Below are 72,089 nucleotides of genomic sequence, written 5' to 3'. Positions count from 1 at the left end.
AACCACGTATGGTGACATTAATGTTGATTTGAATTTTTTGGGGAATAAATGTAGTCTACAATTATAGAGTAGAACCTTTCTCCTTTCCCTAAATTCTTTTGTTTTAATAATATGATCATGTCATAGCTTTTATTTCTCTTTAAAGTTCCTTGAATTCTCATATGCATGTAATCTAATATCCTTCAACTCATCTATCTGCACAAGTTTGATCTCACCTGTATTACTAAGATAAAATTAAGCAATTTAATAGTTCAGTAAGACTTTTGCTCTATTTCTTTAGGCAAATAACATCCCTTTCAAAAAATTGATATGTATGGGGAGGTTCTATTGATGTTTTGAATGCTGTCTTGCACAACCATAAGGCTTTATCCAACTACAATGACCAATCTTTGAGTGGTGTACTAATTATTTTTTTAATGATTATTTTTAGCTCATGCTTATCCATGTCAGCTAGCCCACTTATTTGGGCATGGTATATGGTTCTATTTTATGAGTTTGCTAATACTTCCCCAATAATGATGGTAATTGTTTGGTTATAAAATGGGATCCATTATCACCATTGATGACTTGTGGTATGCAAAATCTAGTAAAAATATTCTTTATAAAAATAGTGCACTCCACACGAGCGTCATTCTTCTTAGTTAGAATTACTTCGACTCATTAGATACGTAGTCAACTACTACTAGGGTCTATACAAAAGAGTGGAAGAAAGGGAATGAGCCCATGCAATTTATTCCCCATATATCAAAGATATCAACTCTAGAATTGAATTCTGGTGTATCTCAATGATAATGCTCAACATATACGTCAATTTAAGTTCAAGGCGGTTGTCATAACTATATTTAACCAGCTTTGGAGTCATGGTCAAATCAACAAGAAACAATGTGAGTGAAAATCAAGTTAATTGGAAATAATGGATACTTGTTTAATTCAAACCGATATTACAAAAAGATAAAAATGGGGGGTGAGAACGGTACTAACACTAAATTTCTTTTTGGGACTTTCAAGTATTAATTTGGAGTTATGAATAATTAGAGTATAATAAATTAGTCATGGGTCTTAGGGTTATGCCTTACTAAGGGAAGATAACATGTGGATGCTAATAGTCAACTTCATTTAAGTAGATCAAGTATGGGTAGGTTCGGTTATATATTTTGATGCTAGCCTTTCTACTAAACACAAAACTATCACCCATTGATTCTTTCTAATACAAAGAAAAAGTAGTGTTCAACAGTTGTAACCAAAACTCAATTTAGGCATCCCTACCTATGGTATAGTCAACTTCACAAACACTCTTATGGCTAAGATACTGAAAATTTAGCAAACTATACAAGTAATTATCTACCATTGTTGTAGCTTCCATATCCCACTTTCATGGATGATGTAGATTCCTAAAATTCACCCAAACCCTTCTTTCTAAGATGGTTTGAGCTTTAAGGAGTTTGGGATTTTCATCTACAAACCATTATGGGTATTTACTGCTTTAACCCCACATCCCAATCAATTTGGTCAAGCAATGTTAAAACCCATTAACATGAACTACTAAAAAAATCTAACTATAACAACCCACACACACTTTAACTACCATTCATACATAACCCCAAGAGGGAGATCTAGATAAACATAAGATAAATAAGCAAAGATATACCCATAATCTCCTTTGAAATGATTTATTGAAGACTTAGTAAATGTTACTTCAAACATAGGACTAAAACAAATCTTCAATAGGAGTGATATAATCCTCCACTTGGAAGCTATTCCAACATATTCTTCACATAAAATTTTTATGATATTCTCTTGTCCAAGAATGGAGGCTATGAACTAGAGAAAAACCTAAAAACAATTAGAAAGGTGTAATATGATGGATAATAGGGTTTAAGTCTTCTTTTTATACCCCTGGGCTATAATTTTTCTGTAGGCCACGATCGGACAGGCTCTACCATGACCACACTATTGCAATCATGATCACTGCTTGTTGACCTACTTGATTGACCATAATCATGATACTCCAACTGCAACTATAGTAGCTGAGGCTATTTCTGTTCTAAGTCTAACTTGCACTTTTTTCTTCATTTTGATCATTTATAGCCCAATCCACATCTTTCTATCTCATCAACTTGGTGCCTATAAAAAAGTATATTAGTGCATTTAATCACAATTATGTCTCATTTATTCATTCAAGAAAAAGGTAATGTGCATTAATATTGATTGTAAATGAGTGGTAAGATCATCACTCATCAACACCATGAACTTAAAGTTTTTGCTTGTTATCAAGCAACACTATCTCCTACCATGAGACAACAATTATCTATGCGCAAACTTTATGCTTTAAATCTCACCATTTCTTCAGCTTAGTCACTATCGCAAGTGGCTCGTTGCATATGGGCTAAACATTTTTCATTCGACCCCTCAACATGAAATGCAATATCTAAGGATTCACAAGACTTCTAAGAGTTACCAAGAAACAACAATCAATACTATAGAAGTGACTCATTTTTGACCAAAACTAAGTTATACTCCATTTGCCTCATGGCTTGGAAGGTAAAAAAATCACCCACCTCAACTCATTCACATGTCTCCTCACAAGAAGCACATTCCACAAACCAAGCTACCAAATAGGCAACAAGGATTTTAAGTCCAAAAACTCTCTCCCTCATAAAATAATTATCTATGTTAACAAGTGTAATATCATACGCTTTCCCCTATTTTCAATCTTCACTACAAAGAAAGTAAATAGTTCAAGATCTCAAAGGACTTTTTTAGCTTCTAATGCAGGTTTGGTTTAGGATAGGATATCATCTGGGAAGAATATGACTACACATTCCCTTGAACATCTACATCACACTTTTTTGTCTGCCTTTTTACTATGGGCCACTGCTCTTTGTTTTCTCTCTTTTCGCATGTCTACTTTTTGCTTCCTTATTCACCAATTCTCTCATATTTCTTTTTTTTTGCAATTTTAATGCAATATTTTCCTTTTTTGGACCCTTTCTTTTTCTATTCACCTGTTTACAATGCTTAGGCACTTTAGCCATTTCACTAATAAATTCATGGCCCCAAAGTTACTTCCATTAATATTCACCACCCCCAACTTTGATTTTTACCTCACATTACACTTTTAAGTTCAAGGAGGTTATGGTGAAAAATAGGGAATGAAAGAATGGTTAACGGCTTGTAGTACATTTGCCAAAGAAAGGTCCAAAGGCTCAAACTGGGTAACTAGGGATTACATTTATGAATGGGTAAGATTTTTAGGATAAATTGGTTTCCAAAATAACAAGGATGACCTAAAATCATTTCTCCAACCAAATACAATAAAAATTAGCTTTGAAAGACAAATGGGTTAAGTTCTAGATAACACAAGTACACAAGAGATAAAGACAATTTACTTACCACACATGGCATGCAAAATTCTCCAAGGAGGCTCAATTTCCCCTCATTAGAGACAAAATTGGAGTATCTATCACTATTCATAAGTCAAAAATTTGTAGTGCCACAAAAAAGAGAAAACTTATTTTTACAAAGTTTCAACGTCCATTCCCCTTCAGTTTTTGAAAAATTTTATATGGAGGGGGTTGTTTGTTTTGCAGTAGCACCACGCTTAATTTTCCAACTTATGGCTACAACCAAAGCTTAGCCTCACATTTTGGCTTAATATGGGCAAACCAATCATATCGCTCCTCAGACTTCTCTAAATGTGTATAATATGATCACGAATTTACATTTTACAATGCCACAACTACTCAAACTTCCCTTGCATTTATGACCTTTAATGCCACAGATACTCAGCATTCCCTTACATCTATGGTTCCATACCTAAACAGGACGCTTTTCCCTTAAGAATGTCGTCATTCAATCTATTATAGGGCAAAGTTTACCATGCTGGAGGTGAGAGAGCTTTTATCTCATCATTGTGATGACTTTAACCTTTTACCAAATTTCACATCGAATTTTTGATTTGGCTCTTTGGGAAAATGTGAGGACATCAATAGGCGACTATATGTACATCAAAATTTAAATTCCATGTCCTTTGATGGAGGGGTTTCTATGAGCTCTTTTGGAAGGTCAAATCCCAAAATATGGGAATCATACTCCTTCTACCCACAATTCAACATTCTTCTTGGTGGATGGATTATCATCACATCCTCTAGGAACATTCTTGAAAATGGTTTGACTGCGGTCTATCACCAAAATTTGGAATCATTTTATCATTAGAACTTTCACCCCGAAATGGTCTAGATTCATCATAAGAGATTTGTTTGGCTTCTTCTATAGATTCTAGCATCATTTCCTTTATTTGGACATCTCCACATATTTTGATTTTGTTGATTAGGAAATCACCGAGGATTCTTTACTACCAAGCTTATCATTATATCCTATTTTCTCTTCTTGATTAAGCTCCTCTTTGAAAATCGGCAAGGTAGTGGTCTTTGCAAGTTTTGATTCCTCACCTATTTTCTCTATCTTGACAATTTCCTATTTGAATGCCTCATTAGATTGATATATGTCATGCACATTCTCTCTCCATGTAGTTACCCGATCTAAAATAGTTTGAAGCATTGCATAAAAAATATAGGATCCAGTTTGTTACTCTTCCTTCGTCTCATCATAAGACCCATCAAACTCATAATAAGAATTTGCAACTCAGTTAGCATAATAAAAGGATGGTCATTTGGGAATCACTCCAATGTTCATCTGAACCACCACACAAAGAAGAATCATACTCCCAATAGGATTAAGATTGTGTTTCCATCTCTGTCAGGGGAGCATATATGCAATCTCATCCAAAGTGGGGTCCGTCATAATATGGACATGGATTGTCAAGATAGGACTTTCAACTATCAAAATCATATTTGTCGGAAGATGGCACATAGAAAAGTAACCAAAAACAAAAATCTACATAACACAAGAAACAAAAGAAAATCATAAACACATATTTACAGGCTTGGATTCAAGCAAGTAAGCTAGAATTTCAAACTTATGTAATACTCCAAATTGTTCCCTGGCAACAGCACCATTTTTGATAATGCTCAACTTGCATGTCACTTTAAGTGCAAGGTGGTCTTTGTTAATATATTTACCCAACTTTGAAGTCCGGATAAAATCCAGGAGAAATAATATGAGTGACAATCAAGTTAATTCAAAATAATGGATACTTGTTGAATTCAAACTGCTATTACAAATATATAAAAATTAGGGGTAAGAATGACATTAACACTAATATTTGTTTTTGGGTTTTTCTAGTATTAATTTGGGGTTACGAATAATTAAAGTATAATCAATTAGGCACGGGTCTTAGGGTTATTCCTTACTAACAAAAGATAACACGTGGATGCTAACAGTTAACATCATTTTTGGTAGATCAAGTATGGGCAGGTTCAGTTATAGATTTTGATGCTAGCATTTCCACAAAAAAACAAACTATCACCTATTGATTCTTTTAAATACCAAATAGGTGTATTCAATAATTGGTAACCTAACCTCAATTTAGGCATCCCAATTTCTAGGATAAAGCTTATGGTATAGTCAACTTCACAATCACTCTTATGTCTAAGATAGTTAGAATTTTGAAAACTATATTAAAAATTGTCTACCATTGCTTTGGTCTCTATAGTACTCTTTCAAGGATGATGTAGATTCCTAAAATTCACCCAACCCTTCTTTCAAAGATTGTTGCTTTCAAGAGTGTGGGATTGTCACCCATAAACCCATATGGGTATTTGGAGCTTTAACCCAAAAATCCCAACCAATTTGGTCAATCAATGTAAAAACCCATTAACATGAATTACTAATAAAATATAACAAAAATAACCAACAACAAATTTGACCCCTATTAAAACATAACCCCAAGATGGATATCTAGCTACACATAAGATAAATAAGCAAAGATATACCCATTCGACATTGAAATAATTTATTTAAGACTTAGTGTCTGCTACTTCCCACTTAGGTATCAAATAAATTATCAATGGGAGTAAGCTAATCCTCCATATGGAAGCTATTCCAATGTATTTTTCACCCAAAATTTATACAATATTCTCTTCTCAAAAAATAGAGGCTATGAACTATAGCAAAACCTAAAAAAATTAGGAAAGGTTGAATATGATGGATAATAGGGTTTGAGTCCTCTTTTTGTCCAATTCGGGATTAGCAGCGTGCATTTTCATTTCTATCCCTAGGCTGAAATTTTTCTCTAGCCCGCGAGGAATAGTCTCTGTCGCGACCGCTTTACTGATACCACAATCGGCTCCCGCGATCGGTGCTTATTGAACTGATTGACTCACCACTTTTGTGGTCCTCATACTGCGTCCGTGATAGTTGATGTTATTTCTGCTCTAGGTGTTCATCTGCACTTTTTTATTTTCTTTTGATCATTTTCATCCCCAATCTACATCTTTCCATCTCATCTACTCTATTCCTAGAAAATGTGTATATTAGTGCATTTAATCACAATTATGTCTCATTTATTCATTCAAACAAAGTAATGTTCACAAATATTAAGTGAAAATGAGTGGTAAAATAAATGACTCATCACTCATCTCATTTACTAATAGTACCTAGGCTTTGACAATTGTCGCACTTGGTCACATATTCTCGAGTATGTTTGAATAGTGATGGCCAATAGTATCTTACTTCCATTAATTTTTATTTTGTTCTATTTCCTCTATAAAATTCTCCAACTTCTCCATTATTAAAATGAGATAAGATATATGTGATCTCTATTTTAGGAACGCGTATTTGAATTGTACCATTGCACAAATTTTAAACAACAAAAGCTCATTCGAAAAATAATGTTTTACCTCTGGATTAGGTTTTGAGGCATTCATTCGATAAAAAAAAGTTATCTATATCAGCTAACAACAGTGGTCATTCCATCTTCGATGCCATTGAGAGTAGTTGTTCATTTCAAAAATCTTTTTTAGTTTTGACCTTCTCCAATGGAGAGTTTTCAAGTCTAGAAAGATGATACACAACATGGTTTTCAATTCCCCTTTCTATCAGTAATTTGGAGATCAAATTCTTAAAGTAAAAGAATTTGTCTCAAAATTATAATCTTGGCATCCTTTTTACACAACAAATATGTGGGAGTAGAGTTATCACTGTGAACAATTACATCATTCCCAGCCAAGTAAGATATAAATTTCTCAAAAGCAAGGACCACATCAAAAAAAATTCTTTTCAATGGTTCCAAAATTCATCTAAGCACTATTTGAAGTATGACTAGCATAAAAAATAGGACTAAAAAGATTGTCACCCTTTTTCCCCAACAATCCTCCCACCTATTAATCCCTAGCATAACACGTGAGTTCAAATGCCAAATTCCAATTAGGAGATAACAATATTGGTGAACTAGTTATCTTTTCTTTCACTGGGTTGAAATCTTACAAACAATCAATAGTGAACAAGAATATGGTTTATTTTTGGAGCAAGATTTCACGGGATTTGAAATGATGCATAAATTTTTGAAACTTGGTGTCCCAACACTATTTCATATCTTATTATAAAATTATATTTTCTAAGTTTAGGACTACGTGGGTTTCCATACATCTCTTAAAAACTATTTTTATATTTAATAGACATCTACAAAAAAATTTATACAAAGAGTGAAATCATTTATGAAAACCTCAAAGCACTTTCCATTAAACATAATGATTATCTGTATCATGCACCTCTAAAATATTTTTGGTGTATTGCAAAGAGCGAAAGATATTCTTCTATTAACTAATATTTCTAAAGGGCATATAAATGTGGTCTTTTTCATGTCTTCAGGTTTATTTGTTATTTGGTTATACCCTGAATACCTATTAAGAAAGTAATAGAATCATTTCCAAGCCACCTTCTCAAGCATTTGATCAATGAATGGAACAACAAAATGATCCTTCCAAGTTGTATCATTCAACTTCCTTTAATTTATACACCTCCTACCCCCTATAACTATTCACATAGGGATTAATTCATTGTTATCATTCTTTACCATAATCATCTCTCATTTTGTTGGTACCACATGGATTGGTCTAATCCAAGTACATGAAGGAATTGGGAATATGATTTTTGCCTAAAAAAGCTTTAGTACATCCATTTGTACAACCTCTTCTAACTTTTGATTCATCTTGCATTGTCATTATACTAAAGGTTTGCTATTTTACTTTAATATGATTTTTTGCATGCATAAAGCGAGACCTATTCCCGAGAGTCCTTTATCGACTATCCAATTAACCTCTTATACTTTTTCAAAATAGATATTATTTTTTCCCATATTGCACCATTGTGCTTCGGGTCCAAAATGAAACCACCAACCACCAAGTTGGTTCCATAAATGGAAAACGACTTTTCAAAACCAACCCATTGTAAAAATTCCAATAGGGAGTTATATCTCTCTATAAATTGGTGCCAATCAATCATATTTGGGCTAAAATCAAGCCTTAAGACATTTGGGATTTTGAGTCAAATAAAAAAGAATTCAACGCTAATAATGAAGGATTCATATTCAAATAAAAAAGAATTCGACGCTAATAATGAAGGATTCATACCTTATATTCGATATTATTCATGAATGCTCAAGTTATTAAAGCTCCCAATCAACACTGAAGACTCAATTTTCAGACTACAACCCTTTTATGGTTTATGGAACACAAATCAAGAGAGAAAATGACCAATTATCGACTAAAAGTGCATTTAAATACCCATTCCTAGGACCCTATTTCACACAATAGCGAACATGTGGACCACAATTATAGTATCGCAATAACAATAAAGCCTTTACGATCGCGGTACTCTTACTGCACCAGATGACAGTTGAAACTTGGAATAAATTCAAAGTTTCAGCTTATGACTTGGGATACATCTGGAGTCCAATATAAGTAAACGAAATATGCAACCACTCTTATTTTGACATTCTAGCTATGTTGGTGAAGTTGCATTTTCCATTTGAGGTCATTTGGACCAAATATGGACCCCATACAAAAATTTCCAAATTATCAACTTTCCGACCAATAGTTCAAAATGAGTTCCGGCGCAGCAGGACCAGAACCAAAGGTCTACCAAACCTAAAATCTATATTCTAAAGCTGTTGGTACAGCCAAAATTTACATGTGACATCAATTTAATATGGCTTTGCTCGGTGGTCATTTGACACCAGCAAAGACTTCTAAACAAGGAAATGGTTCAAAAACCAAATGAACTACTAGTTAACCAAACTATCAGTTAAAGAAAGTCGTAAATGACTTAGGGAAGCTATAGAAAAAATCTAACAATAAAAATAATAATAATCACAAAAAATGAGCTGAAGGGTTATGACAACATCCACTACTAAGGAAATTTCATCCCCGAAAGTTAAAGTCAAAAAAAGTACCTAAAGTCACAAATAGATGAGGATACTGGGCCTACATCTCTCTCTATATCCCAAGTTGCCTTCTCCAATGGACGGTGCTTCCACTGAACCTTAACTATAGGATTTCCTCTAGTATATAACTGCCTCACATTACTAGTAAATATAAGCATGGGCTCCTCCACAAAGGTCAATTGCTCATCTAACTTGACTGAGTCCCATCTAAGCACATAGGATGGATCAAGAATATACTTTCTTAACATTGAGACATGAAAATCTAGATGAACAACAACAAAATATAGAGGCAAGGCTAACTCATAGGCTACTTCACCAACTACATGAAGTATCTAAAAAGTACAAATATATCGAGGGCTAAGCTTACCCATCCTTCTGAACCTCATCACATCCCTCATAGGTTAAACAGGAAGGAACACACGATTACCAACTCCAAATTTTAAGACATGGTGCCTACGGTCAACATAGGCCTTTTCCCTACTCTGGGCTTCTTTCAGCGTATCCTAAATCAACACGACTCTATCCAATGAGTCCAGAATAAAATCTGTAACATGAGGTCTCACCTTAGAAGTATTAAACCATCCTATTGGATAACAACATCTCCTACCATACAAAGCCTCATAAGGCACCATCTCAATACTCGAATGATAGATATTGTTGTATGAGAACTCTTCCAATGCTAAGTGCTTATCCTATTGTCCTCCTAAATCCATAATACTTGCTCATAAAATATCCTAAAGTACCTGAATAGTCTGCTCGGACAAACTATCTATCTATAAGTAAATAGCAATAGTCAAATCCACTCGAGTACTTAATTCCTCTTGGAATGCACTCCAAAATCACTAAGTAAATATGGAGCCAAATTCTAATATGATAGAAATAGGCACTCCAAGCAAATGAACTATCTCTTGAACATAAATGTGCGCTAATATTTAAGCACTGAAAGTCATCTGAAAAGGAATGAAATATGCCAGCTTGGTCAAATGATCCACAATAACCCAAATACCATTAATACCATGAGAAGTATGAGGAAAACCACTAATGAAGTACATAGTAATCCATTCCCATTTCAACTCAGGATTGGGTAGCCTCTGAGTTAATCCTCCTAGACACTCTGATCCTCGACGCTAACCTGCTAAAAATATTGGCAACGAGCCATAAAGTCTGCCACATCTCTCTTTATACCGTCCCACCAGTAATGCTGCCTCAAATATCTACACATCTTTGTTATACCAGGGTGAATAAAATATCTTGAACTGTGAGCCAAATAAAGAATCAATTGATTCAAGTCACAAGTTGGGGAACACAAATAAGGCTATAAAATCTTAAAATACCCTCGGGTCAACAGTGTGTCTCCCATACTCACCAGTCACCAATTGGTTATGGAGGAATCATAGCTTTCTATACTCATACTGAAGGTCACAAATATACTTAAATATGGAGGGCCTCGCCTCCAGATAAGCCAAAATCGTCGTAGGATCCAAAATATCAAAGTGAACCATCAAATTGGCTAAGGACTGAATATCATGTGCCAGGGCATTTGAGAAACTGATATGGATGCCAAGATACCGATACTCACAACCTTGCGAATCAAGGCATCAACTACCATATTTGCCTTACCTGGATGATATAAATTAGAAATATCATAGTTCTTTAGAAACTCCATCCATCTATGCTAGCGAGCGTTAAACTCTCGCTGGGTCATAAGTTGTTGAAGGCTGCGATGATCATTCAAAATATCACAATGCACTACATACAACTAATGCCTCCAAATCATAAGCATGAAAACTACCACCACAAACTAAAAATCATAAGTGGGTAGTTGCGCTCATCAGTTTAAGAGGTATAGAAACTTAAGCAATGACTTGGCCTTGCAACATCAAAACACAACAAAGACCAAGACCTGAAGAGTTACAAAACATAGTGAATCCCTTTCCCTCAATAGGAAGAGTTAACACTGGAGCTGAAGTAAGAAAATTCTTTAGCTTTTAAAATCTCAACTCACACTTCTCAAACCATCAAAAAGGAACTTCCTTCAAAGTAAATCTAGCCATAGGGGCTGAAATGGTAGCAAAGCTCTCAACAAAGTGCCTATAATAACCGACCACATAAATGAAATTGTGAACCTTAGTCAGATATGTAGGACTATACCAATAACGTATCACCGCAATCTTAGATACTGCTTTTGATAAAGCATGTCTAAGGAATAACACAGACTCAAGAAAAACTCACACTTAGAGAACTTGGAAAAAATCACATGATCTCTCAAAGTCTTGATCACTATGCTCAAATATTGTGCATGCTTCTCACTACGCCTCAAATACCCAGGAATATCATCAATGAATACAATAAGGAAGTACTCAAGATAAGGTTTGAACTCATAGTTCAATAAATCCAAGAATGCAACTTGGGCATTAGTCTGCCCAAAAGACTTTACCAAAAACTCATAATGACCATAACGGGTCTTGAAAGCCATCTTTGGGACATCCTCAGCGCAAATCCGCAACTAATGATAACAGAACCTCAAATCAGTCTTAGAAAACATGGCTTCACCCTAATGATGGTCGAACAAATCATAGATTCTAGGTGTAGGATAATAATTCTTCACGGTCACCTTATTAAGCTACCTATAATCAATAGACATATACATGGAGCCATCTTTGTTTTACTAATAATACATGAGATCTCTACGGGGACATACTCGGTCTAATGAAACCCTTATCAAGAAGATCCTAAAGTTGAAAATTAAGCTCCTTAAGCTCAGCAAGAGACTTATCGTAAGGTGCCATAGAAATAGGTCCGATGACAGGCTCAAGGTTGATAGAAAAATCAATCTTACGATCAGGGAGAAAAAAAGGAAGGTTGGTAGGGAACATATCAGGAAACTCACAAAGAATAGGAACAGAGTCAAGCAACGAACACTGTATACCTGTATCATATATATATAAGTGAGATAAGACTTGTAACCCCTTGATATAGTCTCCTCGTACAAACATAAGAAATAATCCCCATCGGTTGGTGGCTAACCGCTACCTTCCACATGATTGGGGGCACGTTAGGGATGGCTAAGGTAACGGTCTTGGTAAAATAATGCATGACCACATGATAGTGAGATAACTAGTCTATGCCCGGAATCACATAAAAATACCAAATATCCATAATAAAAAGTTCAGCTTAAGTATCCACATCACTAACTATCATAACACATGATCCGAGTACTTGATCAACTACAAAAAAATCACCCATAGAAGTAGATACAGGCAATGGCATAGATAATAAGTCACTAGTCAACTCCAACTGTGTTGCATAATAAGTATATATATAAGAATATATGGATGTGGGATCAATAAAGAAAGATCTAACTCATGGTATACAAAAATTATACTCGTAACTATAAGATCTGAAGTCTTACCCACAGATCTAGCAGGTACCACATATAACTAACAACGCCCGCCACCTAGCTGGGCACGTAACTAACATCCTATCTAGCCTACCTGAGTACCACCTTGAGCACCCCGATAACCAGCATTGTGACCTCGAAAACCTACTTTACCCAAAGGATAAACCACCCTAATAGGGGGAGCACCCATGGCTGAAATAGACATTGCCGTACGACTAGGGAAATCTCATGAAAAATAACCTGGAAGCACATATGTAAAATAAGAGCCATGAGCAAAACTAGAACTCATAATCTGCCATAACTAGAGTAACCACCACATCTAGCACATCTTGAAGATACACCTCGAAAAGGCTGATCACTATCCTTGCCAGGGCAACTACTAGTACAAAATTAACCTCCATTAGTAGTCTTATGAGCTACCTAAACTATTTGACTAGTCTACTTCTCAGGCTAAAAATATGGACGCAAAGGATACCCAACATGAGAACTACAACCTATGAATCAGGAATTGCTATGGCTCACATAGAATTTGCGCTGAAACTAGGGCCTCTTATCATGACACTCACGATGTAAGTCCTCCATCACTCTAGCATGATCAGTAACTTTAGTAGAGGTCCTACCTGCAGAAACAAAAATCTGAGTAGCCATCCATGTCTGGCCAACTCATAGATATGAGCCTCATACTCGGTGACTGTCATAGAACCCTAATCCAATATGGTAAACTAATCCATTAGTTGATTTCTCAAGATGTGTGGCATATTATTCTCCAAGAATATATCAGAGAACTATGTCCATGAGAGGAGAAGATCCAACTGGCCTAGAACTCATAAAACCTCTCCACTAGTGTCGAGCAGCCAAATCCAACAAAAATATTGTGTAATCCACGCCACGAGTCTCAAGAAGGCCTAAACCGTGAAGTTTATCCTACAAGCAAGAAGCAACTCAAATGCACCCTCTCCAAAAGAACTAGAAACCCTTGGCATTGCCTACCTCAAATATCTACCTAGTATCTTCTTCTCCTCAACAGACATAATAGGATGGATCATAACTGGCTGAGCATCCATCAGTTGAACAATTGCCAACATAGGAGGAACCTCAGCCCTAGAAGTTGTAGCTATAAATTCCACTCCTATCTCAGTAGTCTTTACACCATCATACGAAATACCATAAATAATCCCTAATAGTGAAGAAAGGTGTGTCTAAGCAAAGATAGGAATATAACCTGGTAAATCCTGGACTGGTCCTTGGCCCACCATTAGTTGTGGTAGAGGAATCTCTAGCTTAGGTGTAGGAATGTGGCTTTTAGAAAGTAGCCCATCCTGATCCCTAACTAGGGACACATCACGAGGCTATCCTTGAAGAATAGTAAGATCCCTAGGCGCAGTCTCAAGACCCTCCTTACGCATAGCTATAGCACGTGTCCTAGGCATCTACGAAAGAGTAAGGATAAGAAAATATCCTACAAACCAACTTAGATTCATAGCAAGATACGAGTGGAATTAGTGAAGGACTCCTAAGGAATTCCCATAGCCTTTTGAAGATAGGAAATAGATGATAATGTTCCGATCCGTAGAACTCTATTAAACACTTGTTCTTGTAATAACAATACAAGTGAAACCTAGGCTCTGATACCAATTTGTCATAACCAAATTCATGAGTCATGATGGCACTTACTAACACCCACCAGTAGGTAAGCCAGCACCACAACTCATAGCAAAGGAAATAGGTTACATTAGTAGAAATGCCCAACCAATCATAAATAAATAAACATAATTATAATCAACAATCTTCCACTAAGAAATAGTCAAAATATTGATACCAATCCCACAACCTGGTAATATCAGTGCAAGAGGATCTAATTTCGATAGTAGGAAATATAACTAATTACTCTTGAATACTCAATACATTCATTTCGAATACAAAAAAATGAACAAGGATAGAGGGAAATGGGCAACTTGAAACTCTAAGAGCTCACCCTATCTCAAGAATATCAATACTGTATGAACTCAACACAGTGGTGACAACTAGTAGTTGTGTTTGCACCAAAAATGTATCGATGTGTTGTATGAGTATCAAAGTAATGGGTACACGATAGGCATCATAGGCCGACTAAGCTAAATTAAGATATAAAAATGATATGAAATAAGATAATATCTCTAAGTCATGGTGCAGAAACAAACCTTAATCATATTTATCACCACTGTATAAAATAAATGATCAACTCGAATAATAATATGACATCGTATATTTATACATTCCCATATAATCATATATAATGGGTAATCGATTCAGAAGCGTATAGCGATACTAATACACATACAACCGCATAAATACCACTCTAATGCACATACATCTATTAGAGGATAAAGTAAAGAACTCACCACGATGTCACATACCATCGGAGAGTGCACCCCAAAAACACAAAGTAAGGAACTCACAACAACGCCCCACACTACTGGGGAGTGCATTAAAGATCAAATCATCAACGTATATAGATATATAATCAACTTCTCATTATAAGTGGTTTCCCATATTTCACACCAACGGTTATTTGCAAGCATTCATAATCCTCATAAATTAGTGCAATTGAATAACATTTGCCAAAGCACTCATAACTATAATAGCATCACTATTTAGATATCTATCTCACCGATACACTTGATCATTGCACTATATATTAACTAATCAATACTCATTATTAACTAGTAATTTTCTAGTCATCGAAGGACCTCCAGTTATTAGCTTAACCAATTCTTTACATAAACTTAGTCATAGGATAGTAACTAACCGTTATGCACTAAATAACCAATGTTCACTATCTAGTTAAGAATCACTAGACCATAGGTATATCTAAACAATACATATTTTTAATCCTTATAATATAACTAATCACCATCTAGAAAAGGCCACTTATACTCTTATGTGTCTAACCATCAACATCTTTTAGTATCTAGCATCTATAATGTCCAAGTCCTAAATTTATGACTAAGCGACATCATAAATTAGTCATCAATATCATTAATCATCACCCATGCTAACCTATTTTCATCACCTACCATATAATAACTATAATTGTTAGTTACCACACTTCAACCAAGCAAGGTTAAATAAAAAGAATTCTATACTTCAAGTCATCAAGTAAAATAGTAACTTAGCAGTCAACTAGTTACTATATAACTTATTCCAATAGGCAATATTCAGTAATTAATCTATTTATCCAATGCTATCTAAACTCACTATATGGACCTCAAAGACCACACAATATCTGGAGTATCAACTTGTCCTAATACTTTATGCGACATATAACACTTATACTCACTATTTAGCACAAGAAAGAACTACACCGATTTACAAGTGATTAGCAATAAAGAACAATAATAGGCAACATCAAGAATAACATAATACCCTCATAGAACATTAGCAGGTAATCATAGAAGAGCATCATCACACATAAACATCTATATAAATATGCATGCTTACCATATATAGCCTCATTATATCTTCCGGGATTACTGGGTATCATCATAATATCAACATCCCCTGGGATCACATCATCATATCATCTATATATCCTCTGAAATCACAGGGCATCATCATATCATGAATATATCCTCCGGACATACCGAGCATCATCATACCATCAATATATCCTCCGTACTTATCGGGCATCATCATATCAACAATATATCCTCTGAACTTATCGAGCATCATCACATCATCAATATTCACCATAGAATTAATATTTATCATAGCATAAATATATATTAGCAATCAAATCCATAATAAATGCAAACCTCATGAGGAATAGAGTGAAAGAGAAATAAGGAAAGACATACCTTCGTACCTCATCACTCATTATCAATACAATATATTACTAAGAATATGAACAAGTATAATCATATTGTATGGACAATCAACACATCATCGGGCTTAACAAGATCAATAGCATGGGCACACGGGGCCTTCGGGTATCATTTCTAGATCCCCTATTTATTAGCATAATTTGTATTTTTCCCACAAGAGGATTTTTAGAACAAATATTAGATTACTCACCAGGGTTGAACATTATATGAGTATAGCATAATCCAAGGTCGGCATTGTAATTTAGTCAATGATTTAAGTGATATCATATACATGGGTTAAATCTCTATGATAATTCGTTGATATACAAGCATGATCAATAACCTATCAACCAATCATGTATACCATTTCCAGCACCAATAACATAAATAAATCATTTACCAGGGTTAACCATCATATTACCAAAGGCATATTCTAAGTGTTTAACAAGTATCTAGGTCACTTATAAAACTACATAGTCCAAACTTAAGGCAGGTCAAGTTTCACTTGTAATAACCTAATTCGTTGTTAAGTGTAACTTCTACCTAGCACTAAGCTAAGATTTCTAAGTCATGTCTTAGAGGTTTGTCATTCCACACTAGTTCTGTGGTATAATTCTTTCTCAAGTATTAATATCAATTCATACAAAGCTACTAGGAAAATTTCCATAACTACACACAATAATGGTCAACTTACCAAAGGTCACTTTCATCTAGCTAGAGCATCTAGAGCATTCTCATGTTATTCATGAGATAACAAGTCCAACTAACCAAGGTTCAAGACTATAAGTCAAGTACCATATTCTATGAGCTCAATAGCCTAAATGGACTAACTAATCCTATCTTTACCATATACTATTTCAACACCTACAAACCTACATAATTTTATCACGATACCAAAGTCATACTATAATAAAGTTCAATCTAACCATAAGTAAACCCAACCTATCTCGTATCCAAATATAGCTCATGAACTAAGAATCTTCGCTTTCCTTTTCCACGAAGATTCTTCAAGGAGCCAAGCTATCAAAAACACAATATATGCATTATTACAAGAACTTTGATACCAATGTTGCACCATTGTTCTTCGGGTATAAAACAATACCAAAAGCACCAAGGTGGATCCCACAAATGGAAAATGAGTTTTCGAGATGAACCTATTGTTCAAACACAATTAAGAAGTTATATCCCTCAATAAATTGGTGCCAACCAATCACATTTGGGCTAAAATCTAACCTTAAGATATTTGGGGTTTTGCATCAAATGAAACATTCATACCTTAGATTCAATGTCAATCACGAATATGCAAGTTATTCAATCTCTCAATCAACCCCAGAACTCAATTTTTGGACTACACACCCTTTTAGGATTTATGGAAATTAAAGAAAGAGAGAAAATAGCCGATTCTCGACTTAAAGGGAATTTAAATACGCCTTCCCAAACCCTCGATTCACGAGATCATGAATACGTAGATCGAGATTGAGGTATTATGATTATGATACAACCTCCACGACTACGGTACTCTTGTTGTACCAAACGATAGTTGAAACTTAAAATAAATTTCAAGTTTCGGCCAATGCCTCAGGATGCATTTGGAGTCCAATATGAGCATACAAAATATACAACCAAATTTATTTTGAGATTTTGGCTGCATTGTAAAAGCCACACCTAAATTTCTAATTTAACAATTTTTTGACTAATAGGTCAAAATGAGTTCGGATGCAGCAGGACCCAAACCAAAATCTACCCAACCTAATCGATCTTCCAAAGCTTCTAGCATAGTCAGAATTCACATCCGACATTGGTTTACTAAAGTTTTCACTTGGTGGTTATTTAAAATTAATGAAGACATCTAAACAGGGAAATGGATGTAAATCAAATAATCTACTTGGTAACCAAACTATTAATTTCAATAAGTCATAAATGATTTAGGGAAACTATGGAAAATCACTAATAACAAAAATACGTGAAATCACTACAAATGACCCAAAGGGTCACTACAGATGTCCATACCCACAAAAATCATATACAATCAAAAATCTCTATGACTTCACCTCAGTGTAATGTGATTTTACTATAGCAACCAAAATTTCCCTAGAACTAATTTTTCATGTTATATTTTATTTCTCTATAACATTATTCTACTTATAATAACAATGATATAATTTTCGCGGTACAGTCTTTGTAAAATTATCTCTCTATAACAGTTATTCAAATGTTATGTAACAAATATATATTATGTGTAGACACAGGATTTTTGACTCTCCCCAAAATTTTACATATTTTTAATATTAAATATTTATTTTGTCGACTCTTTAATTTTACTTTCATTTCATATTTAGTAAATTTTATTTTAAATTTGTGAACAAAAGATTTAAATATATATATACATAAATATATATGAAATAAAAAATAGATTCACCATTCATGATAATTTCTATTTTTATATTTATATTTAATTATGCGTCCACTTTTAAGAAATGAAATTTAAAAAATCTTTTAATTTAGATTTAATAAATAATAAATTAATTTTAATATTTCTTAATTATATTTTTGGTCTAGCTATTTAACTTTTCTTATATTTTATCATATATATATATTTAAACTAACATAAATATAATAAAAGTTAAATAGCTAGACCAAAAATATCACCAAGACATATTAAAATTAATAGATTATTTATTAAAATCTAAATCAAAATATTTTTTAAAATTTCTTTTCATATATATAGAAACAAAAATAAATATAAATATGAAAATAGAACTTATTATATATATATATATGTATAATTTATATATATATATATATATCAAATTTATTTGTATATATATATATATATATAAATTTTTTTTATCTAAACCTAACCCTATGTTTGTTACAACTCAATTTATGAGTCATGATGGTACCTACCAATTTCCACCTCTAGGTAAGCCAATACCATGACTTAGATCAAATGCAATGGGTTAATCAAGTAAGAAATGCCCAACATAGGTGAAATTCAATTACTAACATAAGGTTTCTAGATAGAATAAATAGTAATATAAGATACCAATCCCAAAAGTTGGTAGATCTAGTACAAGAGCAACTAATGATATCAATAAAATTCCAAATCTTGAATAGTTAATACATTTGTCTCAAATGCTAAGGATTGAATACAAGAGTTGGATGTAAATCTGGTAACTCGACTACACGAGCTCACTCTATCTCTGAAAATCAATCACTGCATGAACCACTATCAACAACGATAGCTAATATTCGAATCTGCACTAAAAATTATAGAAGTATAGTATGAGTACCAAAACAGTGGGTACTCAGTGGGCACATCGGCTTACTGAGCTAAATCATGATATAATAATGATAAAGTGCAAGATAATCATACCTAAGTCAAGGTACAAAATCAAACCTAAGTTATCTTCATCATCACTGTATATAATAAGTAAACAATTCAAATTAATAGTATAAAATAAGGCATCAATACATGGAAATATTTTTGTTTATTACAAGCACGAAATATCAGAATAACAATATAACATAAGGTATCAACGTATTCTAATATCGCCATGCATAGCTACATGAAATATGGAAATAACAATATAACATAAGGTATCAGTGCATTCCAATATCATCAAGCATAAGGAATAAATGAATCAAAATGATAAGGCAATATAAGTACAATCACAAACAAGCACAAGTAACAAGTTGGTGCTCATACACCATCTAGTGAACAAAGTAAATAACTCATCATAATGTCCTATACCACAGAAGAGTACACTTAAGAGAGAATAAAGTAAAGATTCATTCACGACATCCATACCACCAGAGAACACATCCAAGAGAGCATAAAAGAATCAATTCATCAATAGATATAACAAACTTTATCATTATCCAAAGTTTTCCACAATTTCCATCAAATGGCCATTTGCCAACATTCATTATCATCACCAATAATCATAATTGAATAACATATGCCATTAACTTCATAATTGTAAGCCCACCACTAAATAGGAATCCATCTCATCAATACATCCTATTCACTCATTATTAGCTAGCCAATGCTTAGTACTAATCCAACTACTCACTAGTCATCATATGACCCCTAATTATTTTCTATCCATTGTTCATCACGTAATCATTATTCACAGGTCAAAGACTAATTATTATTCACTAACTAGCCAATACAAGCCATCTAGTCAAGATTCATCACTAGACCATATTCGATAATTAACCAATATTCATTTCTAGCTAGTGTAATCACACTAGTCACCATCTAAAAAAAGATAACTAATCACCCTTTATACACTAATTTATGTCTCAATTAAAATATTTTTATTAACTACCATCATTAGTCGACAAATCCTTGTTAAATAATTAATCAACTCCAATAAACTTAGTCATTAGTAGAACCTATTCATCTCTATCACTAAAGCAATTATCACTAACCACCATAAGATTATAATCATCCCAATTAACAACTATCAATGCGACTAGTCCTCTTTATCACTAATGTTCATGAATCCACTAGTCACTATTAGCCACTTAAGTAATATCCATCACTAAGAATCTTTCATTCTTAAGTCAACAACTATACAACTTTATATCTTAACTCATTAGAAGACTATAACCAAAACTGAATAAATACTATAAACAACTACACAAGAATATAAATAAACATATAATTGCCATACGTAACGCGAGCCAGATTAGAACTTTGTATTATCATAACATCAACATATCCTCTATCCGAATTGGACATCATATTATCATCAAAATATCCTATGACTAAACAGGGTATCAATCGAACATCATAGTATCCTCTAGCTTTTCCAAGAAATAATATATAATCATAATATCATCCAGCCAAACTGGGTATCATCATATCATCAGAATATCCTCTATCTTTGTCGAGTATCATCATATTATCAATATATCCTTCAGCCTTGTCAGGTATCATACTATTCTCTAGCCTTTTCGGGTATCATAATATTATCATAATATCCTCTGGAATTGTTAGGTATCATAATTAAATCAATATATCCTCTGGCCTTGAATGGTATCATCATCACATTAATATAACCTTCGGCCTTACCAGGCATCATTATTACATTGATATATAAATAATAAAGAACAAACCCCTAATGGTTAAAGTAAATGACAATCCCCATGAAGGATAAAGTAAATGAAAATCCCCATAAGTGCTAAAGTAAAAGACATGCCCCTAGAGGGCTAAAGTAAAAGAGAAGTAAGGAGAAGCATACCTTTACATCTATCATTAGACGTCAAGGACAATTTACACAAATATATATATGAGAACATATTACATAAATATAACAAGGCATTAACGGGTTCAACATAGTTAGTAGCATAGCTTCTTATGTAGTAAATAAATATACCTTCTAGATTCCTTAGTATCACGACTCACCATAGTAGCCATATGAAGGCTTTCTAGCATAATCACTAGTTTGGTTACTAGACAAAAGTATAACGTGAGTCCAGACATAATCTATCAAACATTCTTGTCCATAGTGAATAACTGTACCTTCAGGTACCATTTACATCATCATTTCTAATCTCGATATAAGGAGGATTTCTAATATAATTTATTAGCATAATTATTAATAATGATAATAACTTGGACAATTAAATAATTAACGGCCTGAATACTAGCCCAACAATGTCTTAATTAAACTTATAATCAATGACTCATATTTACAAAATCCATAATCTAGTCGTTTTGATCTTTGGCATAACAAAAAGAGATAACATGAACAATGGCTCATTAGTAGTGTATTCGTTGGCCTTCTTTTGGCCTAAAGATAATTTATCAATAGCAAGAGCAATAATTAAAGCATGACATAATAAATGGCTTATTCATAGAATGGTTAAACATTATTTATGTCATAGGCCATATTATAGTGAAGGGATCTTTAATAGTACGTTCATAAGCCCAAACAATAGATAATCGCAATAACATAATTAATATCTTAACATAATCTTTATCATACAAGGCTTAAAATGGCATAACCACTTGGGAATTATTCTCAATGCCATTACACTAACCAATAAGTAACACTATTCATTAATATTGCCATAAAATGGCACTCTCTAGTCAATTACTATGCCTAAAGTTCTAAGGGAACTAATAATAAGTCTTACCTTAAGGTGGGTCAATAAGTCCACATCTAAATCCCCGAATTGCATTTTAAGTCAATTTCTACCCCGGACTAGGCTACGACATCTAAATCAATTCTTAGATGTATAGAAAGCCACCATTAGCCCTAAGGTAGATATTCTACTCAAGAACATTTACTAAGTCCAATGGAACTAAGGCACCCTTAACTTGTGTTAGCAAGTTAGACCAACTAACTCTAAGTATTATAAACTAGAGTAATTTACCTGATATTTCGTATTCTAAGTCATTTTCATGCTACAAATTAGTAATGACGTCTATTCCACATAAGTCAAAGGGAAACAAGTCAAACTTTTCAACCTTTAAGATTTATATAGCTTAACTAGTCAAACTAACCTAAGTCTTCTATTTCATCAATCCAATACTTAAAACCATCCCAATCTAACAAGATATTACAATAATATCAAAACATAGCTCAATCTAATAAGGAATGAGCCTAGTCTACCTCCAATCCGAGGAATGGTCAACAATTTTCTAAATCTTTTCTCTTTCTTTCGAGAAGCTTCTTCAAGGTGACAAGTACTTCGACTATTTAGGTCGGAGTAGTGGGGTAAGGAGATACTTTGGCGATATACTTGTTGTAACTACAGCATGGAACTCTGAAGGTACTTTTCATGAGTATGAAATAAAGTTAGCTTCCTTCATGCGACATAAATGTCTAAGTCATTTCTATGTATATGAAATGAAATTGGCTTAGTTTATGCCATAGCTTTTTGAAATGATTTGATATCTTAGAAAGAACATGCGGATCTAATATTTATTTTAGTACACCTTTTGTTCCATGGATTCTTGTGTGCAATAGGACAGGTAAAGCCGATGTAAGACCCGTTTGTATTATATACAAAATAGTCTTGCCGTAAGTAGTAAAAGGATTTCATGTGTTCTAAGATTGGAAAATTCATGCCATCCCATTGCGGGTTGTGAAGTCTTTGTTACCAAGTCTAACCATCCTTATCTAGATATGTATCTCAGTAGCAAAGTCATGCCATCCTATTGAGGGTTACAAATTCTTTATTGCTGAAGCAGACCGGCTAATCCGTAGCTCAATTGTAAGAAAGCTATGGTGTGTCAATTAAAAACTTTGATTTTGTATGGCTTGCCTTCTATATGGACATGAATGACCTATCATTTTGGAAAGGTTAGACTCTATGTTTGTGGTGTTGACAGAAGCTTTTCATTTTGTATGGCATGCCACCTATATGGTTGTGAAACCACGTTTTATGTTTGAAAGTTTTGAGCTCTGTTGCTAGCCACTGATCTGCCATCGTCGGCAGTCCTCTGCGCCCTTCTGTCACCCCGTCTATTTTGTATCAGAGCCATCCCCACTCCCAGAGGCATGGAGAAAGTAGGAGTTTGCATACAGATTTTTTTATTTCAAGCATGTGAGCCAACTTTACATTTTTATTATAGTTTTTCCTTTTCTTTGTCTAAGCTATTATTCTTAGATCTGTTCATAATTTTCACTTCCCCATTTTACTACCAAAGTCCTATAAATATTAGAGTCATAGTATTCCCATTATAAGTGTTTATGTCTTTTAGTATCATATTTAGAATATTGTACATAATTAAGTCGTAATTACTTTTCTTAAATTTCAGAACAAATATTTTTTGTGTCTTGTCCTTATATATTTAGCACAAATACAAAGAGTATTATTGTCCAAAAAAGTACAAAAAGATTTTACATTTTATTAAGTCCTTTCCATAGAGCCTTAGAAGAAATACATCGAGTCTTTATAGTCCAGAAAAATAAAAAAATATATCCGCCTTAGAGTTTTCACCATCTACATCTTCTGTGACTAGTTTATGTAGATTTTTAGAAACATTACATATGTCTCCATCCATCAACAAAACTCCATCATGCTAGAAAGTATATCTCTATGAACTAGATGTGTTATTAGAAGAACAAGATCTATCTTTTACATATCTACCTATACCAAACCCTTATTATGCCTTTGCAAGAAAAAAGTGTAATCCAGAGTTGTAGATATATTCCTTTTATCAACAAAAATAAGAATGAGTTAAGGTATACTATGATGGAACAAAACTTGATCAGTATGTCTTTACGACTCCAGCTGAATAGTTCATCATTTTATAGGTGCCAAAGGATTTTCCACAATTGCATAAGAGGTATAACTTCAACCATATCCATTTTTGTGCTATTCGAATTGCCTTGAAACAATATGGGAGAAAGTGATAGATGATAAAGGCATGCCTTTCTCTACTTGATACTAGATTCAGAGAGTACCAATGTGTGAGCTATGGCACTTTGGAAATCACACTGGACTCAGGGGCAGTCATTGTTACCATGTTTGCAAATTTCAACATATCCCTCTACGAGCCATGTCTAACAAAGGAATTGATTCTTCAACTCTAAATCCTTGAAGCTCCACTATACTATAGCTCTACACAAATAACCTTACACCACTAGATAGTTTGGTATGTCCAAAAAAACAAATAAAACTTGTTCCTTCTAGGTAGATACCACTCATTGTCTTTTACCATAGATGCCACCAAAGGAATGACCCAATGTATCCATATACCAAAAGATGTCTCTGAGGAAGAATTCCACACGATTCTTCCGGTCATGGGTCAAAAGTTATGAGATGATGAGAGTTTATCCACAACATCTCCGAATACCAAAACATATATTTTCTAAAAACCCTTACAATCTATCTCTCTCCCTCCAATATATACCCTTGTTGACACCATTCTTGATGAAGAAAATCCAAATCCAGCGAATATGTCAGGCTATCTCACTAGTTCCATAAATGAATAGAATTGGATACAATAATTTTGTCATGATGGGTATATTGAAAAATGGTTCAAAGATGCATTTAGAAGACACTGCCTATGGGACATTGATTGTGACTGTAAAAAATACGAAAGCGACTAGCTGAATAATTGTGATAAGGAGAAAGATGAACTAGAATGGGATGAGTATTGGGACTTTCAAAAAATCCATTACCAGAGTCCTTAAAATGAAGGAGAAATAAAACATCCCACTCTATTGATAAAAAAATCCCTAAATCCAAATCAAATCTTGAACCTCTAATGTTCATTATATCAAAAACCAACTCCGGTCTTAACCATACCATCCTGCCAAATTATCCATCCATAAGGAATAATTGAAACCCTATTCCAAAGTAACCATATTTTATTCGACATGCATAACAAATGAAGCTAGTAAGACGCCAAGCATCAACTCAATATTCCATACTTTATTAGAGCATGGATAAGTAGGCTACAAATTGTTCAGTGTAAATAATACCCACTAAAATCCTCGATACTGCATTTCCTTGACCAATAAAAAAAGGAAATGGCCTCAATATAAGAACAGATTTATCTCCTAAAATACGATTGTGATACACTTCCAAAAACCTAAAAGGCAACTGTATTTCTAAAAACATAATATCCAGAAAGATTGGGCCAACCGGTTTCCGTCTACGTACTTCGTTTATCCATACCCACAATATTTACTTCAGCTCTAAGAGATTAATATATTGAGTTCAATATTGTAAAATTTTTATGGGAAATGAAAGATGCCATAGCAACCCAAAGGAAAGCCAAGATGGCACAAGATAAGTTTAACAGGATACAATATTCAAGATAGGATCCATACTATGTTGATAAGATGGTCCAAAAATGTACTGCTCCTACACATGATCCCATAGACCCAGATGACAACCTTGAGATCCAAAGTGTAGAACCATAAAGTGAGAAGAAACCAGAGGAAGTCTGGGAGTCCACAAGAAATTTTATCCTAAATAACAAAAGGTTATTTCCAGATGACCATATAAAAGATGTCTCGATCATATTATATTAGGTGATCTCATAATTTGATGCTGTAGATCCTGGAGATGCCACTCCTCAAGTTATCAAGAATAACTCTGAGAGGGAGTATCTGAAAGACATCAATGAATTATATGGATTTAAAACTAAGGAGAATACAAAACACTTATCCACTACTGACCCTATGGATGTATGTTTGAAAACTAGTGATGGAACTTCTAATAGAAACATGCAAGACAAGAAATACTCATCTGTTGATACTCTAGAACATACGAAGTTTGTAATGCTTATAATGATACTATAGCACATACCAAAGATATTGATGCTGCTGATCATGGATGCTCTGTAGGATCACACAAAGAAGGATATCCACCCAAATACATGAACCACTCTAAGGAATCATAGGTCTCAGAAGTTGTTGATGACCAAGATGGGATGATAGACGATCCAATCCCAGAAAGAAGGCCAGATCTAGGTACACCAGTAATGAAAATTATGGGAATTGGATTTCACACCTTCACTCTTGACAACATCAAGATTTTAGATTGGCCCTCAAGGATCCATGACTTCTATACTTTGATGGTGATAAATAATTTAGCTGAATAGGAGAAATACATTGTACTCTTAGAGTTCACATCTAGATTTTGTGGCTTAGGCAAAAGCACGACATTGATAAGTAGATGGAAGAAGGATACATAAGCTAATCGTTGGAACTATCCAACACTATTGCCTAAAAGATAACGTTGGATGACATGTCCAAGAAAGATACCCTCTCTTCATTGGGTTACCCTTTACAGAGGGTTACCTTCTCTAGTGGGTTTCCCTTTCTGGTAGTTTACCCTTCTCTCTAAGAAAACCCTATCAGATGGGTTACCTTCACAAGTGTGTTATTCTTTCTAGTTTGTTACCTTTATGAAAAATAAAACCATTTTTAGTGGGTTATTCTTTCATATTTGTTTGTCTTAAAGCTGCTGTCTCAGCTAATTTGAAGACAAAGAGCTTATCTACCTGTCTGCAAGATACCTACAAACTGCTGATGAACCTGATTGTAAGATGCTAATTAACCTGCTTACACATGCTATCAAATGCCAACAACATTAGTGTGTTTTGTTTTATTTAGCCCATCATATGTTAGTAGGGCTCAAAGTGACTAAAGATATAGCTTATCCAGTCATAACATATAAAGTTTATCCCTTACAAAATGATAAGACTTATTTTGTCATAATAGATAATTCCTTTCCCTTAGATCATAGGATAGGATTGTAATATATTATTTCAAGTTTATCCGTAGATCTACTTTATCTAGAAAGCTTCCTTCTCCTATAAAAGGAAGCACATGACTTTAATTAAAGGGCATCATCATCTACTTAAAAACCTCTTTTATAGTTTTCTCTCTGTCGATAAAGATATTTTGTTGGCGAAAATCTCTTTCTCTTATTTTCTCTCTTCCAAAGGGATGGGTACTTGATAATTTAGGTTAGAGTAGTAGGGCGAGGAAATACTTCAGTAAAGTAATTATTGTAACTGCAACATGGAACTCCAAAGGTACTTTTCATGAATATGAAATAAAGTGTGCTTCATCCATGCAATATAGATGTCTAAGTACTTTCCACGTATGTGAAATAAAATTCTATTAGTCTGTGCCATAACTTTCTGAAATGATTTAATATCTTACAAAGAACACGAATATTTGATATCTAACTTAGCACACCATTTTGTCCATGGATGTTTGAGGTAAATAGGCTAGGCAGTTCCATTGTAAGACCTGTTTATTTTATATACAAAATAGTTTTGTACTAAGTAGACAAAAGATATCATGTGTTCTAAGATTTGTAAAGTGATACAATACCGTTGAGGGGTCTAAATTCTTTGTTTCCAAGGAAAACCATCTTTATCCATATGTTTGGCTCAGTGGAAATGTCATTTTATCCCATTAAGGGTTTGGAGGTCTTTGTTGCTGAAGCAAACTGTCCTTAGTCAGATACATATCTAGATAGTTAAAAATCCATGGTGTGTTGATTTAAAGATTTGATTTCATATAAATTTCCACCTATATGGATATGACTTGCCTATCATGTTGGAAAGGTTAGACTCAATGGAATTGTTATGGACAACAACTTTGATATATTATGGCTTGCTGTCTACATAGTTGTGAATTCGCCTTTGATGTTCGAAAGTTTGGAGCTCTGTTGCTAGCCATCAAGTTATAGTTGCTGGCAGTCCTCTGTGCCCTACTGTCTTCCCATCCATTTAGTATCAGAGCCATATCCACTCTTGGTGGGAGGGAGGAAGAAGGAGTTCACATACGCATCTACTTATTGCAAACACGTGATCCAGCATTACATTTTTATTTTATTTTTTTACTTTTCTTTGTCTTAGATACTAGCCTTAGATCTTTTGTCTTGTCTTTCAAGTAATTACTCCCAAAGTCCTATACATATTTGAGTCATAGTATTTTCATTACCAGAGTTAGTGTTTTCCAGTTAAAATATCTTGTTTCTTGTTATAATCGAGCCAAAGTTTCTGTTCTTAGTGTTTTGAACAAAATAGTTGTTGCGTCTTGTCATTAGATCTTTAGCACAAATATATCGAGTCTTATTGTCACCAAAAATACAAAAAGATTTCTAAATTTTATTAATTCTTTTCCTTAGAAGTTTAGAACAAATACATCGAGTCTTTATAGTCCAAAAAATACTAGAAATATGTTCGTCTTAGAATCCTTACCATCTTACTCATCTAGGTTATATAATTCTTCTATCTAGATAAACATGTCTATCACTCCTAGTGATATGTTTCATGTAAACTTGACTATCTTTATGTAGTAGATGTGTTGGCATAAAAAAAGTAGATATCTACCACACCTTTACAAAATCCCTATTCAGTTGTTGTAAAAAAGATATGCAATCTTTGGATGAAGATCAAGTCTCTGGTCTAAGAAAAGTCAAGAGGAGTTAATGAATATATTGTGCAACACCACTTGTACAATACCCTATTCTTGTGACTCCAGAAGAATAGGTCATATCACTGCGGATTCCAGAGAATTTCCCACAAAAAATGGAAAACCCTTGGATTTACTCATCTCCATATTGGTGTTATACGAATTGGGTTGACATATCAAGGAAGAAAAGGCTGACCAATTGTGGCGCATATTTCTCTTCTTGAAAAAAAATTAAAAGAGTACCAACATGAAAATTTGGGTACATCAAACATTATCCTAGATGATGGTACTGTATTTGTCACCATTTTCCCCTACTACAACATGCCATTATTTGATCAACATCAAATAAAGGCATTGAAGATCCACATTTAGATTCTCGATGCTATGCAGGTTAGAGATGCCACATCGGCATCTCTTCATTGCCATATATCCTGGTCAGTACAAAAACATAATATGAACCTATCTCTTCCAAGTGATAAGAACTCTCTATTCTTGAGCATAGATGCAAATAATATAACCATAGAGAGCACCAAGATACCGATAAACATATCTTGGGATGAACAGGTCACCATTATGCCAGTTTCATGGGTAACCAAATATGAGAAGTAAAGAGCCTATCCTTAACTTCTCAAGTCCACTAATCATTCTAACTTCCTCTATCTAAAAAAGCCATAAGAACCACCTTCTACACCCCTATGTACAACACAAGTGATGATCTTCCAAATGTAAAGAACCCGAGGACCATTCTCAAGTTCTTCATTTTATTCATGAAAGACCATGATTAGATAAAACACATAAATCATGAGGGTCATAGTCTCATGTGGTGTAAATACCCTTTCTCTGGACATTATCCATGGAAGACTGATTGTGAATGCAAAATTTAACGCAAAAAGGATGTAACAGGTACTCTATCTAAAGCCAACCATTAGATATTCATGAGTTCCTTTCTCAATGCAGTCACATAAATTATTCCCCACCAAAATTCCACTCTAAAAAGGATAACCTAATTTGAGCTCTAAAAGAGCTACTTGTTATCCTACCAGAAGGTTCTCAAGCATACACCAAACAGCCCATACTAATCAGAGCACTCAAAGATAAGTTGCGGACCATCCAGTGTTAAAAGTGTCCACTAGGAACCCCATTTCTATGTTTTTTTCACCAAAAATAAAAAAACATGGCCTCTCTTGAAGATAAAATGCGGAATCCGAAATACGACTGCACCTTACTATAAAACGCCCCAGTATCCAATGTATTTCCACATGGATATCCTCCACAAATATTAGTCCAACCTTTTCCACAACATTTATCAATTCTATTCATTTCAACTTCAAAAGATGATAAAGAGTTTGATATTGTGTGGACACGAAAATATTTCATGGCACAAAAAGTTCAGATGGCACAAAACCAGGTCAAGAAGATAAGGCATTCTAGCCAGGTTCCATATGATGCCAATAAGATGGTCTCCGCATGTAGTTCCATCCTCCATAGCCCATACTCTGTAGTCATAGCTAATGATCATGAGATCCAAAATGCAGAAATCCAAAATAACAAACTACAAAATGATTCTCCTATTTAGAGAGTAGCCCAAAAATATGATCCAGAAGAACAACTATAGGACATTAATAAATATTTAGTTGATCCAGCACATATGATAATCTCAAGTTGTGAATCATATTCCACCACTTAAGATGATCTCTTACAGATCCCTGATGAGGAATCCCATAATGAAGAACAAGCCTCTCTAAAATAATGCATTTTAAGAGACAATCATAAGGATGCTGACTTGACCAACCTCAATCAAGTTGATCCAAGTCTTATTGTTCCAAAAGATGATGACTTTTTTCCAAGAGGGTCATCTAAACACACACACTCCCAACATTTCAAGAATAATAAGGAAACTTCATTCGATAACATCATGTTAGATGAATGCTCAAAATCTGCCCACTCTGGGGCGATACATAATAATATGGTTATCAAGCTAGATCGGTCTCCCTAGCTTTGAAAGCGATATGCATGGTACAAAATATACATATAGTACTGATGAGCCAAAAAGAAGAAGCTGCTAGATAAGGAATTGATGATCAGAATAGATACCAAATCCTCTAGAAATGAAGACCTAAGCAAGCATAAATACTTTATTTTCCATGAACAAAGACACTTTGCAAAAGTATTTCCTAAATCCAAAAAAGACAAGAGGGTAGATCAAACCTCGGAGGAATCCATGGCTTCTTAGTTCCCAGCTAAAGATGAAGCTCTTCATAATCTTCATCAAAATCCAGATGAAATTCCTGAATATGCTTTCAACACAAAAAAAAGAACATTCGAGAATGTCTGCATTGGTGGCCAACCATAATCTTCCATTAAAAGATAGTAATGTAATGCTAATGTTGACTTCTGTGATGGTGAATATGTCAAAGGTAATGTACATACTATGCATCCATCAATCCAATTGCTTGAGGATGAAAACCCATCCATGTTCAAGAAAAACTCAAAAAAGTCTAAGGCCTATAAATTAGTCTCTGATCTAAATAAGCTAACTAGTGATGTAGTCCCAAGAAGGAGGCAAGAACCACTAACAGAGGAAAAACCATTGCTCCAATTCTACCTTTCCCTTAGGATGTCTCCACTCCCATGACAATGAAGAATCTGGTTAAAAGAGGACAATGTATGACACTATCAGATTGTACATCTAGATTCCTTAAAATTCTCACTGATTCGTGGAATGCACTTGAGATTGTGGATAAAAACACCTATCTCACATCTTAATACTTTGCCATCAGTATTCGAATTCTATGAGAATCCTTCTGCAGAGATGAAAGCTACACCAGGTAGGCCATCTACTAGGCCTTAAATAGTCTATCAATGGAGAGCTCTGTACTAAAGTGAATCATCTAGAAAAACCCAGCACTTGATCTTTATTACAGCAGGAACAATCTAGTTGTGAAGTCCAATTTTCTCTGTTCAACCCGTCAGATGGGATCCTAGAAAATGTTGTAGTTCAGGAGATTTAAACAACACAGGCCTTCAGACGACAAGTATAAGGCGATCAAGCAAACTAGGAATTCCAGATGAAGGAACCCAACAGACGACAAGAAAAAGTATGATAGCTACTTCATTTGTAGAAAGATTGGTCACTACACATGAAATTGTCCAAAAACAATAAAGTTAAAGAACTGTGTCCACCTCTTTGAAGAAATACCTGATCATATGGGAATCTATCTTAGCAAAGGGGACGACCTTAAATAGGTCTTCTTGTTGGAATAAGAACTAACGGAGGACACCTTTTTCTTGGTAAATATAGACAAAGAATTAGGAGACACTGATACGAATGATTTCTACCAAATATCTAGAAGTAGAGAAGATGGTCAGACACCGGCTGGTCACATACTCATGCTCAACATATCAAGAATATTATCTTGCATAATAATAGATTTCCCTCCAGATCTGTTCAACCAATATGTGGATCCATTCAATCCACCTATCCTCCTAGAAAAAATAACTTTTTATGAGCTTCAACTATTGAAAAAGTATGGTGGATCCATCCTTAATATGGTTGGAGTGCACCCAGAATACCTTTTTTTCCATGTGTTCATAGCAATAGCTAATGACTTCCTATGAGAACTATTATGGTTATTCTAGTACCTATTCCACCGACACTATATTCTCATAAAGTTCAAGTGCGATGCCTTCAGGCATTTCAATTGAATCCAACCTGCTCTAATGAGATTCATGTTTTGTTTTACGATTCAACAACACTAGATTTGATGCTTCAATGATTCATATGATCAATGGTCTCCATGTTGTGTCATCCCATAGGAACCACAGGCCACGATGTCTAAGATCATCCAAAAGTTTTACTACTTTGGAAATCTCCCATCTCAATACTCTTCTTGGAAGATAAATACTATGAAGCTCAACGCTTCATTTTCTAGCAGAACATATGTATTTCAAAAGTAATCTATTCAAATGAATGGGGAAATTAGAACTATACCGACGAACATCCCCATTGGGATAAGGCTTGATGTGTTATAAAAAATATCATCCACCATATGAAATGACAAGAGATGAAGTAACCAATTCCATCAAAAACATATGGATGAAAGCTCCCCCATAGGAAAGCAAAGATTCATCATCTAGAAAAAAAAAGTTACTTTACTAAAATGATGAAGAGAAGCTATGAAGGTTAAGAGTGCCTGAAAAGAAGAACAATGTTGACTGATGGATAGAAAGAGGATACATGAGTTCATCGCGGGAACCATCCAACACTACTACCTGAAAGATGATGTCAGATGATATGTTTAAAAAAGTTACCCTCTCAAGAGGGTTACACTTTCCAATAGATTAGCCTCTCCAGTGGGTTACCCTTTCAAGTGGGTTACCCTCCTCTCCAATGAAACTATGTCATATGGGTTACCCTCACCAAAGTGTTACCTTTTTCAGTAGGTTACCCTCATTAGCAAGGAAAAACTCTTCAGTATGTTGCCTTTTCAAATGGGTTTGTCTGAAAGCTGTTGAATCAGCTACTTTGAAGACAAGGATTTTATCCAGCTACTTGCACGATGCCTACAAGTTACTGATGCACCTCCTTACAAGTTGCTGACTCACCTACATGCATATGATGTCATATGCCAACAACATTAGTGTATTATGTTTTATTTTCTGGATAACATATTAGTAGGGCCCGGTGTGAATAAAGATAAGGCTTATCTAGTCATAATAGAGAAGGCATGTCCCTTACAAAAGGATAAGCCTTATCTAGTCATAATGGATAATGACTATCCCTTAGATGATAAGATAGGATCATAATATTTTATTTTAAGTTTATCCTTAGGTCTAGCTTACTAGAAAGCTTCCATCTCCTATAAAAGGAAGCATAGGACTTTAGTTAGAGGGCATCATCCTCCCTACCTAAAAACATCTTGTATAGTTTCCTCTCTATCAATAAAGATGTTTATTGCTAAACACTCTTTCCCTTATTTTCTCTTTTCCAAAGGGATATGTACTTTTATCCTTTAGGTCGGAGTGGTGGGTTAAGGAAATAATTCAGTCAAGAACTTGTTGTGAATGCAACATGGAACTTCGAAGGTATTTTTGGAGTTTGGATTATGTTATCCTTCGTAGAGTGGTGATTTGGCAGGATAGAATATATATGACTTGATTAAGAAATGGATATCATGAGCATCTGAGGGTTGACCTCAGACCGAGTAGCCATTGCATCCTTTCAGTTACAGATTTTATTTTGAAAGGGCATTTATGCCACATCAGACTACGACCCTTATGATTGAAGTACTTTGCACAATCATGATATTTCATCAAGTCAGTGAGGATCATGAGGATTTTTATCAGGATTTTTACATCTAAAAGATAATGACTTGGGTTTAACATGGGGATGTATAAGGTGGTTGTAGGTGGATTTTCTGATAGAGGTGGTTGAAATCATTAATGGACTTGCGAGGTTGAGGATTGTCTCTCAACTTCTCATATTGGGCGACCTATGAAGCTGGAATAATGCTGACCAGTTTATCCCTTGATATGTTTTTTGAGATCTTAGTACACTCTATGGTTCCATTAGTTGCATATATATTTAAGAAGAAAGAGTTTTTGCCACTAGGAGGAGATAGTTTAATATTATGGTTTTGCACTCACCAGGCTATCTGCTATCTAAGTATTGTATGAATGGCATCGCTGACCTGTAGAGCTCTGAGAATCTGGGTCTGGATCTTCAATGCCTTAATTTGATATAGATCAGATAGAGACATGTTGAAGTTGGGGAATATGGTGACAAATATTGTACCATCATCTAGGATAATCTCTGATGTACTTAAATTTGCATGTTGGTACTTATTGAATCATGTATCAAGAAAAAAAGCTTCTCCACAACTCAATGGCCTTTTTCCCCATGATATGTCAATGCAATTCATACTACACCAATATGGAGATAAGTAAATCCAAGGCTTATCCACTATTGTGGAAAGTCCTCTGGCATCTGCAATGATATGAATTATTCATTTGGAGTCATAAGAATAGGGTGTTGTACAAGTGGTGTTGCAACAAAATATTACTTAACTCATTTTGGCATTTATTAGACCATAGACTTGATCTTCATCAAGGGATTGCATATATTTTTAGCAACAATTGAATAGGAATTTTTTAAAGGTATGGTAGATATCTGGTTTTGTGATAGAAACATCTACTCCGTATAGATAGTCAATTTTACATGAAAATGTATCACTTGTGGTGATAGACATGTTTATCTTAACAAAAAGGTTTATATGAACTAGATGAGGAAGATGGTAAGGTCTCAAAGATGAACATGTGTTTGCATTTTTTTGGACTCTAAACACTCAATGCATTTGTTCTAAGGCACTATGGAATAGATTCAGTCAAATGGAAAATCTTTTTGTATTTTTGTGGACAATAAGACTCTATATATTTTTTCTAAATATCTAAGGACAAGACACAACAAATATTTGTTCTAAAATCTAAGAAAAGTAACTACGACTAGATTATGTAAAAGACAAAAAATATGATAACTGGAAAACACTGACTCTGATAATGGAAATACTATGAATCTAATATTTACAGGACTTTTGTAATGATAAATGAGAAATGAAAAATAAGGATGGATCTTAATACTAACAGCTAAGACAAAGGAAAGTGAAAACTAAAAATTAAAATGTAAAGCTGGCACACGTATTTGTAATCAACAAATGTGTATGCAAACTCCTGCTTTCTCCTTCTTTTGGAAAGTGGAGATGGCTCTGATACTAAATAAACAGGAAGGCAGCTAGGCATGGGGGACTACCGGCGATGGCAACTAGGTGGTTAGAAACAGATATCCAAACATTCTAAAATAAAAGGCAATTTCATGACCATATTGGCTGCAAGCCACACTAAATCAAAGCTTCTATAGACACCACATACACAGATTCTAACTTTTCCAACTTAATAGGAAATTCACGTCCATGTAGGCAGGAAGCAATATAAAATCAAAACTTTCAATCAATGCTCCATAGCTTTCTTATGGCTGAGCTATGTATCCATCTAAGGATGGTCTACTTCAACAACAACAAATTTGCAACCCTCAATCAGATTTCCTGACTTTACCACTGAGCAATACATTTGGATAAGGACGATTTGCCTTGGCAACAAACACTTCAAAACCCTCAGGAGGATAGCATGACTTTGCCAGTCTTAGAATACATGAAATCTTCAGTCTCCTTATTTTAAGACTGTTTTGAATATGACATAAATGGGTATTAAGATGGATTTAATTAGCATGTTTCCCTCAATTATGAGTGAAACAAAAGGTGTACTAAGGTAGATCTTAGATCTACGTGTTCCTTTTAAGATGTTGAATCATTTTGGAATGTTATGGCATAGAAAAAACCAATTTTATTTCAGATATATAGAAAGAACTTAGACTTCTACGTCACCTGGATGAAACCAACTTTATTTCATATACATGGAAAGTACCTTTTAAGTTCCATGTTGCAGTCACAATAAGTACTTTTCCAAAGTATTTCCTTACCCCATACTCTGACCTAAAGGATAGAAGTACCCATACTTTTGGAAGAGAGAAAACAAGAGAAAGATATATTAGCCAACAAACATCTTTATTGATAGAGAGAAAACTTTACAAGCAGTTTTTAGGTATAGAGGATGATAATCTCTTTGGGTAGAGAGGATGATGCCCTCTCACTAAAGTCCTATTCTTCCTTTTATAGGAGAATAAAGATTTTTTGATAAGATATAACTATGGATAATCTTAAAATAAAATATTGAAAATAAGGTGAACCCACTTAAAAGGGTAACCCACTAGCGAGGGTAACCCATCTAGCAGGGTTTCCTTGGAGAGGTAGGTAATATGTTGGAAAGGGTAAACCACTAGAAAGGTTAACATCTTTTACATGTCATCTAACGTTATCTTTTAGACAACAGTGTTGCATGGTGACAGTGATGAACTCGCATATCCTTTTTCCATCAACCAATCGACACCGTATTTCTGCCTCCATTGTTCTTGGCCTTTTAAGCGAATCTTCATTGATCTAGTGAAGTAAATCCTTTTCCTGGATGATGAATCTTTACATTCCTATTAGGGAGCTTTCGGCCTTATAATTTTGATAGAGTTTATGAGTTCATCTCTTGTGATTTTATATTATGGTTGATATTCTTTTGTCGCTCTTCAAACTTCATCCCATTAGGGGTAATCATTAGTGTAGTTCTACTTTGCCTATTTATTTGGCGATATTTCCTTCGAAATGCATCCATTCTACTAGAAAATTAAGTGTTGTGCTTCATAGTATTCATTTTCCAGGGACAGTATTGATGTGGGAGTATTTATGCATTCTAGCATCACTATTCTAGCATTTTAGCATTGTTGTAAGGATGATTCGTGTTCTATATGGGTTTATAATGAGATAAATATGTATTAAAGTGTTAAATCATGTTTTTATAATGTTCAAAGTGAATTCCAAACAAGTTTGTACTTAATGAAGTCATTTAGAGTTCAACCCAGAAAACTAGTGTTACTAGCTTGAGCTAGGTGTTTGTCTAGTTGATCCCATTGAATTCTCGTGTGTTTAATGAGTGTATTATGGCTTAAATGTGTGATTATGAGTGGAAAAACTTTTTGGTAGTGAGAAAAGTTCAATTTATGTGACTGTAAAGTTGGAATAATAAGTGAAAGATCAGTGTGTACTAGCCCTGGTTAGCTCTTGTTTTAATTCATTGTTATGAGTATTGTGTTGTGTTGTCTTCTAGTTAGTGGTGTATGATTGTGTAGGATGATTTTATATCTTAATATGATGATATTTTTATGTCAAAAAGGCTTAAAATCCGTGGGAAAGACACCACAAGAAAAGGGACTAAGAGGGGAGACTCAACACTTAACCAAAATTTGGAGAGCAACTTTCAGAGGCTGAGAGCGATATTGAGGTTCCACCACCCCAAGAGTAGTGTATGGGAAGTTCATAGACTTTCCTAGGTCGACACTCTAGAATCTTTACCTGGAGCGGGGCTATAGCCAGGGAGATGCCCACCCATTCCTGTGCTCACAAAGTGCTAAAATTCATTTCCAACATGGACTTAGGTTACTCCTATACTATAAATACTTGATATATGACTTTTTACATATATTTGGACATATTTTCGAGATCAAGGGGCTGATACAACTTCATAATTAGTTTTTTATTATTTTAATTTTGTTCATTCATGTTTTTAGTCTTTAATTACAAATTTGTGATTATGATTACTACTATGCGTGGCTAAACGCCCTTTTCCAAGGTTGAAGCAAAGAATGTGAGTACTATAGTTTTCAATTGAATTCATTTAACTATATTATTATTATTGCTTGTGTGTTCATCTTTGATTTAACTATTTTAAGGATTTGCAACCCTTAGAATATATCAATTGTCTACCTTTTGATCTTCAGAGAGGGAATAGGAGATAGAAGAAGGAGAAGAACAAAGTTTGAGTTTTTATTTTTTAATAGAATAAAGAATTATACATAGCACCTAGGATAGGGATGTACTTAGGAGCCGAACTTGATTCAAATGTAGGATGATAGCCTAAAGTACTTAAGTAGACTATTACATCCCCGCTCAACGATGTAGTTGTAAGGTTCAACTTAGGTAAAGGATTAGAGGTTTGGAAACCATAATCATGCAATTAACCCTACTAATATTCAACTAAGATATGAAAGTTAACAAATGGAATTCAATAACATAGTACGATTGTTCAAAGTGATTTAACCCTGGGTTTTCTCTTATTGATTGTTACAAGATCTTTACATTACACATTGTTTAATTTTCTCTAGTTATAAATTGCAAACTCTCTTTTTTCGTTACGCTTGCATCAACTGAATCTAAATTGTAAACTAAAATAGAATTATTTCTAAGTAAAGTCTCTGTGGTATTGATACTTGGCTTCTTGAAGGCCACTTTACTACTTGATAAGACCACGTACACATGCGTGTGCGCTGGGCATTGTAAAGTTTTTAGTGCCTTTACTAGGGACTTCTTATTCGACAATTGTTTATTTTAGTTTTAATTTTAGATTTATTTGGTATTTTTATGCTTGGTATTAATTTTTTGATTGCAGAAAATAGGTTTCAAGGTAAGGGAGCTGGCAAGGGATAGGAATTTGGTTGAACCAAGCCCTGAACCCGAACACTTCAATTAATGAAGGAGAGATGCAATTTGTCTCCCTTAATTTCTGTAGATAGAAGAAGGCCAATTAGTTCCAGCTCCAATGGCTGAGGAACAAGAAGCCCATAGGATAGTGAGGTAAGTGGTAGTCCCACTTTCGACGAACTTTACTTCCCCAATTCAAAGACCAGCTGCTGGGGGAATTTTTTATTAAAGCACAAATGGTGTAGCTCCTCATCAATAGTGACACATGCATTACGATAGAGGTGAGTACAGATTATTAATGATAAGTGTCCTGAAAGTGAATCGGGAAAAAGTATCATCCTAACATAATCCCAAATTATTCACTTTTGGGATAAGTCATCCCCAATAGCTTCCAAAGTTGGTCAAGCACTTGAGATGACTTATGATGATTTGTACACAATATTGAACCATATAGCATAAGAAAATCCTAAGTGACATTCAAAATCTAGAAGTTCCATAAAAAGAATTGCGGGCATATTAGAGGTTGACCAATTTATTGCCTTATCAGCTCAGGTTGTAGCATTGAAAAATATGATAAACACATAGTTCAATAGGCTAAAATTGGGAGCTCTACAACCTGCAACAATAGTTAATGCCATCTAACAAGCTTTAGGTTAGTGTGAAGTGTGCAGTAATAGTGGTCACTTAGTGGCTATATATTCTTCCAAATTAAAATAACTGATAAATGTAGGTAATGCTGAAAGGCCTAATTATGGTAATGCCTACAATATAAAGTGGCAGACTAAGTCATGGAATTCTCAACAATAACAAATTCAGCAACCACAGGCACAAGAGAATCAGTCAACTAGCAATATAGAAAAAATGTTGAATTAGCTCCTACCTAGTCAGACACAATTGGCTGCAGACATGAAAAATTTGCAAGCAACTTAGAGAAGCTTAGAGATTCTAGTGAGGCAAATACAGCAAGCATTAAATACCAGGCAACAAGGTTATTTTCTAGCAAATGTAGAAAATCCAAAGCAGGTTATGGCAATCACCTTGAGGAGCAGTAAAGAGCTTCAAGAAGAACCTCTCAAGGCAAAAAAGGAGGTAGATGTAAATTTGACTCCCCAACAGGGTTATTACAAATTTGGTGATAAGTCAAGAAAGTTTAGGTACTTGAAAGAGATAGTTGTTACTAAACAGGAAAAAAAGAAAGTGCCACCACTTCACTTTCCTCAAAAGTAGATCAAAGCAAAGGAGGATACGATGTTTAACAAGTTCTTTGAGGCATTCAGAGGGCTTCACATTAACTTACTTTTGTTAGATATTTTACTGGGTATGCCCAAGTACACAAAGTACTTGAAGGATGTAGTTGCTAATAAGGTCAAAATGCAAGATGTGGGAGCAATAAAACTCCCTGAAGAGTGTAGCACTATAATGACACAAAAAAATCCCTAATAAATTAAGAGATCTAGGAAAGTTTACTCTCCTTATCCAAATTCGAAGTAAAGTGGCACACACATTGAGTGATTAAGGGTGAGCATAAATTTGATACCCCTATCTCCGTTTGAAATATTGGTCTTGGGAAAGCCTAGATGGACCACTGTCGTTTTGTAACTCACAAATGGATCCATTATATATCTAAATAGAATTATTGAGGATGTCCTCATAAAGGTTGGTAAATTTGTTATTCTTGATAACTTTATTATTCTTGATTTTAAGGTAGACAGATAAGTACCAATCATATTAGGGCGTCCATTCTTAGAAACCAAAGGAGCATTGATTATTGTTACAGAAGGCACGGTCAAAATAAGGGCAAAGGATGACGAGGTGGTATTTGATGTTTATAAAGCACTGAATATAACATCCCACTGTAAGGATTAGTGTATGATCAATGTTATTAAAGGGTACATGTGTGGGGTGGTTAATCCACAAAAGACCTCTTTGGACTACCTGATTAAGTTACCTAATCTTCCATTTCCAAAGCCTAATATAATGTAAATTGATGAGCCTAAAAAGTCTAAAGTTAAAAAACCTATTGCTCTAGAAAATTTGAACCCTAGAGGGGTGAAAAGAATAAAAAATGGAGACCAAGTATGAGAACGAGAATGAAAGAGAACAACTAAGTCGTTAGTAGGGTCATGCTGCGATACTAAATCACGAGCATCTTGGGAGGAAACCCAAGTTATGTAGGAATATTTTATTTTTGTTTAAGTTTTTAATTCATGTAGTTTTTGTTTTTTGCTGAGTCACAGGTTTATGGGAAGTCTGAGCACGGAAACATAGGCTAAAGATCATGGTAAAGACTGAGTGTAGGATCCCAAATACCTCTTTTATCCAAAAAAATACTACTTGCTAGGCCTAGAGGTCTCAGGGAGTATTTCTGTCTCTTATTTTTAAATTTATTTTGGGGACAAAGTATATTTTTAAGTGTGGTGTGGGAAAATTCCCAATTTTTGACTCAATTTAATTTTTTTTATGTAAGATATTTGAGTTGGTACTATTTTTTATTACATGGTGCAAGTGTTTTGTTTGGTAAAAGCATGTTGATTGTGAAAATTACTACTTTTGAGATGCTTAGGCTCATTTTATGACTCTTGTACTCTTTGGGTTAAATTTGAATTCTTGTTATTGTTTATTTGGGAGTATATGATGATCCTATTGAGTTGAGCATGTGCCATGTGCGTGTGAGATTTTTGTAAATTATTTGTTGCATAGATATCTAGAACTTTCCTGGTGTATGTGTAAGGTGAAGTAAAGAGTGTTGGTTTAAGAGATGATTTAGGCATTTCTTTGATAGCATTGCTTTATATCTTCTCTTTGTCCTATTTTTTTTGTAATATCCTAGTTAACACCCATTGAGCCTTTAGCCTTTTCTTTAGTAGCCTCATATGTAGCCTAATTCACTTCATTGGTAGATCATAATTTGATCCAAAAAGCTCATAAGTTCTTTAATATATATATATATATATATATATATATTGATTTGGTAAGGAGTTTGAGAAATTGAGTAAGAAAAAGGTAAAATTAATATCCCGAGGTAATAGTTATTGGTGTTTATATTTGATTTGTGCTTGTTTGGAGTTATATAAATGGTGCTAGAAATATTTTCATGATTGTAGAAAATGAGAAAAATTTAATCTTGACTGAATAAATAATATGCCTACCAAGTTTTTAGAAAATGCTTAAAAGAGTTGAGGTAAAATAAAAGAATGGGGTTGACAAAAATGGTACAATTTGGTTGTTTGAGACTAGTTTTAAATGTATAATTCAACATATTAAAGCGCTTAGAGAGGTTAGTCACTATTCTCGAATATTTCCTACCCGTCCCTAAGCTTATACTACAACCCAAAAAAGACCTAATTAATACTAAGCTTTACATTCTAATATTAGTGGGACACTACACCAAGGGAAATCCTATTGTTCATTGTGTTTAACTCTTGAATTCCATGTGAGAGTGAGTGTAACTTAATTCTTGTACTTATGTATGAATTGCATAATTGTGGTGATTATGGGTACTCTTTTTTTTTAAGGTCACATGTTCAATGAATGTGGGTAATTTTTATGATGTCCTTGATTTAATGATAAGAATGAGTTTGCTAAATAGGTGAGTAATTTCTTAAGGCTTGGATGTTTAGGAGTTGTGTTCATAATCATTCAATTGTGTTTGTAACATGTTTTGTGTAGAAACTTGTATTTCTTGTAGTCATTTTAGTACTAGCTTGAGTGTCTTGCATGTAGTAGAAGTGTTGAGTCTCCAGCTCATAATGTCTATAATGAAGAGTTTTTGATGACGAACAACGCTTTAATTGTTGGGTGAGGATGATTGGTGTAGTTATTCATTCTAGCATCATTATTCTTGCCTTTTTAGACTTGTTTTAAGGATGATTCGTGTGATATATAGGTTGATAACAATATGAATGTGTATCAAAGTTTTAAAGCATGTGTTTATAATGTTCAACATAAATTTCAAACAATTTTGTATGTATCGAAGTCACTTAGAGTTCAACTTGGAAAACTAGTGTTACTAGCTTGAGCTAGGTGTTTGTCTAGTTGGTCCCGTTGAATTATAGTGTGTTTAATGTGTTCCTTATGGTTTAAATGTTTGATTATGAGTGGAATAACTTGTTGGTATTGAGAAAGTTCAATTTGAGTTAGTGTACAACTAGAACAATAAGTGAAAGACCAATGATTACTAGCCTATCTTAGCTTTTGCCTTCATTCATCGTTAGGAGTATTGTGTTCTGTTGTCTCCAAATTCTTGGTGTTTGATTGTGTAGGATGTTTTTGGAGCTGATTATGATGATGTTTTGATATTAAAAAGGCTTGAAATCCCAGGAAAATACATCACCAGACAAAGGACTAAGAGGGGAGACTCAACACTTAACCAAAATTCAGAGAGCAACTTCCAGAGTGCTTCAATTTAATTCAAACATGGACTTGGCTTGCTCCTATACACTTAATACATGTTATATCACTTTTGACATATTTTGGAGATCAAGGGGATACTACAACTTCATAATTAGGTTTTTATTATTTTAATTTAGTTCATTCATGTTTTTAGTCGTTAATTACCAATTTGTGATTACGAATATGAGTATGCGTGGCTAAGCACTGTTTTCTGGGGTTGAAGCCAAGAATATGAGTACTACATTTTTGAATTGAATTTGATTAACTTTGCTTATCATTGTTGGTTGTGTGTTCATCTTTGATTTAACTTTTAAGGATTTGCGACCGTTAGAATATATCAATTGTCTACCTTTTGATATTGGGAGAGGGAATATAGGATAGAATAAGGAGATGAACAAAGTTTGGGTTTTTATTATTTTATGATATGAAGAATTGAACTTAGCACTTTGGATAGGGATGTACATAGGATTTGAGAACATAAGTAGACTATTACATCCCCGCTCAACAATGTAGTTGTAAAGTTCAACTGAGGTAAAGGATTAGTGGTTGGGAAACCATAATCATGAAATTAATCCTATAAATCAAGAACTAAGATAAGCAAGTTAACAATTGAAATTCGATAACATAGTGCAGTTGTTCAAAGTGCTTTAACCCTTGGTTTTCTCTTATTGACTGTTACAAGATCTTTACATTTTGAATTGTTCAATTTTCTCTAGTTATAAATTGCAAACTCTCTCTTTGGTTATGCATGCATCAGCTAAATCTAAATTGTCAACTAAAATAGAATTTTTGCTTAATCAAGTCTCTGTAAGATCTATACTTGGCTTGTTGAAGGCGACTTTGCTACTTGTTAATACAACGTACACTTGCATGTGCACTTAGGCGATGTCAAATTTAGACACGGGAACTTTCCAAAGGAGTGAAATTTCCAATATGAGCTAGGACATCATGGCCCATGATTCCTACAGGACTATGCATCATAAAAACCAGTGCATAATAGGAATCTTTAAAGCATCAAATCTAGTATTCTCTTGGCTTGAATAACAATATAAATCTGTTTAGAGCTGGTTAGATTTGATCAGAATGCCTGATTGTATCACACTTGAACTCTATAAGAATGTAGTGCTGGTGGAATATGAGAGTATCCATAAAAGTTCTTGCAGGAAGTCATTGTCTAGTTATTTGAGTTTATGGTAGGAAAGGATATTATAGGTGCACTCCAAATGGTTTTAAGATGGATCAATCATACTTTTTGAACACTTGAATCTTGTAGAATGTCATTCTTTCTCAGAGAATGGATGGAACGATGAAATCCATATATTGGTTGAACAAATATGGAGGGCAGTTCGTTATTCCAGAAGATAGTAGTCCTACCATGTTAAGAATGAGGATTTGACTAGCCTAGTTCAAGTTGTTTTCTCTATTACTGGATATCAGGTAGAGATCATCGATATAGATATTGCCTGATTCTTCATACACATCTATGGTGAAAAGGGTGTTTTTATCAATTCATCGAGAGAGAGAAGACAGATTCAATATCATCCTTTTTACTGAGATATATTCTTTTATGATCACCTATTTACTTAATGATGTTGATAGAGTCCTTCGACTTCTTAGCTTGAGAGCAATTTCTGGCAAAGTGACCAGGCTTTCTACAGATGAATCAGACATCATTATTCTTCTTCTAATATTTTTTCCTCCTTCTTCTGAAATACCTAGTTTATTTTATAACCTTATTCATGTCGTCTGGAGGCCTGGGTAGTTTGAATCTCCTAAACAACAATTTTCTATCTGATCCCTCCTGATGGCTTGAGCAGGGGTAACTGGAATTCAGAATAAGATTGTTCCTAATGTAATAGAGATAAAGAACTAATTTGTTTTTGATGATCTGCTTCAATACAGATCTCTTCTTGCACAGACTATTCACGGCCTTGAAGATGGCCTATTGGGTGTAGCTCACATCTCTAAAGAAGTTTTCTCGTAGAATTCTCATATTGACAACACATTCTTAGGATGTGATATGTGTTCTTATCCACAATCCCATGTGCACTAAACCATTAGTAAGAACATTGAAGAATTTGGATGTGCAACCTTACACTATCATGTATTATCCTCTCAGCCAGATTCTTTATCGTCATTAAAGTGTAGTAGTCTTGAGGCCAAGGTAGAATCAAAGCAATGGTCTCGATTTTATCCATTATTGGTTCTTGCCTCTTTTATAGGACCAGTTCACTAGTTTTCTCATTTTGATATGAGAATAATTTAGAGACTTTTGGTTCTTTGGAGCATTTCCCAAATATGGATGAACATTCCTAATGTTAGATGTATTTATGCAGTCTAGCGTCACTATTCTAACATTTTTAGCCTTGTTTTGAGGATGATTCATGTGCTATATGGGTTGATAATGAGATTAATATGTATCAAAGTGTAAAATAATGTGCTTAGAATGTTCAAAGTGAAGTCCAAACAAGTTTGTACCCAAAAGATTCATTTAGAGTTCTACCCGGAAAACTAGTGTTACTAGCTTGAGCTAGGTGCTTTTCAAGTTGGTCTCATTAAATTCTATAGTGTTTAGTGAGTTACTTATTGTTTTAATGTGTAATTATTAGTGGAATAACTTATTTTTAGTGAGTAAAGTTCAATTTGAGTGAGTGTACAGTTGGAACAATAAGTGAAAATTAATAAGACCTAGTCTAGCTTAGCTCTTGTTTTGATTCGTTGTTATGGATGTAGTGTTGTTTAAATTACTAATTCGTGTGGTGTGATTATCTAGTAGGATTTGGGAGCTGAATATTATGATATTTCGATGTTAAAAGGGCATTAAATCCATGGTAAAGACACCACAAGACAAGTGACTAAGAGGGGAGACTCAACACTTAACCAATATTTATATAGAAACTTCCAGAGGCTTAGGGAAATATTGAGGTGCTGCCCAACATGGAGCAGGATTATGGGCACGAATAAAACTTTGTTAGAGTGGTGCTTAACTCAGGGCTTAGCTTCACCTAGAGTAGGGTTATAGCCAGGGCTGCGCCCTCTCTACTTCGAGGCTCAAAGACTGAACATTTACAACTCCAACATGAACTTCACTTGCTCCTAAACTATAAATACAAGTTATTTCAGGTTTTTACATATATTTGGAAGTATTTTGGAGATCAAGTGGCTGCTACAACTTCATAATTAGGTTTTTATTATTTACTTTTGATCATACATGTTTTTAGTTATTAACTTTCACCATGTGATTACGATTATGACTAGCGTGGCTAAACACCCTTTTTCAGGGTTGAAGCCAAGAACATGAGTACTATAGTGTTAAATAGAATTCATTTATCTTTATTTATCATTATTGGTTGTGTTTATATATTTGATTTAACTATTTTATGGATTCACAACCCTTAGAATACATCAGTTATCAACCTTTCGATGTCAGGAAAGGGAATAGGGGATAAAATGTGGAAATGAACAAAGTATGGTTTATATTCCTTTATTAAATAAGGAATTTAAGTTAGTTTCTAGGACAAGGATGAACTTAGATACCTTACTTGATTCACACATAGGATGATAGCTTAATACTCCTAAGTGAACTATTACATCCCTGCTCAACGATGTAGTTGTAAGGTTCAACTTTGGTATAGGATTAGAGGTTGGAAAACTGTAATCATATAGTTAACCCTATGAATAAACAACCAAGATGAGAAAGTTAATGAATGAAGTTCAATAACATTTTAAGATTTTTCAAAGGTTCTTTAACCCTGCGTTTTCTCGTATTGATTGTTTTACTCTTTTCGGTTATGCTTACATCAAATGAATCTAAATTTTGAGTTAAAATAGATTCATTGTTAAATAATATCTTTTGGGGATCGATACCTGGTATCTTGAAGGCCACTTTATTAGTTGATAAGACCACATACACTTGTGTGTGCGCCTGGGTTCTTTCATGTTTTTGGCGCCATTGCCGGGGACTTGTTATTTGGCAACTGTTTATTTTAGTTTCACCTTATATTTCTTTGGTGTATTTTATTCTTGTTCTTGTTTATGTGATTTCAAAAAACAAATTTTAAATTTAGGAAATTGAAAAGGGATAGGTATTTGGTTGATCAAATCCCCAACCCAAACAATACTTCCATCAATGAAGGATAGAAACAATACATCTCCCTCAATTTCTACAAATAGAAGAAGACCAAGTAGTTCCTCCTCCAATGGCTAAGAAACAAGTATCTCACAAGACAGTGAGGGAAGTTGTAGTTCGACTTCTGATGAACTTGACTTATCAAATTCAATGGCCGGCTGCTGGGGGAATTGAGAGTTAAAGAACAACATGGTGCAACTTCTCATCAGTAGTGGGTAGTTTGCAGGGCTTTCACACGAGGATCCACAAGTCCACTTGCAGACTTACATCAATATTACTAACACATTCATTCCGACTGTGGTGAGTACATATTATGTGAGGTTGAAACTTTTTCCCCATTCTTGGTTGGGGAAAGCTAAAAGGTGGTTAATTGCAGAGCTGGCCAATTCAATCACATCATGGGATGACATAGCCAAAAAGTTCCTCATCAGATTTTTTCCATCTGGCAAGATTGTAAGGCTTCGTACGAAGATAGTGAGCTTAAAATAAAAGCTAGATGATAACCTCTACCATGCTTAGGGATGCTTCAAGGCTCTTCTTCAGTATTGTCCATACCACCAATAGTCTATCAAGGTACTTGCTCATACTTTTGTAGAACCATTTGCTCACAATACAAATATTTTGCTCGATTCAGCAGCTGATGGTTAAGCACGGAAATTAACTTATGAGAAGTTGTACAAATTATTGAACCATATAGCACAATAAAATCTAGAATGGCATTCAGATTCTAGAAGTGACACAAAAAGAATTATGGGTGTATTAGAGGTAGACGAGTTTACTTCCTTATCAACTCAGGTTGTAACATTACAAAATATGATAAACAGTTAATTCAGCAGCCTGGTATTGGGAGCTCCACAACTTGTAGCCATGGTTGATGTCATCTAATAAGCTACAGATTGGTGTGAAGTGTGCAGTAATAGTGGTCACTTAGTGGCTTTATGCTCTTAAAATACAAAATTAGTGATGTATGTAGGTAATACTCAAAGGCCAAATTATGGTAGTGCCTACACCATGAAATGGCAGACTCAACCATAGAAATCCCAATAGGAAAAAATTTAGCAACCTTAGACACAAGGGAATCAGTCAACTAGCAACATTGAAGAGATATTGAAGCCACTCATAACTAGTCAGATACAATTTCCTGCGACATGAAAAAGTCACAACAAATGCAGAGAAGTTTAAAGATTCAAGTGGGGCAGTTACAACAAACATTCAATACTAGGCCATAAGGTGTTTTACCAATAGATACAAAAAAATCCAAAGCAGGTTATTGAAATCACCTTGAGGAGAGGTAGAGTTCTTCAAGAAGAACCACCATAGGAAACTCTGGAGGTAGATGCGGATGTGGTGAATGAACAAGTAAATAAAGAAGTTGCTGAAAAATCAAGGAAGTCTGAGTACTTGAAAAAAAAAGTTATTGCAGAAGAAGTGAAGAAGACACCGCTACTACCCTTCCCTTAGAGGCATATTAAAGCGAAGGAGGAAGTAATGTTTAAGAGTTCTTTGATACATTCTGAGATCTTTACATTAACAAATATTTGTTAGATATTTTGCAGGGCATGACCAAGTATGCAAAGTACTTGCGAGATATGGTTGCTAATAAGGTAAAATTGCAACATATGGGGGCAATAACACTCACTGAAGAGTGTAGCATTGTAATGACATAGAAAATACCTAAGAAAATGAAAGATCCAAGAAAGTTTACTCAACCTATAAAATTTAGGGGTAAAGTGGTCCATTAATTGAGTAACTTAAGGGCGAGCATATATCTGATACCCCTTTCTTTGTTTGAAATATCAGGCTTGGGAAAGCCTAAACTGACCTAGGTAGTTTTAAAGCTACATAACGCCCAGAATCTGGTACCCGAAATGCTACACAGTGTTCATGATCCTGAAGGACCATAAGCTAACCCATGGTGGATATCTGTACCTGGACACTGCATAATATACTGTATAAAGGCAGAAATAACTGATAAAACATAATATTTAGAGGGGGTATGATATACCAAAATATTTAAAGGGGGTATGATATACCCAAAACAACTGAAATAAACATCTAAACATACTAGTTCGAAATCCTCTAAATTGTCTGAATAAGGAGTTGATGGGATATGTCCCCAACAAACTCCAACTACTGAAATAAATTAATTAATTGTTTAATAAAGTAATGGTCCTGTCCTCAAAGGATGAGGACTCACTATTAACTCTGAATGCTGAGAATAAAATGCTACTAATGCTCAGGATCTCATACTTCTGAATGTATGGTATAAAACACCATAGCATAAATGCGTTAGTATGATTGAATGTACTAGTATACATGTGAGGTAGGCTGAACGCAGAGGGTTCAAATGCATGAACAATTCTAACTGACTATATTACATAAAGATGACAATATATGCATAAACAAATGACTATAACTGAATTCGTTATGATATTGACTACAGCTAACATGAGTACTAATAACTGATATTGAGTGATTATATCTAACAGTCTAGGTTCTGATGGAACTAGCTAAGTTTCATTCTATTCTGAGTTAACTGTTTCTGACAGTCCTAAATTATATAACTAAAATTGTGAGAAGTAGTAATCTAACTGATATGTCCCAAATAACACAATATAGCTTAGTTGGGGTACAATTTGTAACCCCAATGGGAAGGGTGTTAATACTGCACCACTGATAAGGACTGTCTGAGTAGCCCTTATATAATAGGTAAATCTAGTGAGAATAGTGGGAACCCTCATATAAAAGGTTAAGCTACCTCATCTAATCTCATTTAACAGGCTACGATATCTTAACCTACGCTGGCTACATAGTTCTAAAATAATACAATTGCTTCTAAGAATCACACCCTCATATAACAGGTGGGTTCCCATCTTTGTGTTCAGTCGGTGCTAAGTTCTATTGCCATCTAAATAGACACTGAACATGATAAACTTAACTGAACTGGACTGAGTTAACTAAGTTCCTTTGATTGGTGGAATACTACTAAGATTACTGAGTTTTCCTGAGTCATAAGACTGATTAAATTATATGGATCATGGCTTGACTGAGAGTATCTTAAAAACATGACACTAATTCTAGGAACGTAACTAAATTTTTGAGTACAAGTACCCCCAGGACTCGATAGAAAGAAACTGACAAAGCATGACTTTCTTGAATACACGACCGACATCACAATCCATAATACAATAAGTTGGAGATTTCATGAAGTACAAGTTCTAAAGCACCACAATGGCTACATATATATCCAGAATCCATTGACTAAGACATTTCATCAAACACTAGACATGTATAAACTTGTATATCAATGGGGATTTCATATTATCATACATTTCATCAAACACTAGACATGTATAAACTTGTATATCAATGGGGATTTCATATTATCATACTAGTATGACACTTTTCCTTCACATTGGTATTTAATCGAACACATGGGTAGCATGATTTGGTTATACAATCATCAACACATCTAATAATCATGGATACATCAATAAACAAGTAAATTTAAGGGTTTATCATAATTATTATGCAAATCTTCATATATTAGGTTCAATTATTCAAATATGAAATTTAAAACATGAATCAAAACCCCAAAAAATCATGAACATGAATTTAAATTCAATTTAGATCATGAACATTGATAAAAACACAAATCTTTGATTTTGAATAGAGATTCTTGAGCTTCATGGATTAAAGGGACCTATGAATCAACACATGAAATACCTTGGCTGTGTGTTTCTTGAAGTCCTTGGACTTGAAAAACTTGAATCTCTTAGTTTCTTAAAGAAGGATGTGGATCTTGTTCTTGGAGATTATCTTTGAGAGAAAACCCTAATTTTGATGACTTTGGAGAGTATGAAACTATGTGCTTCAGTTTTGGCTTTTATCTAAATATTTAAAGGGTAGGAAAATACCAAAAATCCCTTTTAAAAATAATATGAAATCACGGAATGAAATATGCAATGGTGCGTGTAATAGTCCATCACTAGGTCGATGCTCCATTGAGCCTGACCGTCGTACTTGGGAAAAATAGGAGTTCACTTCCTCTCCTATATTAGCTTAGGCAATGGTACGTCGCTAGCTTTATGGTCCGTTGGCTTGACCTATTTCCCTTAGGAAGAATATAGTCTCGCTGCCTCTGCTATAATGGCTTAGATGATGGTTCGTTGCTATCTCGATGGTCCGTCGGCCCTCACCGTCACATCTGGGTGATTTTAACTATTTTCTGTATTTCAGCCATAGCTTTCTACGCCGATACCAAATTTTGATGAAATGGGTATCAATGGAAAGCTTATTCAATTTTTGACTCAACAAAAAGTGAAACTCTCAAAAATACCACATTTATAAATGTGGATTCATCTTTCAAAGTAAGTTTGTAACATTCTTGGGATAATTTCAAGCTGGGTATAAGTATGGGGTATTACAAGCTAGCAGATGGATCTATGGTAAATTTGAAAGGAATTATTGAGGATGTCCTTGTAAAGGTTGGAAAATTTGTTATTCCCACTGAATTTATTGTTCTTGATTTTGAGGCAGACAAAAAGGTACCAATTATCTTGGGGCATCCATTCTTAGCAACCTGAAAAACATTGATTAATGTTATAGAAGGCACGCTCAAAATAAGGGTAGAGGATGGAGAGGTTGTATTTGATGTTTACAAATTACCCACACTAATGTTCCAATAAAATGATTTGTCTATGATTAATTTTATTGAAGGGGACAAGTGTGAGATGGTTAGTCCACCAAAGATCTCTTTAGACTACCTAGTTGAGCATCCTAAGCTTATACCGCCTAAGCCTGAATTGATACTAAGTGATGATCCTGAAAAGACTAGAGTTGAGAAATTAGTTGTTCTTGAAAATTCATACCCAAGAGGGGGGAAGAGAATAAGAAGATAGAGTCCTAACATAAGAAAGAGAAGGAAAGAGAGTGATTAAGGCATTAGTTGGGTCATGCCATGACACTAAATCAGGTGCTGCTTGGGAGGCAACCCAAGTTAACTAGGTATGTTTTATTTTTAGTTTTAGTTTTTATTTTAAGTAGTTTTTGGTTGAGTCACAACTTTATAGAAAGTCTGATTACCGAAACCTAAGCTAAGAAGCATGGCAAACACTGAGTGTAGGGTCCCACAAACCTTCTTTATAAAAAACGATGCTTCTAGCTAGGCCTAGAGGCCTTAGGGATTATTTATATCTCTTACTTTTAAGTTAATTTTGGGGAAAAAGTAGATTTTTAAATGTGGGGAAGGGAAATTCCTAAATTTTGGCTCAATTTAAAAAATTTTGTTTTGAGATATTCTTGTTGGTGCTATTTTTGATTGCATGGTGCAAGTGTTTTAATGGTAAAAACATGTTGAATGAGTGAATTGCTACTTTTGAGACACCTAGGCTAAAATTTTGTCTCTTGTACGTTTTTGGCTTAAATTTTAATTCATGCTATTGTGTGGTTGGGAGTCTATGGTGATCCTATTGACTTGAGAATATGCCATGTGTGTGAGATTTTTGTATATTCCTCGTTGCATATGATCTGCAGAACTTTCCTGGTGTGTGTAAAGCAAAATAAAGAGTGTGGGTTCAGGTGATGATTTAGGTATTTCTTTGGTAGCCTTTCTTTATACCCTCTCTTTGTCCTACCTTTTGTGCATTATCCTAGTTAAAACACATTGAGCCTTTAGCCTTTTCTTTTGTAGTCTCATATGTAGCCTAATCCACTTTTTTGATAAACCATAATTTAATCTAAAAAGTTCCTAAGTTCTTTAATAAAATAATATATATATATATGATTTGGTAAGGAGTTTTAGAATTGAATATGAAAAGGGTGAAATTAATGCCCAAGGTAATAGGTATTGGTGTTATATTTGATGTGTGGTGGTTGGGAGTGATATAAATTGTGTTAGAAATATTCCCATGATAGTATAAAATGAGAAAAATTAAATGTTGAAGGAATAAACAATACACCCACCAAGTGTTTGTGAAAATTTTTAAAAGATCTGGGGCAAAATAAAAGAATGGGGTATACAAAAATGGTGTAATTTGGTTGTTGGATATTGGTTTTAAATGTATAATGTAGCATATTAAAGAACTTAGAGAAGTTAGTCACTATTTATGAATAGTTCCTACCCGTCCCTTAGCCTATATTACATCCCAAAAAGGACCTAATTAATACTAAGCATTACATTCTAATATTAGTGGAGCACTACAATAAGGAAAAACCTATGGTTCATTATGTATAACTTGTGAATTCCTTGTGACAGTGAGTGTAATTTGATTGTTGTGCCCATGTATGAATTGGATAATTATAAGTGATTATAGGTAACTCTCTTATTGTGAGGGGCATATGTTTGATGAAATGGGTGATTTAAATGATTTCCTTTATTGAATTATAAGAATGATTTTTCCATCTAGGTGAGTCAATTCTTGAGGCTAGGATGTTTTGGAGTAGTGTTCATAAGCTTTTAATTGTGTTTGTAACATTCTTAGTGTAGAAACTTGTTTTTGGTGTAGTCATTTTAGTACTAGATTGAGTGTCTTGCACGTATTATAAGTGTTGAGTCTCCATATCATAATGTTTATAGTGAAGAGTTGTTTGAAGATGAACAAGGGTTTAATTGTGGGGTGGTGATGTTTGGTAAATTTATGCATTCTAGCTTCACTATTCTAGTCATTTAGCCTTATTTTGAGAATGATTAGTGTGATATATGGGTTGATAATGAGATAAATGTGTATCAAAGTGTTAAATCATGTCTTTATAACGTTCAAAGTGAATTTCAAACAAGTTTGTACTTAATGAAGTAATTTAAAGTTCAACCCAAAAAACTAGTGTTACTAGCTTGAGCTAGGTGTTTGCCTAGTAGATCTCGTTGAATTCTAATGTGTTTAATGTGTTCCTTATAGTTAAAATATGTGATTATGAGTTGAATAACTTATTGATAGTGAGAAAATTTCAATTTGAGTTAGCATACAACTGGAACAATAAGTGAAAGATCAATGCATACTAGCCTAGCTTGGCTTTTGTTTTGATTCATCGCTATGAGTATTCTGTCGTGTTATCACCTAATTCGTGATGTTTGATTGTGTAGGATGATTTTGGAGCTGAATATTATGATATTTATATGTTAAAAAGGATGGAAATTCATGGGAAAGACACCACAAGACAAGGGACTAAGAGGGGAGACTAAACACTTAACCAAAATTTGGAGAGCAAATTCTAGAGGCTCAGGGCAATATTGATGCACCACCACACCTGGAGTAGGGATATGGATAGGGACAAGCTTTTCCTAGAGTATTTCTCTAGATTGGTCTCAACCTTACCTGGAGTGGTGCTATAGCTAGGGTGATTACCCACCAATTCCCATGCTCACAAAGTACTACAATTTAATTCCAACATGGACTTTGCTTACTGCTATACTATAAATACATGTTATGTCATGTTTTTACATATGTTTAGAATATTTTGAATATATGAGCGATGCTACAACTTCATAATTAGATTTTTATTATTTTAATTTAGTTTTTTCATGTTTTTAGTCATTAATTACAAATTTCTGATTACGATTATGATATGCGTGGCTAAACGCCATTTTCCAGGGTTGAAGCCAAGAATATAAGTACTATAGTTTTGAATAGAATTCGTTTAACTTTTCTTATCATTATTGGTTGTGTGTTCATCTTTGATTTAACTATTTTACTAATTTATGACCCTTAGAATATATCAATCATCTACCTTTTGATCTTGGAAGAGGGAATAGGGGAAAGAATAAGGAGATGAAGAATGTTTGGATTTTTATTCTTTTATGAAATAAAGAATTAAACTTATCACCTAGGACAGGGATGTACATAGGAGCTGAACTTGATTCAAACATAAGATGATAGCTTAAATAACTTAAGTGGACTATTACATCCTAACTCGATGATGTAGTTGTAAAGTTCAACTTAGGTAAAGGATTAGAGGTTAAGAAACCCTATGGTTATGATGGGTTTTTGAGGTGCATTCCAAATGGTTTCAATTCGGATCCACTATATTTTTTGAACGCTTGAATATCGTAGAAGGTTCTTCTTCTCAGAGAATGGATGGATTAAAGAAATCTACATATTAGTTGTATAGATATGAAGGGTAGTTCGTTATTCCAGAAGATAGTAATCCAATCGTGTTGAGTATGAAGATTGGACTAGCCTTGTTCTGGTTATCTTCTCTGTTACTGGATATCAGGTTGAGATCATCGATATAGATGTTGCCTGATTCTTCATACACGTTTATGGTGAAGAAGGTGTTTTTTATTGGTTCTTCTATAAGAGAAAAGACCAATTCAAGGTCGTACTCTTTGCTAAGATATATAATCTTTTATAAGATATATTCATGTATGATCAGCTATTTATTTAAAGATGTTGATAGAGTCCTTCGACTTTTTGTCTTGATAATAGTTTCTGGCAAATGGACCAGGCTTTCTACAGATGAATCAAACATCATTCTCCCTCTTGTAATTTGTTGTTCTCCTTCATCTAAAATACCTAGTTTATTTGATCACCTTAGTCATGTCATCTTGAGGACTGGGTAGTTTATATCTCATAAACTACAAGTTTCTCTGTGATCCCTCTTGATAGCTTGAGCAGGTGTCCCCATTGTAATAGAGATCAAGATCTAGTTTATTCTGGATGATTTGCTTCAGTATAGATCTCTACTCACACAACCTATTCAAGGCATGGAAGATGGCCTTTTGGGTGTAGCTCATATCTCTATAGAAGACTTCTCACAAAACTCTGATGTTGACAACAAAATCTTGGGATGTGAGATAAGTGTTTTTATCCACAATTCTAAGTGCATTAACCCATCAATAAGAACAACAAAGAATTTGGACGGGCAACCTTATATTATCATGTATTAGCCTCTCAGCCAGATTCTTCATCATCATGAAAGTGTAGTAGTCATGAGGCCAAAGTAGAATCGAAGTAATGGTCACATTTTATTCCATAGTTAGTTCTTGATTCTTTTCTAAGACTGGCTCACTTTTTAGCTCATTTTGATCTGCTACTAATTTAGAACCTTTGGTTCTTTGAAGCATTTCTCAAATATGGATGAACATTCCTGATGTTGGGTGTCTTTATGCATTCTAGCGTCACTATTCTAGCCTTATTAAAATTGTTTTGAGGATGATTCGTGTGCTATATGGGTTGATAATGAGATGAATGTGTTTAAAAGTCTTAAAGAAAGTGTTTAACATATTAGAAGTAAAGTCACAACAAGTTTGTACCTAAAATATTCATTTAGAGTTCAACCCGAAAACCTAGTGTTACTAACTTGAGCTAGGTGCTTGTCTAGTTTGCCTCGTTAAATTTTATTGTGTATAATAAGTTACTTATTGTTTTAATGTGTAATTATTAGTGGAATAACTTGTTGGTAGTGGGAAAAGTTCAATTTGAGTCAGTGTACAATTTGAACAATAAGTGAAAGATGAATTAGAACTAGTCTAGCTTACCTTTTTTTTTTGATTTGTTGTTATGGATGTAGTGTTGTTTAAATTACTAATTCGTATGGTTTGATTATGTAGGAGGAATTGGGAGATGAATATGATGATATGTTGATGTTAAAAGGACTTGAAATCCATGGGAAAGACACCACAAGACTAGGAACTAAGAGGGGAGACTCAACACATAACAAATATTCAGAGATCAACTTCCAAAGGCTCAGGGCGATATTAAGGTGCCGCCCCAACTGGAGCAGTGTTATGGGTAGGGCACCGCCTTTCCTTGAGTGGTGCTCATCTTAGGGCTTAGCCTTACCTAAAGTAGGGCTATAACCATGGCGGCGCCCTCTCCATTCTGTGGTTCAATAACTAAACATTTGCAACTCCAACACGAACTTGGCTTACTCTTATACTATAAATACATGTTATATCACGTTTTTACCTATATTTGGAAATATTTTGGAGATCAAGGGGATTATGTAACTTCATAATTAGGATTTTATTATTTAATTTAGTTCGTAGATGTTTTTAGTCATTAATTACCACCTTGTGATTATGATTACGACTATGTGTGGCTAAACGCCTTTTTTTGGGATTGAAGCCAAAAACATAAGTACTATAGTTTTGAATTGAATTCATTTAACTTTACTTATCATTATTTATCGTGTGTTCACCTTTGATTAAATTATTTTAAGGATTTGCGACCCTTAGAATACATTAATTGTCTACCTTTTGACATCGAGAGAGGGAATAGGGGATAGAATGTGGAGATGAACAAAGTATTGTTTGTATTCCTTCATGAAATAAGTTGTTCGAACTAGTGTCTAGGACAAGGATGTAATTATATACATTATTTGATTCACATGTAGGATGCTAGATTAATACACTTAAGTGGATTGTTGCATCCCCGCTCAATGTTGTAGTTGTAAGCTTCAACTTAGGTATAGGATTAAAGGTTGGAAAACTGTAATCATGCAGTTAACCCAAAGAATCAACAACAAAGATAAGAAAGTTAATGAATGAAGTTCAATAATATATTATGATTGTTCAAAGGTTATTTAACCCTTGGTTTTCTCCTATTGATTGTTTTAAGATATTTACATTATGCATTGTTTACTTTTCTCTAGTTTTAAATTGCAAACTATCTTCTTGGTTTCGTTTGCATCAACTGAATATAAATTGTGAATTAACATAGAATCATTGTTAAATAAAATCTTTGTGAGATCGATACTTATATTTTTGAAGGATACTTTACTACTTGATAAGACCAGATACATTACGGTGTGCGCCTGGGAGCATTCAAGTTTTTGGCGCCATTGTCGTGGACTTATTATTTGGTAAATATTTATTTTAGTTTTACCTTTATATTTCTTTGGTGTATTTTATGCTTGGTCTTGGTTTGGTAATTGCAGGAAATATATTTTAAGTTTAGGAAGCTGCCAAGGATAGAGATTTGGTAGTACCAAGCCCTGAACCCAAACAACACTTCCATTAATCAACAAGAGATACAATTTGTTTCCCTTAATTTTCTCAAATAGAAGAAGATAAAGTAGTTCCTACTCCAATGGCTGAGGAAGAAGAGTTCACAGGATAGTAACGGAAGTGGCAATCCCACTTTCGATGAACTTTACTTCCCCAATTCAAAGACTAACTGCTTGGAGGAATTTTAACTTAATGCACAACATGGTGCAACTTCTAATCAGCAGTGGACAGTTTTTAGGGCTTTCACATGAGGATCCATAAGTCTACTTGCAGACTTTCATCTAGCTTACTAACACATTCATTCGGACTAGGTTGAGTACATATTATGTGCGGTAGAAACTTTTTCCCCATTCATTGTTGGGGGCAGATAAAAGGCGATTGAATGCAGAGCTAGACAATTCAATCACATCATGGGACAACTTATCTAGAAAGTTACTCATCAGATTCTTTCTATCTGGCGAGATTGCAAGGCTTCGTAGAGAGATAGTGAGCTTTAAAAAGAAATTAGATAAAAACCTCTATAATGTTTAGGGATGCTTTAAGGGTCTTATTTGGGATTTCCCATACCACCAACAGTCTAAAAAGCTACTTTCTCATACTTTTCTAGAAGCACTTGATCATAATACAAAGATTTTGCTAGATTCAGCAGCGGGTGGTCAACCGCTGGAATTGACTTATGATGAGTTATACATATTTTTGAACTATATAACACAAGGAAATCCTGAATGGCATTCAAATTATAGAAGTTCCATGAAAAGAATTATGGGTGTATTAAAGGTTGACTAGTTTACTGCCTTATAGCTCAGGTTGCAGTATTGCAAAATAACATAAGCATTCAGTTTAGGAACCTAATATTAGCAGCTCCACAACCTATTGCCATAGTTAATGCCATCAACCAAGCTGCAGATTGGTGTGAAGTGTATGGTAATAGTGGTTAATTAGAGGCTTTGTGTGCTTCAAATTAGAAATTAGTGATGTATGTAGGTAATGCTCAGAGTCCAAATTATGGTAATGCCTAAAACATGAAGTGGAAGACTCAGCCGTGGAATGCCCAACAATGAAAAATTTAGCAATCACAAAAACAAGGAAATCAGTCAACTAGCGATATAAAAGAGATGTTGAAGCAACTCCTATCTAGTCAGACACAATTGGCTGCAGACATGGAAAATTTAGATGCAGCTCAGAGAAGTTTACAGATTCAAGTGGGGCTATTACAACAAGCATTCAATACTACGACACAAGTCACTTTTCTAGAAGTTACAAACAAATCCAAAGCAGGTTATGGCAATCACATTAAGGAGTGCTGAAGAGGTTCACGGAGAAAATCCAAATGCAACTCAGGAGGTTGATGCTGATGCGGTGATTGAATAGGTAAATAAAGAAGTTGCTGAAAATCAAGGAAGTCTGAGTACTTGAAAGAAAAAATTGCTACAGAAGAAGTGAAGAAGACACCGCCACTACCCTTACCTTAGAGGAAAATTAAAGCAAGGGAGAAAGCAATGTTTAAGAAGTCCTTTGATACATTCTGAGAGCTTTACATTAACTTACCTTTCTTAGATGTTTTGTAGGGTATGACAAATTATGCAAAGTAATTACAGTATGTGGTTACTAATAAGGTTAAATTGAAGGATGTGGGGGCAATAACACTCACTAAAGAGTGTAGCACTATAATGACAGAAAAAATCCCTAAGAAATTAAGAGATCCGAAAAAGTTCACTCTACCTATAAAAATTGGGAGTAAAGTGGTCCATGCATTGAGTGACTTTAGGGAGAGTATAAATATGATTCCCGTATCTTTGTTTGAAACATTGGGCTTGGGAAATCCTAAATTGACCAAGGTGGTTTTGCAGTAACAGACGGATTCATGGCATATTCAGAAGAAATTATTGAGATATCCTCATAAAGATTGGTAAATTTTATATTCCTGCCAAATTTATTGTTCTTGATTTTGAAGCAAACGAACAAGTACCAATCATCTTGGGGCGTCTATTCTTAGCAACTGGAGGATCATTAATTGATGTTAGAGAAGGCATACTCAAAATAAGGGCAGAGGATGAAGTGGTGGTCTTTGATGTTTAAAAAGTACCCATACTAAAGTCCCAACATAAATATTTTGTATGATTAATGTTATTGAATGGGACAAGTATCGGTTGGTTAGTCCACCAATGACCTTTATGGACTACTTGATTGAGCAACCTAAACTTATACCTCCCAAGCCTGAGTTGATACTAATTGATGAGCCTAAAAAGGATAAAGTTGAGGAATCTATTATTCTTGAAAATTCACAACCAAGATAGGTGAAGAAAATAAGAAGATGGTGACCAAGTGTGAGAAAGAGAATGAAATAATTGACTAAGTCGTTAGTTACGTCATGCTGCGACACTAAATCAGGCGCTACTTGGGAGGCAACCCAAGTTAAGTACTTATGTTTTATTTTTCATTTTAGTTTTTATTTCACATAGTTTTAGTTTTTGGTTGAGTCACAAGTTTATTGAAAGTTTGAGTATCGGAAACCTGAGCTAAATAGTATGATAAAGACTAAGTATGGGGTCCTACAGACCTCCTTTATTCAAAAAAAATGCTACTAGGTAGGCCTAGAGGCCCTAGAGAGTATTTTTGTCTCATGCTTTTAAGTTCACTTTGGGGACAAAGTGTATTTTTAAGTGTAGGGTGGGGAAATTCCTAAATTTTGGCTCAAATTATTTTTTGTGTGTGTGATATTTTCTTGTTAGTGCTATTTTTGACTATGTGGTGGAAGTGTTTTAATGGTAAAAGCATGTTGAATTAATGAATTACTACTTTTAAGACACCTAGATTCAAGTTTTGTGACCTGTACTTTTTGGCTCAAATTTGAATTTATGCTATTGTGTGGCTGGGAGTCTATGATGATCCTATTGAGTTGAACATGTGCCATGTGCGTGTGAGATTTTTGTTTTCTCCTTGTTGCCCGTGATATCTAGAACATGCCAGGTATGTGTGTAAAGCAAAATAAAGAGTGTGGATTTAGGAGATGATTTAGGTATTTCTTTGATAGCCTTGTTTTATATCTTCTATTTGTCCTACCCTTTGTGCATTATCCTAGTTAGCTCCAATTGAGACTTTAGCCTTTTCTTTAGTAGCCTCAGAAGTAGACTAATCCCCTTCTTTCATAGACTATAATTTGGGCCAAAAAAGTCCTAAGTGCGTTAATGAAAAATTGATTTAGTGAGGAGTTTGAGAAATTGAAGAAAAAAAGTGTGAAATTGATGCCCAAAGTAATAGTTATTGGTATTTATATTTGATGTTTAGTGGTTAAGAGTGATATAAATGGTGTTAGAAATATTTCCATGATTGTAGAAAATGAGAAAAAATTGAATCTTGAAGGAATAAATAATACGCCCACCCCGTCTTTGTGAAAATGCTTAAAAAAATTGGTCCAAAACAAAAAATATGGGTGGATAAAAAGTGAAATTTGGTTGTTGGATATTCTTTTAAAATGTATATGTAGTGTATTAAAGTGCTTAGGGAGGTGACTCACTATTTCCAAATAGTTCCTACTGTCCCTTAGCTTACATTACAATCTAGAAAAGACCTATTTGATCCTATACTTGACATTATAATATTAGTGGAGCATTACACTAAGGGAAAGCTTATGGTTCGTTGTGCGTAACTTGTGAATTCCTTGTGAGAGTGAGTGTAATTTGATTCGTGTACCCATGTTATGAATTGTTTAATTGTGAGTGATTATGAGTAGCTCTCTTTTTGTGACGGGCACATATTTGATGAATGTGGGTAATTTGTGTGACTTCCTTTATTGAATTGTAAGAATGATTTTTTCAACTAGGTGAGTAAATTCTTAAGGCTAGGATGTTTTGGAGTAGTGTTCATAAGCCTTCAATCGTGTTTGTAACTATCTTAGTGTAGAAACTTGCATTCGTGTATTCATTGTAGTACTAGGTTGAGTTTATCATATGCATTAGAAGTGTAGTGTCTCCAGCTCATGATGTTTATAGTTAATATTTTCTTGAGGACGAATAAGGCTTTAAGTGTGGGGTGGTGATGCGGGTGTATTAAGCATTCTAGCATCACTATTATAGCCTTTTTAGCCATGTTTAAAGGATAATTCGTGTGTTGTATGGGTTGATAATGTGATCAATATGTATAAAAGTATTAAAGTATTAGTTTACGATGTTTAAAGCAATTTCCACACAAGTTTGTACCTAATAGATTCATTTATAGTTCAACCTGAAAAACTAGTATTACTAGCTTGAGCTAGGTGCTTGTCTAGTTGGTCTCGTTCAATTCTATTGTGTTGAAAGTTTTCCAAATGGTCCTTATGAATAATTATTAGTGGAATAAATTGTCGGTAGTGAGAAAATTTCAATTTGAGTGAGTGTATATCTTGAAAAATAAGTGAAAGATCAGTGCGAACTAGCCTAACTTAGCTCTTGTTTTGATTTGTCCTTATGGATGTAGTGTTATTTAAATTACTAATTCGGGTGGTATGATTATGTAGGAGGCTATGGGAGATGAATTTGATGATATTTTGATGTTAAAAAGGCTTGAAATCCATTCGAAAGACACCACAAGACAAGGGAATAAAAAGAGAGACTCAATACTTAACAAAAATTTGGAGAACAACTTCCAAAGGATCATGGTAATATTGAGGCATCGCTCCACTAGGAGCAGGGCTATATGAAGTTTGCAACCTTTATTGGAGTGTGCTCAACCCAGGCCTTAGCCTAACCTATAGCGGGGCTATAGCTAGGGCGGTGTCTTCTCTACTCCATGCTAAAAAACTGAACGTTTCCAACTCCAACATGAACTTGGCTTACTCCTATACTATAAATACTTTTTATATCATGTTTTTACGTATACTTTGACATATTTTGGAGATAAATGGGATGCTACAACTTCATAATTCTTTTATTATTATTTTAATATAGTTCATACATATTTTAATCGTTAATTACAACCTTTTGATTACGATTATGACTATGCGTGGCTAAACGCTGTTTTTCGGGGTTGAAGCCAAGAACATGAGTACTATAGTTCTGAATAGATTTTTTTTAACTTTGATTATCATTATTGGTTATGGGTTCATCTTTGATTTAACTATTTTAAGGATTCGCGACCCTTAGAATATATCACTTGTCTACCTTTTAATCTTGGGAGAAGGAATAGGGGATAGAATGCAGAGATGAACAAAGTATTATTTGTATTCCTTTAGGAAATAAGGAATTTGAATTAGTGTCTAGGATAGGGATGTACTTAGATACCTTACTTGATTCATGCATAGGATGACAGTTTAATACACTTAAGTGGACTATTACATCCTTGCTCAATAATTTAGTTGTAGGGTTCAACTTAGGAAACCATCATCATGGATTTAATGCTATGAATTAACAACCAAGATAAGCAAGTTTATGAATGAAGTTCAATAACAAAATATGATTGTTTGAAGGTGCTTTAACCTTGGGTTTTCTCCTGTTGATTTTTTTAAGATATTTACATTAAGCATTGATTACTTTTCTCTAGTTATAAACTAAAAACTCTCTTTTTTGTTACACTTGCATCAATTGAATATAAATTATGAATGAAAATAGAATTGTTGTTAAATAAAGTATTTATGGGATCGATACTTGGCTTCTTGAATGCCACTTTACTACTTGATAAGACCACGTACACTTGCGTGTGCGTTGGGCGTTGTTAATTCCTCCTCAAGAGATTGTATTGGTGGCTGCATATTATCTTTATAACATTCACTAGCGAAGAGTAATTGTTAGCATTAGATAGTTATTTACTAATGAAAGTTTCTGGTTGTCTATCAATGAATATATTCTTGAATTTTTCGTTCTCTACATTGAAAGAAAACTCAGGAATGTCTTCTGGATATAGATGAGGACCATAAATAGCTTTACCTCTAGCTGGGAACTGAGAAGCCATGGCTACAGATGCCCTCTTGGCCTTTCTTAATTTAGGACATACATTTGCAAAGGGTCCTCTAACATGGAAGATTAAACATGTTTGCTTGCATAGATCTTTCTTCCTAGAGGAATCGACGTCCATATTAATCATTAGTTCCTCATCCGACAGTTTCTTTTTTTGACCTACCTATACTGTATGTACCTATTGTGTCTTGTTTGATGACATGAGAGATGGAGACACCCATCTAGCTTGAGAACCTGATCTTTATGTATTGTACTAGAGTGGACAAATTTTGAGCTTTCATGTAACATAGTGATACTGAATGATGGCTTTTATATTTCTCAAGATGATAGGAGCCTGTATTAGGAGATGACTTTTTGGAGTTGGTTCATCATTATTTAGAACAACAAGACGTGGGTCAACTTGATAAAGGTTGATCAAGTCAGCGACCTTGTGATTATCTTTGAGAAGGCATTTTTTCAAAGAGACCTATTCTTTATTATGGGATTACTTAGTAGGGATTTGCAAGAGATCATCTAGAGTGATGTAATTTAGTTTGAATCTTAAGATCATCATATGTGCTGGATCAGCTAATAGGTCAATTATGTCCTGCAGTTGTTCTTCTGGATCATAATCTTGGACTATTCTCAAAGCAAAAGAAGCATCTGGTGGCTCGTCATTTTGGGTTTCTGAACTTTGGATCTCTAGGATATTATCTTTGACTACATGATCTAAATTATGGAGCCCATCTCATGACCATCTTGTCAGCATTATGTGATAACTGGCTAGAATACTTTTATCAAGACCTGAGTTTTTTCCATCTTAATTTATGTGTCATGGAATCTTTTCTTGTCCATATAGTATCAGAGTTTTGTTCATCATTGAAAGCTTAAGTGAATAGTATGGACAAACAAAGTGTAAAATATTGTCCTAATCAATATGGTAATATGGTGGATAATAGGGTATTTTGGAGTATAGAAAAGTCGTATTTAAAATTCTAGATTTGTTCTTCAAGAGAGGCCATTTCTTTCTATTGTAGGTTAAGAAAATATAGAAATGGGGTTCCTAGCGGACATTTTTTATACTGAATGGCCCGCAACATATCTTTGAGTGCTCTAATATGTATGGCATATTGGGTGTATGCTTGAGGCCCTTCTGGGTGGATATCATATGGTACTTTTATATCTTAGCTTTGGTTATCCTTTGCAGAATGGTTTGGTGGGAGAGCATTGATATGAATGGATCTAAAAAGGGACGTTATGAGAATCTGATGGTTGACCTTAGATCAAGCAGCCATTTTTTACTTTCTATTATAGATTTTACATCCATAATTAGTCCAGCATGGGTGATGTCCTGAGAAAGGGAATTTAAGCCACATCAGACTATGACCCTCATGATTAAAGGTATTTAACCAATCATATTCTTTGATAAAGCAAGTGAGGAACCTGAGAATATTCCTCAGGTTATTTACATCTAGAAGATCATACTTGGGTTGTACATGGGGATGTTAAAGATAGTTCTAGGTAGATTTTTTAGATAGAGGTGGTCAGAAGCATCAGTGGACTTGAGAGGTTGAGGATAGGATCTCAACTTCTCATATTTAGTGACCTATGAAGTTGGGATAATACTGACTAGTTCATCCCTTGATGTGCTTCTTGGGATCATAGTATACACTATGGTTCCATTAGATACATCTATATTCAAGAATAGAGAGTTCTTGCCGTTTGGAGGAGAGAGGTTAATATTATGGCTATGGACTCTCCAAGCTATTTGGAAGTGAAGATTTGACTAAATAGCATCTCTAACTTGTGAAGCTCCAATATTTTAAACCTGGATTTATAGCACCTTCATTTGATATGGATCAGATAGTGGGATATTCAAGTTGGGGAACATGGTTACAATAATTGTACCATCATCTAGGATGATCTCTGACGTACTCAAATTCATATGTAGGTACTTGTTGAATCTGGTATCAAGAAGAGAAAGATACGCCACAACTGTCTAACGTTTTCTCCCTTGATACTTAATGTAATTTGTACAAGACCAATATGGAGATGAGTAAATCCAAGGTTTTTCCATTGTTGTGTAAATCCTCTGGCATCTATAGGGATATGATCTGTTCCTATAGAGTCACAAGAATAGGGTGATGTACAAGTGGTCTAGAAGTAATATATTCCTTAATTTTTTTTGGCTTTTCTTGGACCACAGATTTGATTTGCATCCACGAACTACATATATTTTTAATAACTATTGAGTAAGGGTTTAGTAGAGGTGTAATAGATAGTTGGTGTTCTTGTGATGACATATTTACTACATATAGGGGGTTATTTTTAAATGACAACCTATCTGTGGGAATGGTTAACATGTATTTGTTGGCAAGAGTCTTTGATGGACGAGATGAATATTCAAACATATTTTTATGTTTTTCAGGACTATAAAGACTCAATTTATTTTTTCTATGGATTTATGGAAAAGACTCAATAAAATGGAAAATCTTTTTGTATTTTTATGGACTAGTAAGACTCAACTAATATTTGTTCTAAAATCTTAGAAAATAAACCACAACTCAATTATATACAAGATAGAAAATATGATAATTGAAAAATACTGACTTTGATAACTATGAATCTATTATTTATAGGACTTCGATAGGAATAACAAGGAATTGAGAACTAAGTACCGATATAATACTAATAGCAAAGATAAAGGAAAGTAAAAACTAAAAATAAAAATGAAAAGTTTGCTCACGTATTTGCAATTAGTAGATCTTTATGGAAACTCCTTTTTTCTCCCTCTCTTCGAGAGTGGGGATAGCTCCAATACAAAATAAATCGGGAGACAACAGGGCATGGAAAAGTATCAGTGATGGCAATGAGGTGCCTAGCAATAGAGCTTCAAACTTTCCAATATGAAAGGCAATTTCACGACCATGTAGGCAACACATAATACAAAATTAAAGCTTTTGTCGACACCACAGAAATAGAGTCAAACCATTCTAATATGATAGGTGATTCACATCCATATAGGCAACAAGACATACAAAATCAAATCTTTTAATCGACAAACCATAGTTTTCTTATGATTGATCTACTTATTCGACTAAGGATAGTTTGCTTCTACAATAAAGACTTCAAAATGCTCAACGAGGTGGCATGAATTTTCCACGTAGCTACACATTATGCTAAGGATGATTTACCTTAGAAATAAAGACTTTACAACCCTCAATGGGATGGCAAGACTTTTTCAGTCTTAAAACACATAAAGTATTTTTTCTTTGTTGTCTAAGACTATTCCGTATATGACATAAACAGGTCATACGATGGCTCTCCCATGCCTGTTTCCCTTAAGCATTTGTGGAACAAAAAGATTACTAAGGTAGATTGCATGTGTGCATTTTCTTACTAAGATATTGAATTATTTTGAAAAGCTATTGCACATACTAAGCCAACTTCATTTCATATACATGGAAAGGACTTAGACATATACGTCATGTGGATAAAACAAAATTCATTTTATATTTATGGAAAGTACCGTCAGAGTTCCATGTTGCAGTTACCAAAAGTACATCGCCGAAGTATTTCTTTACACCACTGCTCCGATGTAAGGGATCAAAGTACCATCCCTTTGGAAGAGATGAAATAAGAGAAAGAGAGTTTAGACAATGAAAATTTTTATTGATTGAGAGAAAAATATACAAGTAGTTTTTAGGTAGAGAAGATGATGCCCTCTAACAAAAGGGCTATGCTTCTTTTTATAGTGGAAGGAAGATTTCTAGATAAGATAGACCTACGGATAAAACTAAAATAAAATATTACAAACATATTCTATCTTATAAGGGATAGGTATTGTCCATTATGACTAGATAAGTCTTATCCTTTTGTAAGGGACAAGCTTTATCTATTATGACTAGATAAGCATTATCTTTATTAACACCGGGCCCTACAAACATGTGATAGGCTAAATAAAAGCAAAGCACACTATTGTTTTTGGCATGTGATAGCATATGCAAGAACGTAAGTCAGCAACATGCAGGATGGTGCACAACATCTTGTAGGTATCATGCAAGTAGTTGGATAAGCTGCTTGTATTCAAAGTAGCTAAGTCAGTAGCTTCAAGACAAGCCCATCTGAAAGGGTAACCTATTAAAAAGGGTTTCCTTGGAGATGAGGGTAACCCACTGGAAAGGGTAACCCACTGGTGAGGGTAACCCATCCAATAGGGTTTCCTTGGAGAGGATTGTAACCCACTAAAAAAGGTAACCTACTAGATAGGGTAATCCACTAGAAATGGTAACCCACTGGAGGGGGTAACTTCTTACACATGTTATGTGATATCATCTTTCAGGGACCATTATCGGATGGTGCCGGCAATGTTAAACTTGTGCATCAATGCAGTGGTTTTACCTGAGGCATTCTTGGTCTTCCATGCTTCTCTTTATTGATCTGGTGAAGTAACTCCTTCTGTTGGTTGATAAATCTTTGCACTCCTATTGTAGAGCTTTTGGTCGTATGCTTTTAATAGACTTTGTGACTTTATCTCTCATCTTTTTACATTATGGCTTATATTCCTTTACCACTCATCGAACTTTATCCCAATGGGGATGATCATCTTTGTAGTTCAACTTTCCCAATTCCTTTGGCTAGATTTTTTCTTAAATGAATTTACTCTACTAAAAAAATGAAGCGATGTGCTACATCGTATTCTTCTTCAAAGAATAGTATAGACATAGAAAATTTCCATAGGAGTGAAATTTCTTATTGAGCATGGACGTTGTATGTCATGATTTCTATATGATGATATAACATGAAGACTAATGCATCATAGGAATTTTTAAAGCATCAAACCCATTATTCACAGAGCTTGAACCAAAACATGATTCTCTTTTTGAGCAGGTTGGATTCAATCAAAATACCTAAAGGTATCATATTTAAACTCTATGATAATATAATATTGGTGGCACAAGTACCAGATAGCCACAAGAGTTATTATGGGAAGTCATTGGCTAGTACTATAAGCACATGACCGAAAGAATATTCTAGGTGTAATCCAAACAACTTCAAGATGGATCCGCCATACTTTCTAAACACTTGAAACTCGTAGAAGGTTCTTCATTCTCAGTGGATGAATGGATCAAAGGGATCCATATATTGGTTGAACAGATCTAGAAGGTAGTCTGTTATTCTAGAAAATAGTATCCTACCATGTTAAGCATGAGGATTTGAATACCTGGTTTTTAGTTGTCTTCTTCATTACTGGATATCAAGTAGAGATCATCGGCATAGATGTCACCTAATTCTTCATATACATCTATGGAGAAAAAGATGTCTTCCGTCTATTCTTCTTTTATCGATAAGATTGATTCAAGGTCATCCTCTCTACCCAGATAAATTTTGGCATGATCAAATATTTTGTTAAGAGGTGGACAGAGTCCTTCTACTTCTTGGTTTTAGGACAATTTCTAACAAAATGACCAAGAATTCTACAAATAAAGTAGCCATTAGACTTCTTCTTATAATTTGTTGGGCTCCTTCGTCTGAAATACCTGGTTCACTTAATTTACTTACTATTGTCATCTAGAGGCCTGTGTATTTTGAATCTCCTAATTCGCAACCTTTTTTGAGAACCTTCTTGATGGATTCAGTAGGGGCATTTAGACTTCATAACAAGGTTATTTATGTGCGCTTAAGATTAAAAGTTGGGTTGTTCTAGATGATTAACTTCAGTATAGATCTCTTCTTACATAGACTATTCAAGGCCTGGAAGATGTCTAGCCTAGTGAATTTTGAGTCTCTACAGAAGACTTCTCACAAGATTTTGATATTGATGGCAAAGTCTTGAGATATGAGATTAGTGTTTTTATATGTAATCTCAAGTGTATTCGACCAATCAGTGAGAATTTTAGAGAATCTAGACGTGCAATATGCTAGCATCATGTATTTTCCTCTTTTAACCAAAGTCTTTATCTTCAAGATAGTGTAAAAGTCCTGAAACTGAGGTAGAATTGGAGTAATGGTTTTCTTTTTCTTTGTTGTTGGTTTTTTTCCTCCTTCAATGGACTAGATCACTAGTAAGCTCATTTTAAACAGACATTTCTGGTTCTTTGCAGTGTTTCCTAAACATGGATTTGTATTCTTCCTCAAGCAATTAATTGATGGCTGCAAAGCATTTTATTTCTTTAGACACGTTCATTAGTACAGATAGATATTTTTCGGCGTTGAGAGGAGACTAAGGAATGTTGTTTTAATTAGGATGAAAACATTGAAGAGCTTCATCTGATGTTGAACTGAGAAGCCATGGTTTTCTTCGTGGTTTGAGCTACCCTCTTGGCCTTTCTATATTTAGGACATACTTTTGAAAAGTGTCCTCTGTCATGGTTGATATACCATTTGTTCTTTCCAAGATCTTTCTTCCTAGGGGATTTGGTATACTTGCTGATAATTAATTCCTTATCTGACTTTTTCTTCTTTCTAGATCACTTGTACTACATGTACCTTTTGTTCCTTAATTGAACCATTAAGAGAAAGGAACACCTATCTAGCTTGAGAACCAGATCTCCATGTATCACACCACAATTATAAGATTTTAAGCTTTTATTTGACATGATGTTGTTGAAAAATGTTTTTTATTCTTCTTGGGAGGATAGGAGTTTATGGCAGAAGATGTGTCTTTTGGCATAATCTCATTATCATTTGGAACAACAAGACTTAGGTCAACTTGATTGAGGATGATCAAGTCAATGAATTTGTCATTGTTCTTGAGAAGACATTGTTTCAGAGAGTCCAGTTCATTATTGTTGATTTCTTTATCAAGGATTTTGAAGAGATCATGTGAAGTGGTGGAATTTGGTTAACAACTTAATATTATCATATGTGCTAGATCATTTGAAAGGTCATTTATGTCCTCTAATTATTCTTCTGTATCACCATTCTTGACTACTCTCTAAATAAAAGGAACATCTGGTGATTCATCATTTTGAGTTTGTATGCTTTGGTCCTCAAGATCATAAGATGGAACTATATGATTTGGACTATGGAATATGGAAGAATTTCTTGAGACTGTCTTATCATCATTACATGGAACCTAGCTA

This window comes from Capsicum annuum, chromosome 6 (assembly GCF_002878395.1).
Source record: "Capsicum annuum cultivar UCD-10X-F1 chromosome 6, UCD10Xv1.1, whole genome shotgun sequence".
Classification (NCBI taxonomy): domain Eukaryota; kingdom Viridiplantae; phylum Streptophyta; class Magnoliopsida; order Solanales; family Solanaceae; genus Capsicum; species Capsicum annuum.
This window is presented reverse-complemented; position numbering follows the sequence as displayed.